Genomic DNA, 69,865 nt, shown 5'->3' on the forward strand with positions numbered 1-69,865 from the left:
ACTGTGCAGCCTCCAGGGGGTGCTATGGCCCAACCCAAGCCTGGCCGAGTTGTTAGCCTTTGCCTAAGGCACTCAGCTAAACATGCCAAGAAGCAACTGCCTGCGCTCCATGCAGCACTTCAGATCTCCTTATAGGCTCCTGCCTACTTTGGATAGAAAAGAGGGGGCATTGGGGTGTAGAGTTACGCTGATTTTTGTTGTTAAAAGGTATTATTTTAAGGCCCAGTTCTACAGAAATACCTCCAAGCTCCCTGGCAAGTTGTGCTAGGTGCCAGTATAGGGTCCTGGTGATGCCTGCTGCCTGCCAGCCAATGCACCTGTTGGCTCTTCCGAGGATGCTCCTCCCACCAGAGCAACTCCACTCGCTCCTCGGGCCCTTCTTCTGGACTTGTCCGGGTCGGTTCCCGTTCTGTAATAGCTGCCGTGACACGGCACTGAGTATGCTGGGGCACAGTGCTCACACTGTGAGCACTTCTAGAGTGCAGCCTGGTGTCACTCTGCTGCTGACTTTCAAGTACTGGGCGTGGAGTAAGGGTGAGGCAGGAGACTCCGGCCTGGGGGTGTGGGGGGACTCCTTCCCTGGGCCAGGAGGCAGGTGGCATTCTCTGCAAGCTTGGACCAGCCTCCTCTTGCTGTTACCACCACCTTGCCAGCTCTGTAGCCACAGTCACAGCAGGTCCCCCAAGCCCCCTTCTCATGGATAAGCAGATGCAGTTTAAAAGGGGGAAACATGCCAAAGGACCTGAGATAAATAATGAAAATTTAAAAGCACACAGAGCCCCAAGAAGTGGATTTTCAACTGAATCTGAGGTGGAGAAATTAACTCCGACCCCAAAGCTGACCCTTTATTGGCTGTGTTGATTGGCTGCCTCCTACCTTCTGGACCTCACCCCCACAGCCCCCTTCACCTGCCCCCGATCCCCCTGGACCCCTTCGCCCCTCTCAGCTCCTTGGTCCCCCTCATCTCCCCTAGCCCCTTGGTCCCCTTCACCCCCTCACCCTTCTTACCCCCCTACCCCCCTCAGCCTCCTCAGCCCCCTCACTCCCTCATCCCCCTTGCTCCTCTTTATCTCCCCACCCTCCTCACCCCCTCACCCACCTCACTCTGTTTGCCTCCCTTCACCCCCTTGCCACCTCGCCCCTCTCACCCACCTCATCCCTGGGTTCGACAGCTCTGATCCAGACTCCCTACCACTGGGGTTGATTCCTTTGTCCTCCACATGATCAGAGCCCCTGCTGGCCAGGAGCCTGTCCCATGTGTCTCTGAGCCATAACTCAAGATCACTTTCCTAAGATGCCAGGTTAATTCTGAGCACTGACCTCTCCCCCATCAATCTACCTTGGGGAGAACCTTCTAGAACCACGATGCTCTGAAGCATACATGCACTCCCACCATCATGAGAGGCATCACAGACACCATTGCCTCCCTACAGAAAGATGTTCCAGAAGTGAGAGGAGCCTTGGGTGCCTCTGGGATCCTGCAGGCAATTAATGCCCGAAGTTAGAAAGCTCACGGTACCCAGAAGGTAGAAACCTAACCCAGTCATGGTGCCCAGAAGGTGGTGCTAGTCAGGGGGTTTGAGAGTGCACTTTTGGAGGGTAGTTCTTGAAAGAGAGTTGGCTGGAAAAGCCTGAGTCAGCCCGGCCATTCCCTCTGCTTGCCGGATCACCATTTGACCATGCCCTGAGGCCCCTTCTGCAACAGCCACCCTGCGGCGTCACCAGGCGGACAAACCAATGGTCTCAACACCTACTCAGATTGCTTATTTGCCAAGTCAGAAGCCAAACAAGCCTCATCCTTTCATAAGTAGCCTGTCTCTGGCGTTACAGTAATTTTTTTTAATTGGAAAGTCAGATATACAGAGAGAAGAAATGGAGAGGAAGATCTCTGTCTACGGATTAACTCCCCAAGTGGCTGCAAAAACTGGTGCTGAGCTGATCCAAAGACAGAAACCAGGAGCTTCCTCTGGGTCTCCCACGTGGGTGCAGGGTCCCAAGGCTTTAGACCGTCCTCCACTGCTCTCCAGGCCACAAGCAGGGATTAGACGGAAAGCGAGGCCGTGGGGATTAGAACCGGTGCCCACATGGGATCCTGGACTCTAGCTGCTAGGCCACCGTGCTGTGCCCACAGCAACTTTTTAAAGTATGGCAGGAGAAAGGAGGATGTGTGGAGAGGAGAGCTGGGGACAGGGTGAGAGCTGAGGGGACTGCAGGAAACTGGGCAGCTTGCTCTTCTAAGCCAGAATGCAGACCTATGGAGGGCAAGTTTTACTGCTTAAGATCCTCTCTGGAACCAGCATGGCACACAGCAGCTGATCTCCAGCCTGCGGCGCCAACACCCTATATGGGCACTGGTTCATATCCCAACTGCTCCATTTCCCTGCTTGTGGAAAGCAGTTGAGGACAGCCCAAAGCCTTGGGACCTTGCACCCACATGGGAGACTCAGAGAATCTCCTGGCTACAGATCAGCTCAGCTCCGGCTGTTGCAGCTACTTGGGGAGTTAACCAGCTGACAGAAGATCTTTCTCTCTGTTTTTCCTCACTGTGTGACTGTGCCTTTCAAGTAAATATATATATATATATATATATATATATATACTTAATATATATATTTAAGTTATTGTGTGGGCCCTGCGGTAGGGAGAAGGTTGCAGGAGCCAGCATCCTTCAGAGCCAGCCAACAGGTAGGAAAGTACTGGAGAGGCCTCCCCAGCCCAGGACTGGTGGGCAGTAGAATCGGGGTGGAGGGGCTTGGACACGTTCAGGGAGCACGGGCAGCACAGGTGTGTGGGGGGCGAGGGAATGGAGACCAAGAAGCAGCAACCCAGCCTTGGGGTTGCTGGAGACAGACATTCCTCTCCTCCCCAAGGCGTCCTTCCTCATTGACAGAAACCCACACTGGGAGCTCATGTCTTCCCAAGAGGGCCTCAGATAGTGTGGGCACATGTGAGATCAGGGCAAACAGGAGAAGGGGCAGGTCCAGCAGCCTGGGGCCCACGGAGGACAGAGGAGACAGGGTGCATGCTGTTCACATACATGGCTTCCTAGGTGCAGATGTGGTGCCAGGGGTGGAATGGGGGGACGAGGATGCAGGGAGGCTGCAGGGCTGAGCCCTCGGGGGGGAGGGGGAGACCATGAGGTCTGAGCAGAGGCAGGCAGTGGGGAGTCCAGGCAGGAAAGGAGCCAGCACTAAGCCCGGGACTGGCCCTGCAGCATCCTCACCGGCTGACTACTGTGAATTTCCTCCAAGGCAGGGCGGGCAGGAATCAAAGGAGGAGGCAGCAGCAAGGGTTCTTGTCAGAATGGGGAGATTTGCCACAGGACAGAGACAGAGCTCTCAGGTGGGTGGTATAAGGAGGGGCAGAAGGTGGGCTGCACAAAGAGGCCCCACACCCATGTCCTGGGTGCAGGGAGAAGAGGAGATACGTGAGGAAGAGACTGCATCTGAGGGCTTTTTAAATCTTGTGATTTGCAAGAGTCAGGTAAGGTCTCACATTCTCTGTCTAACCAGCTCCCAGGTGATGTCAGAGATGCCGGGGCATGGCTCCCCGGGCCCAGGGAAGGAGTTGGAGAAAGAGATCAATACAAGAGTTCCCCTGCTGGGGTGGGTGGTGAGAATCCCAAGTGGGACAGACACTGGAGTGGTTGGTGCGTTGGTTGCAGTGGGAGTGCCGGCCTCCTGCAAGAGCAACGGATAATGAAGAGGAAGAGGTCAGGAGAGGAGGTGGACACCCATCTGGGTCAGTGTGGGGCAGAACACCAACTCCCCGCCGGGTTCCTTGCCTCCAAGGAGGAAGGGAGCTGATAGAAGCAAGAAGGTGACCATGCAGGGTATCTGCGAGTGCCGGCCCATAACAGCAGGCCACCTTTGGGCAGTGCCTCGGCAAGGCTCTGGGCTCATAACCTGCCTAGGACGCGTCAAGCCAGCATGTAGGGATGGGGCACAGAACGGCTCTGCCCCAGGTCAAGGTCAGGTGACTCCTGCTCTGGAAACTAATACAAGAGGACAAACCAGGGGTCTAGAGGAGAGGTTGGCCATGAGCAACCCAGAGGTTCCTCCAAGGCACAGATGGGCAGGGCAGGGCAAGGGCCAGGGATGGGGTATCGGGGCGGGGGAGGCCCTCCGCCACAGAGCGAGATTTGACTTCTCCTCGTAGGGGAAACAGAGGCAGGTTCTCCCTGGCAAGAGCGGGCAGGAGAGCCCAGGCGGCGCGTAGCACACGAACAGCGCGGCTCCGAGGCGTCAAAGTCAAGGGCTGATGCGGGAGGCGGGCGTCGGTGCAGGGGGACGGCGGGCACGGAGCACGGAGCACGGGGACGAGGTGGCTCCGAGCGCTGCGGGGCGCGCTCCTCCCGGCCGGGGGCCCCGGATCCCACCGGTCCCGCCGGTTCCTCCAGCGACTGCAGCCAGGCCGCAGCCCGCAGACCCCAGCCCCGGCGACCGACTCGCCAGGGTCCGCCCTGCCGCCGCGGCCCGAGCCCGGCCGCTCCTCCCCCGATGATGTCACGTCCCCGGCCGCCCCTCGGCCGGCCGCGCCGCCCCGCCCCCGCCGCCCCGGCCCCCCGGTCCCCTGGGCCCGCCCGCTGCCGACATCCCTCCTCCCGCCCGCGCTCCCTCCCTTCGGCTCCCGCTCCCCCGGGAGCGGCGGCGGCGGCGGGATGGCCCGGGCCCGCGGCCAGGCCCCGGGGAGCGGTGCGCGGCGGCGGCGGCCGCGGCGGGGCTGCGCGGGTGCCGGGCCCCGGGGGGAGTCGGCCGGGCTACTGCTGCTGTTGCTCCAGGTGTTGCCGCCCGGGGCTGCGGCAGGGCCGGGGCGCCGGGGCACGCGGGGCGCCGGCGGCGGCGGCGCCTGCTGGCCCGCCGCTGCCCCTGTCTTTCCCCGGGACGCGCGGCTGCTGCTGCTCCTGCCGCCGCTGCCGCCACTGTCGCCGCCGCCGCGCTCAGCGCCCGCAGCCTCCGCCTCCCGGATGGTAATCAGCGCCCCGCGCCGGCGCCGCGGGCGGGCGGGCGGGAGGTGGGGGCGACGGTGGGGGGGTGGAAAGGGCGGGCGGTCCCGCGCCCCCCGCCTAGCCCGTGGCAGCCCCCGGGGGCGCTGGGGGCCCCCTCCCTCTCCGACGACCACGGCCCTGGGCCGCCACCAGAGCGCGCCTCTAGGGCGCCGAGCGGGTGCGGGCTCCACTCCCCGCCCTCCCCGCCCCGCTCGCCGAGCGCCCGCCAGCGCTCAGGCCGCGGGGGAATCCCTCCATCTCCCCGCCCTGCGCCCCGGGAGGGGAGGGGACAGCGGCGGCGCCGGCGGACCCGCTTTCTCCGAGGGAGCGCCCTAGAGGCGAGCGCACACTGAGCCGCCCGGACTGCGCACTGCCTTGCGTTTCTGGAGGAGCCTGGTGCCGTCGGGTCGGGCAGAGCCACGACGCCCCCAGCCTTCTCTAGGCGGTGGGGGCGCCCACCCACAGAGCGCCCTTATGTTCCCTGCGCAGGATGCTCTGGCCCGCGGCGGGCTGAGCCTGAAGGAGGAGCCGCTGCTGCCCGCCAGCCTGGGCTCGGTGCGCTCCTGGATGCAGGGAGCGGGCATCTTGGACGCCAGCACCGCGGCGCAGAGGTAAGCGCTCGGAGCGGCCCCAGCGCTCTGGGGTACGACGGCTCCGTGCCATCTTCTCTCTCGGCTGCCTTAACTACAGACGTGAGGGGTGGAGGGAGCCCCAAGTCTGGATGGTCCCAAGTTCTCCCGCCCACCCCGTCCCGAGCGCCTGCGCTTGCTCCTGCCGCTCTGGGGCGGGGCTTCTGGCCGCACTTGCGGCTGGCTGTCCCGGCTTTGATTTTTGACGGCTGCGGCAGCAAACGCCAAGTGAGGCAGAACATCCCAGGGTTCAGCAGCGTCGCTGCCTGGGTTTCCTGAGCCGTGAGTTACCCACAGCCTGCAGCCGTCTACGAACAACCAACTCCCTCCTGGCAGCCTGATGGCTCTGCGCGACTTTCCCAGGAAATACCAGAAACGCAGCTCCTGGGTCTCCTTTTCTACGTCCTCATAATTGGAGGATAGGAGACTGGGGCTGGGGGCAGCGTAGGGACAAGACGAAGTGGGCAGTCGGCCTCCACCAGGTGTTTTTCTGGTAGTTCTGTGGGAAGCTGGGAGCCCATGGGAATCCGGCACCCACGCCTATCTCCCGCTGATTCCTTTGCACGGGAATGGGGCTGGGATGGACTCAGGTTTTGGCCTTGACCTTTATAAAGGTTTGTTGACTCAGGGATCTTGTGTATCCAGCGCTCTGAGCACGGGAGGCACGCCCTAGAGGGGCTGGGGCCCGGTGGGCACTTGCCTCCCTGAAGGGTGGGCTGCTACAGCCTGAAATGATCCTGGTAGGGAAGTGCCAGGCCTCATGAGCGGGCCCACATTCACATCCCCAGTGGGCTTAACACCCAGCAACAGACACACTGTCTTGGTTTTTGAGGGGACAGAGAGTTTCTATCTGCTCTCTAAAGGCCCCCAGTGGCCTGGCATGTATCAGAGTGACCCACCTCAGAGCCAGGAACTTATTCCTAAGTTTCCCATATGAGTGACAGGAACCCAACTGCTTGAGCTGTCACTTGCTGCCTCCCAGGGTACATATGAGCTGGAAGCCCCCGACAGTATCAAACTCCTGCTGTCCTTAGGGGCCGTGGGTAGTCTGTTAGGCCAGACAGGTGCAAATGGAAGGCTTGTGTCTGCACCCCACCCCCATCCTTTCACGGCTGCCAGAGGCTGGGCCCACCTGGGCTCTATGATCTCCCCAGGGTGAGGAAGGGCCTTGCAGATGACTTGATTTATGTAATTTTTCATTGGGGGGAGAGGGAAGCTGGAAAAAAAAAGTCAAAGAACAATTTCTACTTTTCTCAGATCTGCGTTTTCCTGTGCTTCCTTCCCATCCTCCTCTGCTCTAAATTGTTTCTTCTGTGTTGTGGCTACAGTTTGGTGCCCTGCCAGTCTGTCGGTCCTAGCCTTTTAGCTTGAGATAGTCCATTTCTTAAAGTGGACTCACCTTCTTCCCCTGTCTCAGGGGGTGGGAAGTTCCCTGGGGGTGGGGTGGGGGCCTGGGTTCTTGAGCTTCTCTGACTTTCCCTCCTTGCTAGAGGCTGTGTGGGGTGCGGGAAGTGTGGGGATGAGGCCCCTGCGAGGGCCGGCCACAGAAGCATGGCCTCTGCATGTGGGTTCTGGAGTGGTATTGAGGTGGCCCGACTGAGTCTCCAGGGCCCTTTTGCTGAGCCTCAAGGGCTTACCTTATTCTCGATGGGCATCCTTCATCCCTGGGCTGCCTGTCCCCAAGTCTGGAAACTCTTCAGTCTCAGAACTTGGAGTAGGAGTCCCCATGTGTGTGGCTGACTGTCCCACAAGCTCCCTGTCCTTGCCCCTCTTTCCGCCTGGTCCCTCAGTCGGTGCTCTGCCCTGCCTGACCCCCTCTCTGGGCCTGGCTTCTCTTCCTGCATCTCCAGGCTGCTTGGGGCAGGAGCGGCTTCTTTGCTGCCTTCCTGGTCTTCGCCCCACAGCCACTTGGTCATTGAGGTTTTTGGCTGTGCCCCTCTGGGTCCTGGTCCCAGCCTCAGTGCCCAGAGCTAGCACATTCAGCAGTAAATCTCCTCCTTGCCCTCACCCCACTTCTCCCTGGCTTGAAGATTCACTTTATCCTGGTTTATGGACTTGGTCTTCTGGCCTCTCGTCACTCCCCTAAAACTGCCTTCCTTGTATCGGGACCCAAAGCAATGTTTCCAGCACCACCCTTTTCTCCAAGTCTCCCCCATGATGAACAGTAAGATGAGGCCACACCTTCTCTGATGTACAACACACAAGGCTCCCCACCGACCTCCCTTCCCAGCCTGTGTGGCTCTTAGCCTATGATGCCAGAATTGGTGGCACTGACAGGAAGTCCCCTGCAACTACCCCCTTTCCCTTGGCACCCACACAGCCACTGAATAAAGTCCCCAACCTCAGGACCCCTCCCCAACCCCAGCACCTGCTTGCTCTGTGCCCTCCCACCCTGTCCAGAGGAGCAGTTCCATGTACCACCTAAAGAGGCTTACCTGAAGCCACACTGGGCTTCTTGGTCTACAGGCTGAGACCCTCAAGCCTCGGGTGAGGTTGGTGGTTCAGTCCTCTGTTGTCCATAGCGCCCACAGTGGGGGACAGTGAGCATCGACCAGGGAAAGCAGTAGGGCATCTCGGTGGCTCCCAGACCCCTCTCTACCTTAGAGAGCTCCAACATCCAGGGATTGAAGCAACCACTCCTCCCTGGTTATACAACTCAGCATTTTTTGAGAAACGTCAAGGTTTTCCAGAAGGTGGTAAGGGGAGAGCCCAGAAAATGTGTCAGGAGCAGTGGGGAAAATGTCCCAGTTGGAAAGAGAGGCCTGGGCAGAAGAAGCAGGGCATGGAGAGAAGGGGCTACATTCGCTTACATTTTAGGCAGCCAGGAAGGAAATCCCTGAAAGAGGAAGGCAGTGCTAAAGGCTGTTCTGTGCCTGCCACATTTTCCCTACCACGAACGGCTACGCAAAGAGCCCTTGCTGGGATTGCCCCAAACCAAGGGGACTTGGTCCCTCAGTCCCATGGCCCCAACCCCCTTCCTCCTGTCTGGCAGGCTCAGTTCCAAAGCAGCTTTCTTCTGTGACACTTCCCAGAGTGGGGAGACCCTTGGTGGGCCCAGGCCAGCCTTCCCTCTAGGGTGGGGAGGGGGTTCCCTGGAAGACCCAGCCCAGCCCTTCCCCCGGAGCTGGTCCCAGCATACTCGCAGGGCTCCCAAGGAGCAGCCAGCAGGGGCTGCCTTTCCTGTAAGCAGCTGCAGGCTAACCTCCCTGCTAGGAAATGCTTTTGTTTGCTTTAATAATTAATAGCCACTCCTCAGCCTGGGACCTGGCAGGCAGGCCTGTGGGTGGGTGGTGAGAGGGTGGGTAGAAGAGAAGTGGGGTGAGCAGCCTTTACGTAGATTCAAGAGCTGGAGGAAGATCTCTCCCTCCTATCTCCTTCCCTCTCCATCTCTTTTGGGGCCTTGAGCAAGTTTCTTGGGGCAGGTGCACAGAGCCACTGCTGGGGCAGCAGGAAGAAGGGGTATGAAGCCTCCATAGCCCCAAAGATGCCCTCCAGCTGGGTCATTAGGACATAGTCCCTTCCTCTGCTCATTTGGGATGTTCCTGGAAGCTGTGGCTTTTATCTCCCTGGGCTAAAGCAGAGCCAGTCTCTGGGTATGCCTGGGGTTGAGCAAGACCAGGCCAGTAGTGCTTGCTGGAGGCAGGAGTGCCAGGCCAAGCCTGACAGACATCATGAGGCCCAGGGCCCTGCAGAGGAGAGTGGGCAAACAGCAGGGTGCTCAGAGGAGGGTGGCTGTGGAGGAGAGGGATGGGGACAGCAGAGCTGGGTGTCGTAGAGCAAAGCCCAGACCTGCCACATGACATAGGAGATGTGTACACCTCTGACCCCTTCTACCTCCTGGGTGGGGGAGCACCAGCACTGAAACCCTCTATAGTGTGGCCTCAGGACTCACCCCCGCCACCCGTTCCCCCATCATCCCAGAACCCAGGGCCAATCAGGCACCAGCCAAGGCACTGTTGGGGACCATGGGCTGTGGAGTAGGCCAAGAGTTAGAATTTGGTGAGTGACTGAGAAAACAGAGAAGGCTTGGGTGGAGGGGCTTGAGGGGAAACCAGAGCTCCAGCCTCTACCAATTGTCCCCAGGGAAAGGAGTTGGGCATAAGGGGCTTGTCAAATTGCTGGCATTTGCTGAGGCTGTTAAGGGCTGTGAGCAGCCTTATGAATGGAGAAAAGAGATGGTAAGGTGGCTGTGTGTGTGAGTGAGCAGAGGGGCCCTGGAGCATTCAGGGTCCAGCCACGCTCTTCTGCAGCCCCCCCCCCAAGGCCCCACAGGGATCCCTTGGTGGCCTCATGGCCTTGGTGGGACCTTCAGGGTCGTCCTTGGTGTAGACTTGAGTGAATTTGCAACACCACATCCAGGAAGCCATGCTTGCATCAGGCAGGTTTCCTCCCTGCAGAAAGTTTTCTTTGCAGGCTGAAGCTCCCTAGTCTCCCAGCTGCTGTACTTGAGCTTGGGGTGGATTTCAGAACAGGGGCGAGGGTGAGTGGGTATTGCAAAAATGTGAAGGGGGAGTGCTTTGTCCTCCCACATCTGGGTTCCTTGGTACAAAATCAAGGGCTGCAACATCTCGGCACAGGCTAGGGGTTCCCGGGGAGAGTGTTTTGAATGTCTTGTTGACAACAGTTATTTAAGACAGTGAGAAATTCCATCATTCACTTCCATAAATGGTTGATGTGGCTGTTTTCATCACTATGCTGTGTGTTTTCTGCAAAAGATGCTTGTGTGGTGTGCTTTGTTCACTAGTGGTGCTAAGTATGCAAAATGCTTCCTAATTATTAGTTCCAGTATGTGTGCAAGGTGAGGTGGTTCCTGGGTTTGCCATGCTGTCTGGCAGGCTGCACGGAGGCGGCAGCTTTGCTGCCTTCTATTTACCTCCCGTGTATGTCCTAATGATGGATCTCTTCATGTGTCCCCAGAGCCCCTTGACCTGAGGCCTTATTCAGGTGGCCACAGGCAGCACTGCCCCCTGGCAGGCACCCAGAAGCACCTGCTGAAACCACAGCCTCTCCAGCTCTCCGTGCTTGGCTGGAGCTGTGGGATAAATACCCTGGCTGCCTCACCCATCCCATGGGGATCATTTGGAGGAGGCACCTGCTCTGGTTTCCAGAGTTTCCTGTGGGATGGAGCTGCTCCACACCTGGAGGGGACTTGGAAATGTACCCCTTGTGGGCTGCCTTTTCACTTTTCTCTCTCCCTGCCCCTCAATGCAAGTAAACTGTGACTGTCTGCCTCAGGGTCTGCTTGTGTGGAAACCCAGGTCCCTACCTCCATTCTAGCTTCTCAGTTGCTTTTAGATAAAGGATCTCCCATGGGGAACTATCTCCCCGTCATTCCCCACACCACCCAGTGGGTGCTTTGGGCAGACCACACAGTCAGACATCAATCTTTGTCCCCATCATTGGTTACTGAGCCAGTCTGAGAGCAGGCAGTACCCCCACCTCCCGCCTGGGTCCCACTGGTCTGCACCCAGGCTACACCCATCCAGGGCTCTCACTCTCAGACCACTTGGCACCTCTGTTGTTGCATTTCTTGTTTCTTTCCATTCTTTAACCTTGGCCTGTTTTCTCATTACAAGAGCATCAGTTATTCCCAGGGGGGAGAAGAGCAAACCCTTTGGGGCTTGCAGTTCCATTCAGCGACCTACCCCGACCATTTATTGGTCACTGGTGTGGTTGGTGGGGGTGGGGGAAGGCACTTCCCCACCTACCTGTCTTCTCTCCTTTGCCTTGAATGTTTTTAGAACAAAGCCTTCTAATTATTTTGCATTAATGGCCTCAGCCAATCCAGCCACCATGCTCCACGGATGGGTGTGAACCTCATAGCACCTGCTACCCCCACCACATCTCTGGTGGGGAAGGGCAGGTGACCCTCATGGCTGTCTCAGGGTGAGGGGAGCTGAGCCGACCCCGCAGGGATCAGGTCGAAGTCTGGTGAGGTGATACAGCCCCCTGGTCCTCCACCTGGCAGCATTGCATGCTACTCCATGGCCACCAAAGGCACCTGCTCTTCTCTGCCCGCTCCCACCCTGTGCCCTCTCTCCCTAGTAATCCCCTCCTACCTGAGTACAAAGCCCTCCAGGAGAGCTTGGCTTGGGGCTCAGGCCAGACTTCCAAGGAGCCTGGCAGCAGCTGGGGCAGCCAGGGCCCTGGGGCTGGCTGATGTTGGCCACTGGGTGAGAGAGGATACTTCTATCAGGTGCTCTGCACCTGTCTGGGATTTGGCCTGTGGCACAGGGGCAGCACGTGGAGTGATCTGGCAGAGGCTGTTTTTTATTTAGTGTCCTGGCAAGGTGACCTGGGGGCCCCTCCACAAGCCTCTGCCCTCCTCTTTCACTTGGTGGTCGGTCCTGTGCCCCAGGTAGAGGGAGGAGCTCCAGGTTGGGTCTCATTAGCATATTCATGAGCTATAATCAGGGACATGCTGAGATCCAAAGCCTTCTTTGGGCTTCCCTGCCTGGGGCTAGCTGGGGAGGAGGCTGGGCATGGTCAAGGTCCCTACTCAGGGCTGTTGGCTGAGGGCAAGGGGCAGGAAGCAGAGGAGGGTGGATGGAGCATCTGTGGCGAGAGAAGGTGTGGTAGCCCTCGGTTCTGCACCCTAGCTCACCATTACCAAGGGCCACTCAGTGCCTTTTAAAACAGCAGCGTTCCTTTCCTGATGATTGTGATCTGCAAGAGTAACACCCAGCAAGCCCCTCCTGGCTCAGCTCAGGAGGAAGCAGAAGAGGAAGCTGAGTGTAAATGCCTAGAATAATGACGGGATGGTGGCATGCCAGTGCTGAGTGCATGGGGGGAAACTTGGGTGCAAAACATCTTGGAAATCCATGCACGTAAGGCAGTCTTCCTAAAGTCAATGGAATATACAGATTAGGGGCCCAGTGCAGTAGTTTAATGACTGAAGTCCTCGCCTTGCACACGCCAGGATCCCAATATAGGAGCCAATTCATGTCTGGCTGCTGCTCCACCTTCTTTCCAACTCCCTGCTTGTAGACTGGGAAAGCAGTTGAGGAAGGACGGCCCAAAGCCTTGGGACCCTGCACCAGTGTGGGAGACCCAGAAGAGCTCCTGGCTTCAGATGGGCTCACCTCTGGCTGTTGCAGCCACTTGGAGAGTGAACCAGTGAGTGGAATATCTTTCTGTCTCTCCTCTCTGTAATTCTGACTTTCCAATGAAAATAGTTCTTTCTTTTAAAGATTTGTTTTATTTTTATTGGAAAGGCAGATACACAGAGAGGAGGAGAGACAGAGAGAAAGATCTTCCATCTGTCGATTCACTCCCCAAGTGGCCACAACAGCCGGAGCTGCGCCAATCCAAAGCCAGGAGCCTGGAGCCTCTTTTGGGTCTCCCACTTGGGTGCAGGTCCCAAGGCTTTTTATGCAAGATGAGGATTTTAGCTGCTAGGCTACCCTCTGGGCACAATAATTCTTTAAAAACAAACTTTTTGAAGCATCTTCATGTCAGTTAGCTATTGCTGCATAAAAGGGGCCAGAAATCAACAGGGCAGATGTGCTGCATCCTGTAGCAGAGTTCCTGGGTTTGAGTCCCAGCTCCAGCTCCCAGTTCCAGCTTCCCAAAAAAGCAGACCATTGGGAATAGTGGGTGATGGCTTGGGTAGTTGAACTCCTGCCTCTCATGTGTTAGAGTTGGATTTGGTGCAACCCAGCCCAGTCATGGCTATTGCAGGCAGGTGGGGAGTAAATTAGTGGATGGGAACTCTGTGTGTCTGGCTTTCAAATTAAAAGAATCACCCCCCAATGCTGAGCAGCTCGGCTGATGACTTGGGCCCACCCTCTAGGCAGGCATCACCCAAAGGATTGACTGGACTGGTGGTTGGGCTTCCCAGGGTGCTCCCACAGGCTCCCTGGTGCTGGGTTTTATCAGGAGAGCCTTAGGTCATCGCCATGGGGCTGCTGGAGTGTCCTCCCAATATGGTAGCTGGTGTCCCCTTGAGGAACTGTCCAAGGGAAGCTGCCATGAGTTGGTGGTTGAACCTGGGAAGTCTCATGCTGTAGCATCTACAGAGTTGTACTGGCCATGCAGAGCAATCCCCAGAGAGCGTAATTGGCAAGGAGCAGCATCAGGGTCTGCCTCGTGGAGGGGGACGGGGACTGGCTCCCGCAGAAGCAGCGGCCATTCCCGGGGCCTCCCAAAGCACACTTACACAGTGGAGCTGTACCTCCCAGCATGTGGCTCCAGCACCCTTCTCTGAAGGGAAGGTCTGGGTCGGAGATGAAAGGCCAGCTCCTTCCTCATGGCTCATGAGCCCACATGGAAGGACATGAACTTCCAGTAGAAGCTCAGTTCTCCTTACTTCATTTCCTAAACCCCATGGCACATGGCAGGGACCGTTTCCTATGCTGTCGCCTCTGCCCTTTGGCCTCATTCTGCAGAAGACTAGGGCCATGGGAGAGTGGCCCTCTGCACGTTTCCCCCTCATCTGCTACAAAGAATTGGCTGTTTGCTTCATTTGCTTCTTTAATTTGTCACATAATGGCATCCTCCTGGTTCTCTATACGTGTCTCTTCCACTCCCCCAATCCAGGCCCCCCTGCTGTGGCCTTGGCCAGGGTGTGGTGCATTGCTGACATTCAGGGGTCCTCGGTTATTCTCTTCCTCTTGCTCTCACCCTGGCCTTGTCTCTGGGGATGGTGTCTGATGAGCCGGAAGACAGCCCTGGACAGGGATCCCCAAACCCAAGGTGCCAGTGCTGGCCATTCATAAACATCTAGCCCTGGGGAGGGCCTTCTGTGGCTTCAGCCAGAGCCCAGGAGCCAGCCTCATGTCTCAGCCTGTCTGAGCAGCCATGCTATAGGCTCATGCAATCCTCAGCCATGGTCTGGGGCACCATAGGATAGTCCTTCCAGAGCCTTCCCAGTGCCCTTGACAGCCTAAAGCCCAGTCCTGGGACACCCGCCCCCCCCCCCCCCGTCAGTGAAATGGATTGGTCCCTATTTTGAATTTGGAGATCAACCTTGCAAAAATGGAGGGGCCAGGGGAAAAGCCTGGCACAGAGAAGAGGAGGACCAGATGGGGGTACCTTTGTCACAGCACCTGCTATACCTCTTTAGTCCCAGGGGAACAGGCTGGGGCCGCTTCCATCTGTCCCGAGATGGCGGCCTGACAGGGTGGAAGGGGCTGGTCCTATTTGATTTCCATTCCCCTGGGGTTTTGGCGCGTTTGCGCGGGTGTGGCCGGAGGCATGGGGCCCCTCTTACCGAGGCCGTTCCGGTGGTTTTCCAGCTCCTTTCCTCCCGCAGTGGCGTGGGCCTGGCGCGAGCACATTTTGAGAAGCAGCCTCCCTCCAACCTCAGGAAATCCAACTTCTTCCACTTCGTGCTGGCCATGTATGACCGGCAGGGGCAGCCCGTGGAGGTGGAGCGCACGGCCTTCATCGACTTTGTGGAGAAGGAGCGAGTGAGAGGCTCACGGTCTTGGCCGGGAGGGAGGGACTCCCCTTTCCCGACATGCACTTTGGGATGGTCGATGGACAGTGGGTGGGTGGGGAGGATTGGAGGCTGGCGAGTGGGCATCGGGGAGTGTGAGGGAAGCGGGCTGGGAAGTTGGGGTACCCCTGAGCAACTGAACATCCTCCCCATCTTGTCTCTGCAGGAGCCTGGGGCTGAAAAGACCAACAACGGGATCCACTACCGCCTGCGTCTGGTGTACAACAACGGTAAGCAAAGGCCACACATGCGAGGTGCTAAGGCCTGTGAGGTGCTAAGAACCCGGTCCAGGAGGGTGTGGGCGTGGCCATCAGCCCAGGCTCCAGAGGCTCCTCCCCTTCTAGCAGGCGCTCTCCCCCTTGCCCCCCCGCAGGACTGCGAACAGAGCAAGACCTCTACGTGCGGCTCATTGACTCCATGTCCAAGCAGGTGAGCCGGCCCAGTGCGGGCTGTGGCTGAGCCATCCTTCTCTCAGATCCCAACTGCTGCTCAGTTTGAACATGCACCTGCCTTCCTCTCTCCTGTGCCCATCGCACCACCACCAGCCCCCTCCAACCCCTGCCGACTAGCCCCCCAATTCCTGCTCATTCCACAGCAGGAGAATGCTACTGTAGCCCAGGGATCCACAGGAGACCCTGGCTCAGACCATGTCCCTCAGCCGTCTAGCCCCAGGACCTCCTGCCACTGCAGACCCACAGGCCCTGAGCCTCCTCTGCCTCAGCCTGTGCCTGTCTCCTCCCCAGGCCATCATCTATGAGGGACAAGACAAGAACCCCGAAATGTGCCGTGTGCTGCTCACCCACGAGATCATGTGCAGGTGAGGCCCTACCCCCTCTGGCTGCAGCTCCCTCCTTCCCAGCCCCCCTGCTCCCTGGGGGGGAAGGCTTGTGGGGGTGGGGCAGGAGATTGAGGCTCCTGGGCACAGCTTGGCTGAGGAGGTCCTTGAGGCCCCATTAGCCTGGCCTGTTTATGTGGCTTTGCCAAGTGTTTTTGTAAGCACAGCCTCCTGCGGCTTCTGGAAGCTTCACTAATAAGGCTCGGGGGAAGGGCTCGCTGGGGAAGTGGGGGCGGGGTGGACCAGGCAACCCCAGGCCCCCATGGATTAGCTCTAAGAGGAAACTTTGCAGCCAGCTATGGAAACCTCAAGGCAGCTAGCTCCTTGATGGACAGGATGGGAGGTGAGGGATATGGCTCATGACCATCTCTTCCTTTACCTCTAAACTTGGCATTTAGAGCAAGGTCTCCCTAGGTTGATGTCAGCTGTGCCAGGCACTCGAGGCCATGCTTGATGCCAGAGGGCAGCATTCAAAGCCCTATGGCTGTGGAACTGGCAACTGCCTTTAGACAGGGCTGCAGGGGGATCCTGCGGTGCTGGTCCCATGGCTGTCTTGTTTTGGATGCTAGGACCTAGGGACCTGGGCATGTTGGGATCTCTCCTGAACTGTGAGCTGCCAGTCTCAGCTCTTTCTTGTCTGCTTTTTGTGCATGTGGGAAATCATGCAGAGAGAGGCCCTGTTCATAGGCTCAGCCTGTCCTTTCCTGTATCTTCCAGAAGCTACACGTCTTTGGGTCCAGGGTTTCCAGCTAGCCCTATGCCCAGGGTTGGGCTTCAAGAACTCAGCTGGGCCCTTCCCTGCCTTTCTGCCCAGGTCTCTGGAGGGAGCCCTGGGATCCTACAGCCAGGGAGGGGGTACCAGCCCCTCCCCTGGAGCTGCCCCGCTCACTCCCTCCCTCTTTTCTTCCTCCTCTCTCCTTCAGCCGGTGCTGTGACCGGAAGAGCTGTGGTAACCGGAATGAGACACCCTCAGACCCAGTCATTATTGACAGGTACAGACCAGGGGAGGAAGCCTGGGGTTGCAGGCCAGGGCTGCTGGGTTCAGCCTCACTTCAGGGGGGGCTCTAGGGAGGAGAGGATCCCTGCCCTCCCCATTGGGTACCACATGTGTGGCTCTGAGTTAGAGAGAGAAGCTGAAGGCAACAGAGGCACTTAACCATGGCTCTGGAGGGAAGACCCTGGGAGCAAGTTTCTGGAGCTGAATTCCCTGACCCTTGACCCCCAGGAGGAAGGCACCGAAAAAGCAGGGGGTTGTAGCAGGGGCTTGGGAGTGTCAAAGGTAAGAAAGGGCTGGATAGCAAGAGGTGACCCAGCACCCAGGCTCTCAGGGAACCTGGTAGAGGGACTGGCACAGGCATTGGGAGAGTGTGGTCCCCTCTGCACCTGCACATTGTGTGGCTTGACTTTTGTCAGCATGTGTTTTGTTCACTGGGAATCTGGGGGAAACCTGGGCAGGTTACAGTCGCTGAGTGTCAAGGCCGTGTGCGTGAAGATGCAACCTCCCAGTGCGAATTCGAAGTTTTTTGTGATTTCTTTTCAGATGGGGAAAACACACTCCTATGGTGCAAAACACAAACCCCCAATGCCACACAGTCCACGTCCTCTTTCACCTTACTCTTTTGAGGGGAAGGGGAGAGAAGGTGTATCTTAGGTTTCATTCCAGAATAGAATGTCAGTCTTGCCTTATTTTCCTTTTAATACAGCTAACCTGCACAGGGTGCAAACATTCAAAACATTTTAAAGGGGTTGCAGTGAAGTGTCCTTGCCCCGTGCCCCAAGCAGCATCTGTGTGTCTTTCCTGAGATATCTGTACATTCACAAGGAGATGCAGGCAGATGTTCCTTTTTTATAAAAATGGTGGCATCGCAATCGCTCTCCTTTCCTCTGAAAAAAATCTATATGGGAGTTCATATCAAGATGCAGGAAGAACGCTTGTTCTCATTTGCTGCCATGAACTGCTCCATCATGTTGCTTCCCAGTCATTTCTGTAAGCAGTTGACTGTCACAGAACATTTTGGCTGCTTTCATTCTTTTTCCAGGATCCAGCATTCTGCAGTGCGTGACTTTATGTCATTTCATGCATGTGCAAATGTGTGTGAAGGATATTTATTACAGCGAGAATTACTGGGTCACAGGACATATGGGTCTGGTGTATTGATGGTTACTGACAATTTGCGCTTTGTAGAGGTTAGGCCACTTGCATTCACACCAGCACTTCACAAAAATGTGTATTTTGTGCACTCTGGTCAGTTAAGTAGTTCATTTGTCCAACGTAAGTTTTGATCCTCATTACTGTGCCAGGGTCTGTCTGTCTCTCTCCACCTCCCTGCCACTCCAAGACCTTTATTTTAAAAGTGTTAGGGATAGAGAAGGAGGGAAGGGAGAGAGAGAATGATTAAGAATCTTCTACCTTCTGGTTCACTCCCCAGATGGTTGCAGTGGCCAGTACTGGGCCAGACTGAAGCCATGGACTTGGGCCATCTTCTGTTGGTTTCTTGGGTGCATTAACAGGAAGCTGGATTGGGAGTGGACAGTAGGACTTGAGCTGGCGCCCATATAGGATGTAGGTGGCTGCTTTACCTTTTATGCACAGTGCTGGCCCCTATAGGCTGTGACATAGAGACCAAAACTAGAAAAACAAAAACAAACACACACAAAAAAACTTGTGTTCAAGGACCTACAAGTGGGATATAGACATGACCTGATTAAGCGAATGCAACGTAGAGCCTGTCGGATGTCGGTAATAGCTGCCAAGAGAAATCAGTCCACCAAGGAAGTCCAGGAAGTGCTGAGGAGGGGGTATTGCAGTCCTGACAGAGTGCAGGAGTGTGACGTTTCTGTATCCAGGGGAGCTGGGCTGATGTGTTTCAAAAGCAGGTGGGTGGAGGGATGGGGATGGGAGACAGAGATGTCAGAGGCAATGGGCTGCTCATAAGGAAGACCCGCAGGGTCTTACAGGCTACACATGGGTCTCGGCTTGTCAACCCTCGGGAGGACTTTGGCTTTTACTCATGTCCTGGGAATGGAAGCCATCGGATGGGTGGAGGGGTGATTTATGTCTTGGAAGGGTCACCCCAGGCAGTGTTGATGATGAGATCATCATAGGAGGCAAGGGGGTGAATTTGCAAGCGATGACAATAATCCCGGTTCAAGGTGATGGGGTCTGACACTGGAGTTTATTGTGGAGGTCGTAAAAGCAGTTGGGTTCTGGACACAGAGGTGGATGGGAGTTGTTTGGGTGGGGGGAGGAGGAATGAAGAGCGGGGAGGGAGCTAGAGATGACTACAAGGTCACGACTTAAGAAGAGGCCTGAGTCTCCTGAGAGGGGAAGAGATTTTGGGGGGAGGAGGAGGAAAAGGGTCTGGCCCAGCTGTATTTAAAACATTTGCCCCCAGGTGGGGATGTTGGGAAGGAGGTGAGAACTGGAGTGAAGTGCTCAGGGAAGCGGCTTGGAGATCGGAATTTTTTCTAGAAAGGATTAACCTTTCCTATTGATGGGCAGCACTCTCTGTTAAAACATTCTGTCAATGTTGCACACACTTATATTTTCCTAGTTGATTGTTGTCTTTTGACTTAGGCGGTGGTGAAGTCGCCTGATCACTCCCTCTCTTACATACTGTTTGTTCTTATTGTTGTTATATGAAATACAAGATTATTTTTAATTATGTTTTCTATGGTTTCTTCAAGTATTTTGATGACTACTACTTACATATTGATCCATTTGAAAAAAAATTAAGTTGCTGTCCTTATATATGTGAAAGAAAAGTATAACAAGATAGAAATACTGAAGCCTAAAAATCTATATATAACTGTGAACTTGCTCACAAACATAAAATGGGAAGATTAAAAATGCCACTAGGCCCAGTGCAGTAGCTAAATCTTCACCTAGCAAGCGTCGGGATCTTAAAAGGGCGCTGATTCTTGTCCCAGCCGCTCCACTTCCCATCCAGTGCTTGTGGCCTGGGAAAGCAATGTAGGATGGCCCAGAGGCTTAGGACCCTGCACCTGCATTGGAGACCGAATAAAAACTCCTGGCTTCAGATCAGTTCAGCTGTGGCCATTGCAACCACTTGGAGAGTTAACCAGCTGATGGAAGATCTTTGTCTCTCCTTCTTTCTGTAAATCTGATCTACTTTCAAAATAAAAATAAATAAATCTTTGAAGAAAAAGTGCCAGTAAAGCCTATTCTTTCATTTCCTTTTCACTGCCTACCTCTCTCCTAATGATAGACCATTATTTTTATTGGAAAGCCAGATACACAGAGAGGAGGAGAGACAGACAGAAAGATCTTTTGTCCGTTGACTCACTCTCTAAGCAGCCTCAAGGACTGGTGCTGCGCCAATCCGAAGTCAGGAGCCTGGAGCCTTTTCCAGGTCTCCCACGTGAGTGCAGGGTCCCAAGGCTTTGGGCCGTCCTTGACTGCTTTCCCAGGACACAAGCAGGGAGCTGGATGGGAAGCGGGGCTGCCGGGACTAAAACTGGTGCCCATATTGTATCCCGGGTGCAAGGTGAGGACTTTAACTGCTAGGCTACCACACTGGGCCCACCTGCTTTTAAAAAAAATCATAGATTAAATGATCCCAGACAATGTCATCTATTTGTGCCTGTGTTTAACTTTATCAAAATGATACAGTAGTCAGCATCTGCAATGTTCTTTTTTTTACTTGATTTTTATTTATTTATTTTTTAAATTCATCACTCTAAGATTTAGCTTCCTCACTGCACTTACCTGTATTTTGTCATATTTAGCTTTTGCTGTTATAAGCAAAGCTTCTATGGGTGTTTCTGTTTGCGTCTCTGGTTTGAATAGATACAATAGTTCGGGATATAAGTAGGGCTGGAATTACTAGGTCAAGAGGGATGTACGTGAGTAACTTATTGTGTTAATGTCAAACTGCTTTCCAAGCAAGGTGGTTGTACTGAATAACTAGGCACGAGTGCCTAGGGCTCCACACCCTCGCCAGCACCTAAGAATGTCGCTCTGCCAAATAGGCATGTAGGGAGCTGGTGGTAGACTTAACTTGCATCTACCTGAATGTTATTGAAATGAAACGTCTTTCTATTGGCTTGCTTATTGCCTTACTTCTGGAAAGAGTGTGTCAAAAGTCTTGGGCCCATTTTTTTAAATTATTTAATTTTTTTGCATTGATTTTTTGGGAAAGGATTTTAGCTATTTTTTCTTTCTCAGAGTAGTGTATTACAAATATCTTAATATAGTTGAGTTTTATGGTTTAGTTTTTTACTTGAGAATTACAGAGAAAGAGAGAGAGAGAGAGCTTGAGAGAGAATCTTCCATGCACTAATTCAATCCGCAGGGCTCCCCATCCAGCTCCCTGCCTGTGGCCTGGGAAAGCAGTAGAAGGCAGTCCAAAGCCTTGGGAACCTGCACCCACGTGGGAGACCCAGAAGAAGCTCTTGGCTCCTGGCTCCTGGCTTCTGGCTTCTGACTGGCTTAGTCCTAGCTGTTGCAGCCACTTGGGGAGTAAACCAGTGGATAGAAGATCTGTCTGTATTGCCTTCTTTCTATATAAATCTGCCTTTTCAATAAAAATTAATAAATCTTTTAATAAATAAAACAATTCAAGAACAGCGAAACAGCTTTTGTATGCAAGAAGAGAAACCTTTGCCTGCAGTCAGCCAGTCAGCCAGTATTCATCCTATATGAAATAACCATCCCCTATTCATCTGCTCTGGAATGTGGAGTTTACAAGTAGCAGCCTAATCCGCAGTGCCCCAACACCTGCCCCTGAACTCCCACAATGTCCTTGCGCGGCTTTGAAAGGAGCAATTTGCCAGGATGGAATAATCAGAAGGAGCATGAGCTCTCTTTGTTTGTCAAACGAAGATTTTCTGAGTTGGAACTGTTCATTAATTAATTTGTGAGGATTTGCCTCAAATTTATAAGGCTAATTTTTTTTCTTTACCATCAAGTCTAATTTTTTTTAATATTCTTAAGACTATTCGGGGCTTCTATTTCTCAAAAACTTGTTTCCATAAAGTTGTTGGTGATGTTCTCTTATCTTTTTTATCTCTGCTGTATTTTTAGCTGTGCAGCTTCCCTACTCCTGATGTAGTTTGCATTATATCTGTCCTTGATAAGTTTTGCTAGAAGTTTGTCCTTGTTTTCCCAAAGCTTATATTTTTCCTAAGATTTTTTTTTTTAAGATTTTATTTATTTTTGTTGGAAAGGCAGATTTTTACAGAGAGGAAATACAAAGAAAAGATCTTCCATCCACTGGTTCACTCCCCAAGTGGCCGCAATGGCCAAAGCTTGAGGTAATCTGAAGCCAGGAATTTCTTCTGGGTCTTCCACATGGATACAGGATCCCAAGGCTTTGGGCCATCCTCTACTGCTTTCCTAGGCCACGAGCAGGGAACTGGATGGGAAGTGGAGCAGCCGGGATTTGAACCGGTGCCTATATGTGAAGCCGATGCTCTCAGGCAGAGGATTAGCCAGTTGATCCATCACACCAACCCGTGTGTAAGTTTTCTCTAAAATATATTTTATTTATTTGAAAGGCAGAGTTACAGGAAGAGAGAGGCAGAGAAAGAGGTCTTTTATCTGCTGGTCTGCTCCCTAGATAACTATAACAGCGGGGTTGGAGCAAAGCCTAAGCCAGGGGCCGGTAAGTCCATTCTGTGTCCCTTATGAGTCACAGAGCTCCAGGTGTTTGGGCCATGTTCTGCCTCTTTCACAGGCATATTAGCAGAGAGCTAGATTGCAAGTGGAATGCTCTGAAATGGGATACCAGCGTCGCCAGTTGTAGTTTAACTGCTCTACCACTATGCTGGTACACTCTCTTTTTAGATTTATCCATGTTGTTGCGTGTATCAATAGTCCATTTCTCTGTACTGGTGTGTAGTATTTCATTGTATGAATATGGCAAAATGTTTATTTTAAGACCTGCATTTATTAGTCTTTATATGGATAACTATCTTTTTAAATATTTGTTTGAAAGAGTTATGGCAGTGTGTGTGTAGCGGGGTGAGATTGATTGATCTTCTATCTGCTGGCTCACTTTCCAAATGGCTGAAACATCTGGGGCTGGGCCACACTGAAGCCGAGAGTCTTCATCTGTGTCTCCCATGTGGGTACAGGGACACAAAGCTTTGGTCCATCTTCTGCTGCTTTCCCAAGCCACAAACAGGAAGCGTGGATGGGAAGTGGAGCAGCCAGGACATGAACTGGTGCCCATTGGATGGTGCTGACGCCACAGGTGGGAGATTAACATGCTTCACCACCATGCTGGGCCCTCCCTGTATTTTCTTTGGCAAAATGTCTGCTCAGATCTTCTACGTATTGAGCCAATGCAGAGGATTTGCCTGTTGAGCCATCACACTAGCCCTAGTCTAGATACGCTTTAAATGAGTTTTTGCGTATTGTAAGAAATATGAATTCAAGGCACTTTTTTTGGTTGCTGGTAGATTAGCTGACTTCTTGGGTAGGCTGTTTTGCAATAAAGGTGTGGTTGTCCCCATTCTTCCCCACACTGTCTCTTTCTGAAAGCTCTTCTCTCCCGCTTGCATTCCCTTTATTCCTTTGTCGAAAGGAGTGGTCTGGGCGGTGTTTATTCCTGGGCTCTATTCTGTTCCACGAATACATCACTTTGGCTTTTCTGTTTTGACCACTATCACTTTACAGTACTTCTTGCAATCAGGCAATGGTGTCTTCCAAGAGTTGTGTAACTGCCATTTATTTATTTATTTTGCATTTCCATAGGAGTTTAGGTATCAACTTGCCAATTTCTGTATTTTATATAAAAGCTCACTAGGACCTTGATTGGTATTAAATTGAATTTCTAGATCAATCTGGAGAAATTGATATCTTAATAATATTGAGTCTTTCAGCCTCTAGATAAAATGTGTTTCTTTGTTGAGCTAGACTTCTTGCTCTCTTAGGTCAGTATTTGTAGGTTTTAGTACACAAATCCTTCACATTCTTTGTTCAGATTGACCCCTAAGTATTTCATTGTTTATACGCCATTGGACATGTTATTCTCAATTTCCACTTGTTTGTTTCTGTATAAAAATGGCAGGGGCAGGTGTTCGGTATAATAGCTAAGTCATCATTTGACATGCTAACAGCCTATACCAGGTGCCTGATTCAAGTCCTATCCAGCTTCCTGCTAATGCTCGACCTGAGATAACAGAGTGGCTCAAGTACTTGGTTCTCTGCCACTCACATGAGAAACCTGGATTGAGTTTCAGACCCCTGGTTTCTGCTTGGTACAAGCCTGGCTTTTGAGGACATTTGGGGAATGGAAGATCTCTGTCTTGTCCCTGTTTTTCAAAGGAAATGAAAATAAACAAATACAAAATTACTAAAAAGTAAATGCAAACCATTTTTGTATGTGTTGAAGTTACAGACTGTTGCCTCACCAAACTTGTTAGATTTAATAGACTAAAAGTTTTTTTCTTTTTCATTTGAGACTCAAAGAAAGATACATAGATGGGCCCGGCGGCATGGCCTAGCGGCTAAAGTCCTCGCCTTGAAAGCCCCGGGATCCCATATGGGCGCCGGTTCTAATCCCGGCAGCTCCACTTCCCATCCAGCTCCCTGCTTGTGGCCTGGGAAAGCAGTCGAGGACGGCCCAATGCATTGGGACCCTGCACCCACGTGGGAGACCCAGAAGAGGTTCCTGGTTCCCGGCATCGGATCGGCGTGCACCGGCCCGTTGCGGCTCACTTGGGGAGTGAATCATCGGACGGAAGATCTTCCTCTCTGTCTCTCCTCCTCTGTGTATATCTGGCTGTAATAAAATGAATAAATCTTTAAAAAAAAAAAAAAGAAAGATACATAGAGAGGGAGATGGGGAGAGAGAGAGCTCGCATCTGCTGGTCCTCTCCCTGAATGCCTGCCAGGTCCCCAAATGGCCTGGACTTAAAGCCAAGAGCCAGAACCCAGTCCGGGTCTCCTGAGCTCTCATGGCTGTCTGCCAGGCTCTGCCTTAGCAGGAAGCTGCAGTCAGAAACCAGGGGTGGGCGGCAAGTCCAGGCACTCCGATGGTGGCTGCTGAACACCCACCCCTCCAGCAGGTGCTTAAATACTCCATCAGATCTTCTACACACAAATAGAGACACTTTTATTTTTTTCCTTTTCAGTTGGGAAGGGTTTTATTTTTCTTGCCCAGCTATACCTCCAAAACTTATGACAGTTTTGAATAGTAGCAGTGAGGTTGGACATCGCGTTTCTGCTCTGGGATGAGAAGCAGCTTGTCTCTTACCATTGTGGATGATGCTAACTGTTACAGGTTTCTCACACACGCCCTTTGGAAGACAGAGGGAGTTCCCTACTGTTTTAAGGTACTGGTAGCTTTTTTTTTCTCTTTCTGGGAAAGGCAGAAAGACAAAGACAGACTTCTCCCACACACCAATTGATTCCCCAAATGCCCACAGTAGTGGGGTTGGACCACGCTCAAACCAGGAGTCCCAAAATACATGTTGGGTCTCCCACACAAATGGCAAGGACTCAACTGGTTCAGCATCTTGGGAATGCAGCAGCAGGAAGCTAGAGCTGGAAGCAGAGCCAGACCCTGACCCCAGAGGCTCTGCAGTGGGACGGGAACATCCACGCAGTAACTCAGCTGCTGTAAGTACCCACCTCCCATTTCCTTCTAGCTTTTGTCAGGAGTCATGGTAGAGTGCATCAAATGCTTTTTCTGCATTTTCCTACACAGTGGAACAATCATATGTTCTTTTCTTTTTTTAGTTTAATATGGTGAATGCCATTCGTTTTGCAGAAAATCTCCACTTGACAATGGTATTTTTAAAATATGTTGTTTGATTCAATGTTAATAACATTAATTGTTAACATGAATGCTACTAATAGCTTTATTTAGAATTTCTGCATCTATCATGGTGGATTTTTTTTTTTTAAAGATTTGTTTAATTTATTACAAAATCAGATATACAGAGAGGAGGAGAGACAGAGAGGAAGATCTTCCATCCGATGTTTCACTCCCCAAGTGAGCCACAACGGCCAGTGCGTGCCGATCCGAAGCCGGGAACCAGGAACCTCCTCCAGGTCTCCCACACGGGTGCAGGGTCCCAAAGGTTTGGGCCATCCTCCTGCTTTCCCAGGCCACAAGCAGGGAGCTGGATGGGAAGTGGAGCTGCCCGGATTAGAATCAGCGCCCATATGGGATCCCGGCGGGTTCAAGGCGAGGACTTTAGCTGCTAGGCCACGCCGCCGGGCCCGGATTTTTTTTTTTTTTTTTTTTTTTTTTTTTTTTTTAAGATTCATTTTATCTGGGTCAGGTGCAGTAGCCTAGCGGCTAAGGTCCTCACTTTGCAAGCACTGGATCCCGTATGGGCGCCGATTCTAATCCCAGCAGCCTCACTTCCCATCTGTCTCCCTGCTTGTGGCCTGGGAAAGCAGTCAAGGAAGGCCCAAAGCTTTGGGACCCTGCACCCGTGTGGAAGACCTGGAAGAAGCTCTGGCTCCTGGCTTCAGCTTGGCTCAACTCCAGCTGTTTCATCTGCCTGGGGAGTGAATCAGCACACGGGAGAGCTTTCTGTCTGTCTCTCCTCCTCTCTGTATATCTGACTTTGCAATAACAATAATCAAAAGATTCATTTTACCTGGAACGTCAGAGTTAAGACTGAGAGTAAGAGAGAAACCTGTCTGTTGTTTCGCACCCCAAATGACTGCAACAGCCGGAGCAAGATCGGCCTGAGGCTGAGAGCCAGGAGTTTCTTCCAGGCCTCCTGTGTGAGTGCAGTGGCCCCTGTGAGCCGTTCTCTACCACTTTCACAGCCTGGAGAGCTGGATGGGAAGTGGAGCAGCCAGGACACAAGCTGGCGCCTATATGGGGTTTCTGGCGCTGACAGATAGAGGATTAACCAGTTATACTACTCCACCAGCCCCATGGTGGGTATTTTTTGTATTTTTCTGACAGTGTCTTTGGTGTCAGGATCAACCTGGCCTCACTTGAATCGGTTAAGAAGAATTTCCTCCTCTTCAGTTTTTTCGGAGTTTGTGCAGAATTGGTATTACTTCTCAAGTGTTTGATAGAATTTCCCAGTGAAGTCTGGGACTAGAATTTTCTTTGAGAGATGGATTTTTACCGAAGTTAAGACCTCCCCGAGGGTTCTATCCGACACCAGGTGAATGCTGCATGTTTTCTCAGTGGTTGTCGCAAAGGAGGGCTGTTCCCATCCTGGCGGGAGCGGGTCTTTTCCAGGCCTCAGGCCCTTTCGCCACCTGCGGGCAGTTACCTGTTTGGGACTCACTCCATCATCCCACGTGTGGCCAGGGTTTGCGTTCTGGGCCCTCAGCTCCAGCTCCATCCTCTCCTCAGGCCATATCCTGGAACCTCACCCCACGGGCGGCTACATGTGTCAGGTTCGCCTGAATTAATTCCCAGGTCTTGGGGATCGTTGCCCAGTGGTATGTATTTCTTGTCATGAAAAGTCGTTTTGTGTCTAAGCCTGCTTGGTTTTCTTCAGTTTCATCTTTATGCTGTGGGTTAAGGTGGTCTCTGTTAACCCATCATCACTAGAAGCAGATTGTTTCTGAATTTTCAAGCCTGTGGCATTTCTCTTTTGTTACTCATTGCTAGTCTGTTTTGTGACTAACTGAACCTGCGACTTTATGTATGTCCATTAAATCGGGATTACCATTTTTATTGTTTGAATCTATTTTTACAAACCATTATGTGACTCATTAAAAACTAGAGATGAGTTCATCTTCTTCCATGTGAATTTTCCACTTTCACTGGTTGTTCCATCAATTTTTTAAAAAGATTTGTTTATTTTTATTGGAAAGTGAGATATACAGAGAGGTGGAGAGACAGAGAGGAAGAGCTTCCATCGTTGATCCACTCCCCACGTGGCCACAATGGCTGGAACTGAGCCAAGTCGATCCCAGGAGCCTGGAGCCTCTTCCGGGTCTCCCACGCAGGTTCAGGGTTCCAAGACTTTGGGCCGTCCTCAACTGTTTTCCCAGGCCACAGGCAGGGAGCTGGGCGGGAAGCGTGGCCACCAGGATTATAACTGACACCTATATGGGATCCTGGTTCGTTCAAGGCAAGGACTTTTAACTGCTAGGCTACCTCGTCGGACCCTGTTCCATCAATTTTTGGTACAAACATGTATGCACAAGTTATTTAAAAACCTTTGTAGCTTTCTTCTGAATGGAGCCATATTATCAACATTTATTGGTCATTTAGCTCCAGCAATATTTTTTCTTTGGTCTTACGCAGCTTCCTCCCTTACTTTTGAGTATTCATATACATCTCTCGTTCAGAGTCCTTCAGTTTCATCCAGGTGGGGGCGAGGGGGCAGGGATCCAAATACTTGTGTGTGTCTCTATGATGCTGGTGTTTACTGGGATAGGCATCGTGACCAGCAAATTCAGCTTTTGCTTAGGTCACCTGTATCCCATATTAGACAGCCTAGGATCAAAGCTCACCGCTGAGTTCCATCCAGCTGCTTGTTGTCTGGGAGGTAGCAGGTGATACCCTCGTACTTGGATCCCTACCCCAGATGAAGTTGCTGGAACCAGCTTCACCCTGGCTAGCCCCAGCAGTTGCAGACTTTAAGGGAGTGAACCAACCAATGAAAGATGGATCGATCTCTCTGTGTTATTTCAAATAAACACCAATGAGTAAACATTTTAATCAAGTGAATTTGTGCTCCTACTTCTATCTCTGAATGTAGAGCATACTTTATGAAGTAGCTGCTTGGGACTCTGTATTCCATATCGGAGCACCTGGTTTAAGTCCAGCTCCTGCACTTCTGGTATAGCCTCCTGCTAATGTGAAAGTTATTAAATAATTGGGGTCCTTGCCATCATCTGCTGCTTTCCAAGGCCATTAGACAGTGAGATGAATGGGAAGTGGAGCAGCCGGGATATGAATCAGTGCTCATATGGGATATCGGTGCCACAGGTGGAAGATTAACATGCTATGCTACCATGCTTGCCCCTTCAAAGTTTATTTATTTATTGTATTTGAAAGTCAGAGAAAGAAAAGGCTCCCATATGCTGCTTCACTCTCCAAATTCCCATAAACATCAGCAGGTTGACAGCTGAAGCCGGAAGCCAGAAACTCAATCCAGGCTTCCCAAGTAGTTAACAGCAACCTGAACACTTAAAGACTCGCCTGAGATTGTCAGGGTGCACATTAGTGGGTAGCTGGAATCCAGAGCAGAGCCTGGACTCGAACCAGCCACTAACAGAGGATGCAGGCATCCAGCCCTCATTGTAGCTGTTGGGTCAAATGCCCACACATGAGTTAACTATCAAGAGAAAGGCAAGATGGATAAAGATATCTTCCATTACTGGTTTACTTCTCAAATGGCCAAAACAGTCAGGGCAGGTCCAGGCTGTAACCAAAAGCCCAGAATTCTATCCTGTTCCTCCGCTTGGGTTTTATTTAAATATTTTTAAAATTTGGGCCTGGAATGGTGGCCTAGCGGCTAAAGTCCTCACCTTGAACGCACCAGGATCCATATGGGCGCCGATTCTAATCCCAGCAGCCCCGCTTCCCATCCAGCTCCCTGCTTGTGGCCTGGGAAAGCAGTCGAGGATGGCCCAAAGCCTTGGGACCCTGCACCTGCATGGGAGACCCGGAGGAAGTTCCTGACTCCTGGTTCCGGATAGGCACAGCACAGGTCATTGTGGTCACTTGGGGAGTGAATCATCGGATGGAAGATCTTCCTTTCTGTCTTTCCTCCTCTCTGTATATCTGACTTTGTAATAAAAAATAAATAAATCTTTAAAAGATATTTTTAAAATGTTTAAATGTGTCTAGTTATTTACGTGATTTCCTACTTATTTTTAAAATTAATTTTTAGTTATTTAAGCTTTCTGTAGTTACTCTACATTCAGTTCTTGGCAAGTCCAGGTTCCTAGAAGTTTGTAGAGCTCTTAGTCTGCTACTCATTGGTTTTGCTGGCTGCCTGTCTCTGTTGTTACTATAGTCATGGTTTTAGCTCTCTTGGTTGAACTGTATGTGGTTCAGAACTGAGTATGTTTTCCTCGGAAGGAACTTGGTTGATCTGTTGGATATAGCAGTTGCTACCAACCTGAGACCTTTCTAGATTCCTCAAGTCCTTCTCCTGGTGCTCCCTATTTTCCATTCCAGTGTTTACACCGACATTTGCCACAGACACGATCCTAATACTTGGGTTAGCTCAGAGTTCAAAGTCCCCAGTCTGTTTTCAACTCACTTGCTTTTATCATGTCTACTTTTCTGATGAAAGCCTAGGATCTTGTATGGGCACAATCCTGGAAAAAGAAGCCCAATACTGGACTCTAGTCCCTGAGTCCACCTTCCTGCCATTGCAGACCTTGGGGACACACTCAGATAGTTGAGCTCCTGCCACCCACACAGGAGGCCTAATTGGGTTCCCGGCTCTGGGCTTCGCCTTCCCAGCCATTGCGAACATGCGGGTGGTGAACTAGCCAGTGGGAGTGCTCACTCTCTGCTTCTCAAATGAAGAAGAATAAAGAATTTTTAAAAGAAAAGTTAACTCTAGTGAAGGCAGGAAAATGGGTCCACCTGTACTTTTCTCCTCATGTCTGCTGTGATCCCAAATGCCTTGTTGTTGCATGAACCATGTTTTTTACACTAATTGGAAATATTCACACCATGGTCTCCATTCCTAAAAGTAGATGTGTATATTTCTGGACTTCTAATTCTATTTCATTATTCCATCTGTTCTTGTGGTAACATAGTGACGTTCTAATTTTTCAAGATTTAAAGCATATCTTAATAACAGGCAGATCTAATTCCTTCTCCCCATTAGTCTGGAATTGCAGAATTTTTCCAATTATTCTTATTTTTTCTTATTTTTTAAATAAAAAGATTTATCTATTTTTATTGGAAAGGCAGATTTATAGAGTGAAGGAGAGACAGAAAGATCTTCCATCAGCTGATTCAGTCCCCAAATGGCCTCAATGGCTGGAGCTGAGCTGATGATCCGAAGCCAGGAGCTAAGAGCTTCATCCAGGTTTCCCACCTGGGTGCAGGGTCCCACAGCTTTGGGCCATCCTCTACTGCTTTCCCAGGCCATAAGTAGGGAGCTGGATAGGAAGTGGACTAGCTAGGATGCCAACTGGCACCAATATGAGATCCTGGCACTTGCAAGGTGAGGATTTAGCCACAGAGCCATCACACTGGGCCCATTTTTTTTCTTTCATATGAACTTTACAATTAGATTTTCAACTTAGATGTTATCATAATTCCTTGATGTCATTTTTAACTGTAAATATATATATAAAACATTAATTTATTGTTTTTACATTTTAAAAATATTTATTAATTTGAGAGCTAAAGCTCCCATATGCTGGTTCACACTTTAAATCCTCACAACAGGGCCCAGCAGGGTGGCCTAGCAGCTAAAGTCCTCGCCTTGAACGCACCGGGATCCCATATGGGCGCTGATTCTAATCCTGGCAGCTCCACTTCCCATCCAGCTCCCTGCTTGTGGCCTGGGAAAGCAGTCAAGGATGGCCCAAAACTTTGGGACCCTGCACCCGCGTGGGAGATCTGGAAGAGGTTCCTGGTTCCCGGCTTCGGATTGGTACAGCACCAACCGTTCTGGTCACTTGGGGAGTGAACCATCGGACAAAAGATCCTCTTGTCTCTCCTCCTCTCTGTATATCTGACTTTGTAATAAAACTAAAATAAATCTTTTTTAAAAAAATCCTCACAACAGTTGGGGCTGTACTAGATATAGAAATCAGAGCCAAGAACTCCAACCAGGTCTCCCAGGTGGCTGGCAGGCACCCAATCACTTGAGCCATCACCGCTGCTTTCCAGGGTTTGCAGAAGCCAGAGACCGATCCTGAGAGCTGAAGTCAGGTATCACACCTAGAGACTGGGATGCAGCAGTTCTAACTGCTCAGCTACGCACTTGCCCTCTTCCATCTTTAGGAGTGTAGCTCAGTAGTGCAGTGTGTTCAATGGCTGTGCAACAGACCCCACAACTTTTCCACCTAACACAACTGGAATTCTGCACCCATTCAACAACTCTCCATTTTCCACTTGCTCTAGTCCCTGGTAGCCACCATTCTACTGGCTATTTCTAGGCACTGGACCACTTCAGGTGCCTGATGTAAGTGGTCGAGTACATAGTATTTGTATGTTGTGACGAGCTTATTTTACTTTGTTTATTGAAGCTTCACCCTTGAAGTGTACAACAGGCTTTCCTTCATTTTTAAGGCTGAATAATATTCCTGCACATGTGTGTAAGTGTATATTGTACAAGCATCGTGTTCATGATCAATGTATGGTCATTTGTTTGAACACCTCAGGGGGGGTTTGTGTTTTCTTTTTTTCTTCTGTCTTGAGTACTGGAGTGATGTTGCTGTGAACATGGGTATACAAATGTCACATTGAGGATTTGCATCCAAATATTTTGAGGGTACACCTGGAAGTGGGCCTGCTGGATCAGAGGGTGATGTGTTTCCAAGTTTTTGAGGAACCAACAAACAGCTTTCTGGAGAGGTTTTGCCGTTTGACAATTTTCAGTCCCACTAAGGGTGCACACTCTTCAGTTGCTCCACATGCTTGGCAAACACTTGCTAATTATCTTGTTTTAAATAGTAGTCATCCTAATGACTATGAGGTGATGTCTCATTATAGGTTTGAGTTTCATTTTCTCTAATGATGTTGAGCACCTGTGTGAATATCCATTGAAGTCCTTCTGTCCATTTGGAAGTCAAGTTATTTGGGATTTTGCTGTTCTTGGGTTACAGGAGTTCTTTATAGATTCTGGACAATAGTGCCATATCAGCTACTTGACATGCAACTATTTTTCCTTATTCTACATGTTATCATTTTTATTAATTCTGTCATTTTTGTTGGTGTTTAACTCAGATTAACCTAGGGGAAAATGAAGTCTTTTTGATGCTAAATATTGAAGGTACTCTGTCCTAGGGATGGCACCATAGCATAGTAGGCTAAAGCTATGGTGCTAGCGTCCCATATGGATGCTGGTTTGAGTCCTGGCTCCTCCACTTCCAATTTTGCTCCCTGTTTATGGCCTGGGAAAGAAGTGGAGGATGGCCCAAGTCCCTGGACCTCTGCTTCCAGAAGAAGCCCCTTGATTCAAACCAGCCTGATTCTGACAACTGAGAGTGTGCTGCAGGTCACAGACCCACTCTGGCATCTGTCTGTTGCCAGGTGGCCCTTGTGGTCTAGCAGCCCCTCCCGTGCTACCTAACCTGAGCCTCAGCTGTAGCCCAGGAGCGCTGGATGCTACTATTTATAGTCTTCTAGAAGCAGAGCCTGAGGCTGAGAGGACTGTGTGCTAGGGATTTCCACAGGAGGAAGCCCTTGGGAGAGAAGGCAAGAGAGGTGGGGGAGGCATGGAGCTGGGAAGTGGGATGAGCTGGAGTTCCAGAACGCTGGAATCCACCCTGTGGCAAAGGGCTGATCTTGCACCCTCTGGAAGAGTAAGTCAGCCTCAGGCTGCAGGCGAGTGCTTCCAGGTGTCCTGCCTGCAGAGGGAAGCGTGATCCAGCAGCTCCATGGTCCCAACAGGTGCACTGCCCCAGTGGTCTAGCATTGCCATTGACAAATCCTCACAGACCTGATGGCTGAAAATGGAGTCTAAAGCCCTCAAAGTTCTGGAGACCAAAAGTCCAAAATGAAGGTGCTGACAGGGCGGGGTTCCATCCCAGGCGAGGACCTTCTAGCACTTCCCTAGCCCCTGCGAGCTGTCAGCCACCCCCACTCTCCAGTCTGTGCCTTGGACTTCTCAGTGCCGCTGCCTCCTCTTCCGATCTCACTCTGCCTTGGTATTGTAAAAGATGCTGTTGCCGACTTTAGGACCCATTTAGATAGAATCTGTAGCTTAATTATATCTGGCAGGGTCCTGTGTTTCCATCGGATCGCACTCACAGGTTCTGGGACATGGGACCTGCCCACATCCATTGCATGGTGGGAAGACTGAGATGAGCTGCCAAAACCAAGCCCCTGTACTAGGAACCCTCCAAGCGTGTCAATCCCAGATGGAAGCTCTGGAGGGCACTGCTGTTCCCTTCGCTGCCCAGGAGGCTGGGAAGCCACTCTGTAGGCACGTCTAGAGTGCCCAGGGCACACAGGGACCTGCAGACAGATGGCAGTGGCGTGGGCATAGAGCTTTCTCTCATCCGCCCGTCTCTGAACCAGGACTCCCATCCTGCAGGCTGTTTTCTCTCCCTCCGACCCAGCCCGGCCACTTGATGGCACTTTACAAATTGGGATGATCCCTGGAGCAGAGCCAGGGTTCAGCTGACTGATCTGCTGCTCTCTGCTGCAGGCATACCCACCTGCATAGTGCAAGCAGGCTCCAAAACCCCTGGGGCTGGTTGAGGCTGTGGGATAAGCAACTTGTAAAAACAGAACCTAAAGGCCGCTTGTCACTTCTGCTCATGCCATGGGCCACAGCTTACTGCAAGGGCTGCTGGCAGGAAGGGACTCTAATTGGGCATCCCTGAACCCAGGGAAAAAAAACTCAGAAGATTCTGACACGAGGAGAGAGGAGGCGAGGTGGGCAAAGGGACAGCAGCCAGCATTCTCACCACCAACACGCTGTCCGGCTCCTCTCACTTTTTTTCTTCGATGGACAGACCAAGTTGTCCTTTGTGGCAATTAGGTGCTTCTGCCCACAGCCCTGTCACCTGTGGAACTCCCTTTGGAAGTGGGAGCTGAAGTCCACCATTATGGTTAAGCTGTCAGAGTGCTGATCGGGGTTCCTGCTGCTCTGTTTCCCACCCAGTTCCGTCAATGAGCTGAGGAGGCAACAGAGGATGGCCCAAGGTCTGCTTCCCATGCGGAAAATCACGATGGAGTTCTTGGCTCCTGGCTTCAGCCTGGCCCAGCTTGGGATCAGGAAGATTTTTATTTCCATAGATTTTTATAATTTTAGGTTTATATACATAATTATTTTAAGTTTATTTTGTATATGGTGTTAGGTAGAGGTCCAGCCTTTTTTTTTTTTTAAGAATTATGAAGGATTGTTTTAACATTTGCTAGAATTCACAATTAAAGCCGTCTGGGCCTATGATTTTCATCATGCAAAGAATCATGAATCAAATCTCTTTGTCATAGTTGTTTTCTGGTTTTCTGTCTCCTCTGAGTCATCTTCAGTCGTGTGTGGGTTTCCAGGGTTTGGGTTACCCAGTGTTTACACAGTTGCTCGTAATACTGCCTTAGGAGCCTTTTCATTTCTGTGAAGCAGGTGGTGATGTCACCTCTTTGATTCCTGGTTTTGATCGTTTGAGTCATTTCTTTTTTAACCCTACTTAAATATTGATCAAATTTATTGATCTTTAAAAAGAATGAATCTTTTTTCCTCATTGATTTTCACTTGTGTTTCTATTCTCTGTCCCTCTACTTCAGCACCACCAGTCTACGAAATTTCTTTCCCTACTGTTTCCTTTGGATTTCGTTACCACTTGTTTTTCTAGTTTTTTTTTTTTTTTAAGGCAAAAGGAAATGTTATAGATTTGGGAGCTTTCTTAACTTTTTACCATAGTTATTTATTAGCCTTTCTTTTTCGAACAATTGGTTATTTGGAAGTGGATTGTTCACCTGTACATATTATAAATTTGCTGAGTTTCCCTCTGTAGTTGATTCTTAGATTTAATTCCATTGTGGTCACGTTATTTCAGTCCTTTTAAGCTTATTAAGGCCTTTTTGTGGCCTAACATCTGATCTATGCAAGAGAATGTTCTGGGTGTACTTGAGAAGAATATTTATCGTCTGTTGGGTGCGGTGATCAACAGATCTTTTAGATCTAATGTTGTTCTTTTGTTCCCTTGTGATCCTCCTAGTAGTTCCATGTGTTATTGATGGTAGTGGGTTGAAATTGCGACTATTGTTGAATGATTTGTTTCTTCCTTTAGTTTTATTCTTCATATATTTGGGATACATTGGAACTCTGTTATTAGGTGCTCACATTTCTATTTTATATACATCTATTTCTATTCAATATACATCTTTGATGTGTTAGCACTTTTATCATACAATGTATTCTTTTGTCTCTTCTAATGATTTTTGTCTCATATTTTGTGTGATGCTACAATAGCTACTCCAGCTCCCTTTTGATTAGACTTTTATGATATATATTTTTCCATTCTTTAATTTTTAAACTATATGTGCCTATAGATAGCATATAGATTGTATTGTGAGTTTTTGTTGTTATTGTTATTTATTCATTTATTTTATTCAAAAGGCAGAGAGAGACAGAGACATAGAGAAATACTAATTTCTTAAAGATTTATTTATTTTATTGGAAAGTCATATATACAGAGAGGAGAGACAGAGAAAGATCTTCCATCCACTTGTCCACTCCCAAGCGGTCACAAAGGCTAGAGCTGATCCAATCCGAAACCAGGAGCCAGGCGCTTTTTTCGGGTCTCTCATGCAAGTACAGGATCTCAAGGTTTTTGGGCTGTCCTTGACCACTGTCCCAGGCCACAAGCAGGGAGCCAGACAGGAAGCAGGGCCACTGGGACAAGAACCAGCACCAATATGGGATCCTGGCATGTGCAAGGCTAGGACTTTAGCCACTAGTCTACCACACTGGGTCAACGAAGTGCTAATTTCTGATTCACCTCTTAACCTCTCCATGCCAACATCAGCTAGAGCTTGGCCATGTTGAATGCAGGATCCTAGAATTCAATTTGGATCTTCCATGTGAATGACAGAGCTCAACTACTTGAGCCCTCCCCTGGTGCCTCTCAGGGAGCCCAGGAATCTGGAGTCAAGAGCCAGAAGCAGAGTCTAAGCATATCCTTGTGGGATACACGTTTCTGAAGTGGCATCTTCATCACTGTCAAATGCCCACCCCCTTTTGTTTGCTTGCTTTTTATCCATTCTGATAATCTGCAAGTTTTAATTGGGAATTTCATCCATTTATATTTAATGTAATTACTAATAAAGCAGGACCTTTGTTAGGTGTTTTTTGGGTTTTTTTTGTTTTTTTGTTTTTGTCTTTACAAACCACTTTTATTTGTTCCCTTCAGTAATGTGAGAAGCAGCAAGGTGGGTTGTTTTGGTTTTGTTTTTGTTTTGTTCATTTCCCAAGTGACCACAACAGTCGGTGCTACGGAGCCAGGAACTTCCTCCAGGTCTCCCATGCAAGTGCAGGGTCCCAAGGCTTTGGGCCGTCCTCAACTGCCTTCCCAGGCCACAAGCAGGGAGCTAGATGGGAAATGGGGCTGCTGGGATTAGAACTGGCACCCATATGGGATCCCCGCACATTCAAGGTAACGACTTTAGCCACTAGGCCACCGTGCTGGGCCCTATTTTTATTTTATTTCAAGAGCAGAGTTACAGAGACGAAGAGAAAAAGACTTTCCTCCATCACGCCTCAAATGCTGCAACAGCTCTGGTTGGGCTAAGCCAAAGCCAGGAATTTCATCCTAGTCTCCCTGTTGGTGCAGAACCCCAGGGGCGTGATCCATCTTTCACTGCTTTCCAAGGCCAAGAATCTCTCTCTCCCTCTCTCTCTCTCTCACACACACACATACACACACACATCTTCCATCTGCTGGTTCACCCCCCAGTGGCCAGAATGGCTGCGACTGGGCCCATCCAAAGCCAGGAGCCAGGAGCTTCTTCCAGATCTCTCACATGGGTGCAGGGTCCCAAACATTTGGGTCGTCCTACACAGCTCTCCCGGGTACATTAGCAGGGAGCTGGATCAGAAGTAGAACATCTGGAAACTCAGTCCAAATGCCTATATGGGATGCTGGCCCTGCAGACCACAGCTTTACCCACTATGCTGCAGCACCAGCCCTCTTGAATTCTTTAGTTTCTTTCTATGAAGATATTCATAAAAGCTGATTTAACATCTTCATCTAACATCTAAGCATCTAAGGACCGAAGGTCTAACATCTGGGCTTCTTCCTATTGATTTATTTCCTACATATGGCCCTTAGCTTCCCTGTTATTTTGCATGTGTGGTAATCATTTGCTGACGAGTGGCTATCTTGATAGTCCTTGAAATCAGAGCTTCCCTCCAAATGGGGATGGTTGTTGCCTTTGTTTATTTAGTGCCTTTCTTGGATTCAGAAAGTCTGTGTTTCTGGTCTATGTGGTCACTTGAAGTTTTTTTTTTTTTAAAGATTTATTTTTATTACAAAGTCAGATATACAGAGAGGAGGAGAGACAGAGAGGAAGATCTTCCGTCCGATGATTCACTCCCCAAGTGAGCCGCAACGGGCCGGTGCGCGCCAATCCGATGCCGGGAACCAGGAACCTCTTCCAGGTCTCCCATGCGGGTGCAGTGTCCCAGTGCTCTGGGCGTCCTCGACTGCTTTCCCAGGCCACAAGCAGGGAGCTGGATGGGAAGTGGAGCTGCCGGGATTAGAACCAGCGCCCATATGGGATCCCGGGGCGTTCAAGGTGAGGACTTTAGCCGCTAGGCCAGGTCACTTGAAGTTTTAACTGTTAGCTTAGCGAGCAGCTCGGTCCTTAGATGCTTTGTAAGTCTTCATTCCTTTGGTGACAGGCCCCACGTGTGTTTGGGGACACGCCCTCAAGGCTTCAGCAGTTTACAGCTCTGCCTTGCCCTGTCCCTCCTGAGGCCTTTCCCAGCCCTTCCACGATTACATGTGTGGCATCCTGGCACCTGCTGAGAGCTGAGCACTAGGACGAAGGCTTATGAGAGGTTTAAACAATGACTCCTGCCCTCTGAGGGCTTATGGAGCAGTTGAGCCATGGAGACAGCTAGGAGCCATGGACTATGAATGCTCTCTGGCAAGTCATTGTGCCTGCTGCATGACCCTGGATGGAGATTGGAGTAGAACGGGATGTTGTCAGTGACTGCTGAGTTACCTGGCAGAAATGAGTTCCAGTGTACCTTGTTAGAGGCAACTTAAACCTGATCCTCAGATGAGCACAAGCTGGCAAATGCAATTCCATGAGAAAGGGTGTGGGAGCTACAGAAGGGTTACCTTGTTTCCTAACCCCAAAGGGCAGTGGAATGTTCCAGTTTCTTACACAGCCACAAAACAAGCCCACTATGGTGGCCATGTCCTTCAGCCCTTCCCAGCTGGGTCTCTATGCCCACACTCACACTGCAAGCACAAGGACCTTCCTGGCAATTCCCCTGAGGGCCAGGCACCTCCCTGCTGGGTCAGATGGAATTAAGGATTTCCCTTTTGTTCTGCCCTAGTCACAACCCTGAGCATTTGAGGGAGCGAGAAGCCGAGAGGGTTCAAGTGCTCCCCCATCTGCCCTGATGGTCTTGTAGCCTGAGATGTCAGTCATAAGGACAGGGGATCCAAAACACCCCAATTTAGAGCAAGGACTTATGGAAAGACCTCTGGAGAGCTGAAGCCAAGCTTGGGGCAGGAGTGTGGCCTGGCACCCACTGAGGCAGGAGCAGAACTCTGGGTAGTGTCCCCAGAGAAACTGGAGGAAGAGGTGGGCAGGAGGCAGCCTGGGGACCATGTTGGTGGAGGGTTGGCTGGCTGTGAGTGGACTGTCTGCTGCGTGAGTTCTCGAGAAAGTAGCAACTATCCCTAAGCCCTCAGAGGGACTCGAGCCAATCTGGGGCATGTATGACTTGGAGCAAGGTCTCATTTTCCTTGGCTTCATTGGCAAATCTGTAAAATGACCCACTGATAACCTGGCTGGTAGGGAAGAGGGAAGAGAGAGTAAGGTGTGTCTAGCTTCCTTCCTTTTCCGTCTTCCCTCCTTCTCTTCCTCTTTCCCCCCACCTCCTCTCCCTTCTTCTCTCCACCCCCCTTCCTCTCTCCGTCTCTCTTCCTCCCTCCCTCCTTGCCTTCCTTTCTTTCTTTCCTCTTTTTAAAGATTTTATCTCATTTACTTGAAAGGCAGGGCTATATACAGACGGGACGAAACAGAAGTCTTTTATCTGCTGGTTCACTTCTCAAATAGCTGCAGTGTCTGGGCCAGGCTAATGCCAGGAGAGCCCAGAGTTTCTTCTAGGTCTTCCGCATGGGTGCAGGAACCCAAGGACTTGGGATATCTCCCACTGCTTTCCCAGGCACATTAGCAGAGAACTTGAGTAGGAGTGGAACAGCCAGGAATCAAACCGGTGGCTATATGGGATGTTGACATCACAGGCAGTGGCTTTACCCGCTGTGTACAGCACCAGTCCCAGTGTCTTACTCCAAGTGCACCTGAGCCTAGACAGCAGCAGGAACATTCCAGTTGCCTCCTGTTCGACCACAACGTGAGGTGTGAGTGCAGAGGGTGAGCCTCTGCTGGAACCCCGGATTGCCCCAGCTCTCCCTGAATAGGAAGAGGATCAACTCCACTTTCTCCCTCTTCTCTGCCCTGGTTCACTTGGTCTTGCACAGGCTCTGTCAGCCTCTCCTGTGGCCCCATAAAAAAGGAGGGGAAATAGTCTCTGCTTCCGAAGACTGGCCAGTCCTGCTCTCCCAAGGCCAAAAGAATACCCAACTTCATCCTTTCAGTCTCGGGGCTGTCACCTTACTCTCTGTGTGCCCATAGCATGCACGAACCCACCCCCCTGCCAGGGTGTCCATCTGCCTGTCCCTCTCCCAAGCCTCACCCTTCCTCCTCACTCTCCCTCTCTCCTCCTCTCCCTGCTTCCCTGGGAGTTCAATATCTGTGTTTGCAGAAGACTCTGTGTGTGTGTGTGTGTGTGTGTGTGTGTGTGTGTGTGTACGCATGTGCATGCTGACACAGGGCGGGACGTGTAGCATGAGGTCACCCTGAGCCCAGACTGTGTGTGTGTGTGTGTCCATGCAGGCACAGGGTGAGGATGTAACACTCAAGCTACCCTCTGAACTTGGACTGTGTGTGTGTGTGTGTCTGGCCATGTGGGTGTGGGGTGGAGGGTATAACACCAGGCACTCCCTAAGCCGGGCTGTGTGTGTGTATGTTCATCCGTTTGGGCACGGGACAGGAGTTGTAGCAGCAGGCCACCTTCTGAGCCACGCTGTGTATGTGTGTGTCTGGCCATGTGGGTATGAGATAGGGATGTAGCACTCAGGCTACCCCCTGAGCCTGGGCTGTGTGTGTGTATATGTCTTTGTGTCCAGCCATGTGGGCACAGGGTGGAGGGTATAGCACCAGGACACTCCCTGAGTTGGGCTGTGTGTGTGTGTGTGTGTGTGTGTGTCCATACACACCAGGCCACCTGCTGAGCTGGGCTCCAATCCATCGCCACCATCCACTCAGGTGCTGGGTAATCTCCCTCCCCTGCCTCAGGCCTTCAGTGGGGTTGTGGAGGAGTCCCCTCCGCTCTTTCCGGGCAGCCAGGGGGGCCCCTTGGCAGTCGCTCCACCCTCCTCCCCTTCTCAGACCCCATGCCCAGCCCTGAGGTTTGGAGAGCCTAGTAAGTGCCCTATCAACATGTTAATCAAATTACTTAGGAGCTAAAATTGACGCTGTTCATTAATTATACAAGATTATGCTAATTGTGCATGCAAATGCATGCAGGGGAACAGAAGGTGTTCAGGCGCATGGTGGGCCATTAGCATAGAGGATGGGGTGCGGGTGCATTGGCATGCTAATGTATGCGCCTGGGCTATTTATAGTGCCCCAGCCCATCTGCACTGCAGCCACCTCTAGCCTGGATGGGGAGCCTATGGGGAGGCCAGGTCCAGACTTGGCAGGTGGGGATGGCCCTGGGGACACTCTTGTCTTAGCTGCTTCTGCACACCAAGACCAGGAAGCAGCCTGGGTCAGGCCACATGGACCTATCGAGGGCAGTGACCACCCCATTGACCTCCTCTTCTCCAGCCTTGGCCCCTGGGTTCCTGCTTCTCCCTGGGGACAACATGACCCTGCCAAATGACACCATCAGGGTGGCACCCCCAGGAGATACCCCATCGCACACAAGGCCCAGATCCATCATGACTTGGTACCCACCACCAGTCTTGCCACACTGGGTGAGTACGCCATGTGTGCCACTGCCCCTTGGCAGAGCTGTGGTTTCCTGTGCCTGCTATGTCTCCTTGAGGTCCTCCAAGACCCAGTGCCCAGGCCAAGTGTGAACTCTAGGAACCTTCCTCCCTCTTCCGGGAAGAACAGGAGGCTGTTGCAGATGACACCTCAAAGGGGACCCTGCTTTGCCCCCCAACCAGACAGTGAGCTTTCTTCTGCCTTACGGGGTTGAAACTTCTGGATCCAGTTCACCTCTAGATCCCCAGTGACTGGTGTGTGGAAGGTATTCGCCACACTCTTTAAGTGGGCATGTGAAATGATGAGACCAGGGATGGACTAGCTACCTACTTCCCCCTCTGTCCCTGACAAGGGGCAGACGGCAGCAGGTGACAGAGACTCTCGCCAGTGTGCCCCACAAGGTGTCTGGTTTCCTCCATGGTTCAAGGGCAAGTCCTGGAGGAGTTTCTCCCTCTACTTCCCCCTCTCAGGCCATGGTGTCAATTTTGGACTTGGAAATACACATCCTGTGTACTCTGCGCTTGGCTGCCAATCTTGTTCCTCCCCCATGGTTTCTCGGGATCCTCTGTGATTGTGAATTCCTGCCCCAACTCATGCATCTGTTCTTTGCACTCTGTCTGTTGTCATGCACTGTCCGATATGACTCCCAAGAACTCTGTATGACATTTTAATTTAAGAAATATTTATTTATTTGAAAGAGAGGTGAGAGAGATTTTCCACCTGCTGGTTTCCTCCCCAAATGGCCATAAGCCAGGAGCTAGGAACTTCATCCCAGTCTCCCATATGTGTATAGGGGCCCAAAAACTTGGGCCTCTTCCACTGTTTTCCAGGTGCGTTAGCAGAGAGCTGGATCTGAAGTGGAGCAGCAGGGATTCGAACTGGCATCCATATGGGATGCCAGTGTCACAGGCAGTGGCTTGACACATTATGCCACATCACCCCAGCTACCCTATTTAATCAAATGGAAATAAAACTTAAAATTTAGCTTCTCAGTCACCCTAACCACATGGCATGTGTTCAGTAGCTTCTTGGGGCCAGTGGTTGGCATGCTGAAGAAATTTCAGATGGATAGCACTGATGCCTACATGCACATTTCTTGCTTCCGGCACATTCTGGGATGGGATGTGCACTTGGGCTCGCCGTCCAGCTCTTTCTGTTACTAACAGCTTTCTCTCTGGAAAGTGGCCACGTGGTTTCTAACCCAAGCATGTGTCCCATGGGAATGCAATGAAAAGTCTCAGCTCGGTGACCTGGTTTCTTAGGATGGGATTCCGAGAAGCAGAGCCCGAAATGAGGAGCGTGTGAAAGTGGCGTCCTGGGGAGCTGTTGGGAGAAGGGGGTGAGGGAAGGTAGGGGTATTGGATATGGGGGAGATGGGGGAGATGGGGGAGAGCACGTGGAAATGAGGTCGTCCCAGGCAGAGCCTCACAGGGATGTTACAATGAGAGCACTCCAGAGTGGGGGTGACTCCTCCTGTCTATAGGGCTGCTACACGGTGGGGGGGGGGGACATGAAAGTCCTCCTGGCCACTAGGGGAGACTGGAATCCATCAGGCACTACCCTAACATTGACTTGCAGAAAACCAACCTGGCTGGTCGTCCTCTGCCCTGCACCACTGGGCTCAGTCACTGCCTGGTTTCCTCACTCCACCTCTGAGTGAAACCTGCCCCTACTTGTCCATCCATCGCCTGGCTCTGTGCTGAGGAGCCTCCTGTGTGCTAAGGGGGGGCGTCTGGAGAGGCTCTGTATTTACACTGTAGTCACCCCCACCAGCTTTCGTGTCTGTGATTGAGAATATTCCACTGACCAGCGAGGTTTGGTTTCCTGTTACCTTGAGCAGTCCCCACCTCTCAGGAAAGGAACCACATTGACAGCAAGGTTCAGCCAAGTGTGTGCATGAACTCCTCCTAGCTCTCTTCCTGCATCTCTGGCCTCAGATTGATGAAGTGCTGTCCTCCGCCAAGTGCTGTGTGAGCTGGTGATTGCAAGCCCAGCTCTCCAGCAGCCTGTAATGATGCCTCCTGACACCACCCATCCTGCACACAGAAGCAGAACGCGCTAAGCAGTCTCACATGCTACCAAAATGCCAGTGGCGTCCCTTAAGGTAATGAGCCCCTGGTGACCTTCACCCATGACCAGCGCTTGCCTCCTCTTGCTCCACTGTCCTGTAATCCCAAAGACCCCAGTCCAAGAGCCTGGGTCCCAAACTGATAGCAAGCGTTTCTGCTTTGTGACCCTGATGAATTTGTAACCTTGAGATCCCCATAAATGAACCTCACAGTCCACTCCCTTAGGGCCACTTTCCGAGGAGGGCTCACTGCACAGCCCCGCAGGGCCAGCTGTGCTGCTAGGGTGGTTGCCCTCTGACAGCGCCACTTGGCAGGACTTCTCCGTGACTGCATCAGTGGTTTATAAGACTCAAGTTCAAAGAAAAGGGAGAAAAAAAATCCAAGTTTATATCCCAACTTCACCTTTTATGATGATGATAGCTTATTCTCGCTCAGTTCTCCAGATTTTGTCATTTGAAAGATAGAGAGATAGACTGACTTCGTTCTGCAGGATCACTCCCTATATGATCACAGTGGCTGGAGCTGGGCCAGACCAAAGCCAGGAGCCTCCTCCAGGCCTCCCACAGGGGCGAGGGGACCAAGTGCTTCAACTGTCTTCTTTCCCACGTACGTTAGCAGGGAGGAATTGCATCAGAAGTGGAGCAGTAAGACCCCTACTCAATGCCCCTATGAGATGCCAACATCGCAAGCAGCAGCTTAGTCCACTGTGCCACAGTGCCAGCCTCCAAAACCCCAGTTTTCTCATCTGCAAAATAGGAATAATCACAGACCTATACCAAATTGGGGTTTCGAGGGTGTTAACATGCTACTGCCAAGCAAACAGCTCAGCAGGTGCTTGATGGAACAGGCCTGCTTCATTTGGGTTTTTGAATTTTTTGGGTTGATTTGCGTGTTTACCTCCCTGGCGTGCTTGGTTGGGACTTCCACACTTGTGTTGATGGTGTTTCCTTCCGGTAACTCTCATGGCAGTTCCTGAGACTTGACATGTCGCTTGTCATGTTTTCTGTGAGGCCCAGGGGTGAGTCGGTGCACCCCAACAGCCTCATGGCCACCCCAGGGAAGGTCCTGCACACCGCTCAGCCCCCTTGGCCTTGCCTTGCGACCCCCAGCCTTTGGCCCAACCTGGCTTCCCTTGATGCCTTCTGGCCCCAGAGGGCCAGGCTTGCAGAGGACTGCTCCGAGAACATTTTGAGGCTCATCAGGCTTGAGGGATAGAGTTCCTTCCTGTCAATGGCGTTTTCACAGAGCACACACTCGTTCCTGCCTCTGGTCCTCAAGGGGACCCAGCACTTGGCCTCACTAACTTGGACCCTGCCTGGCTGCCTTCTCTAGGGGGAAGTGTCCCGCTTTCCATGGTCACAGGTGTATTTGTCTGCCTCCAGTCTGCCTCCAGAGCTTGCATGCCAGGCTCCTGGGTCCTCCCTGCTTCCCAACCCCACACAGGCCTCTCGCCTCTTCTTGACTCTCTCCATCTACTTCCAACAGCTCCAGGGCAAGAGAGGGGCTCAGCCAAGCCCAAACCACTACCAGCCCCATGGGGGCCAAGAAGGGAGCAGTTCCATTCCTAATGGTCCCGACTGGAACTCCAGGCCCACCCTTGCAAGGCAAGAGCCTTTGGGGATAAGTCACCTGTACCAAAGTATAACCTTCTAAAAGGAAGAAACAGGATTCCTTGCGAATTGTTCCAGAGCCTGGGCTGGAGTTTCCGGGTATTGATGAGGGAAGTGGTGGGATGACAAGGGCAGTTTGAAGATGAGAAAGAGAGAAAAGAGACTGAAGAACATGCATATTGGCTTTTGATCCCATTTTCCAGAAACTCTGTGAAGTTCCTTCATATAGAGATAGATATAATGAGAGGGAGAGAGAAAAACTAGAGGGGAGGGAGGAGGTAGGAGAGTCGTGAGAAGTACTGGAGATTGCCAAGGGATGGAGCTGGCATCAGGTGCAGTGGGTGACACTGCCATTTGCAATGCTGGGCATTTCTATGTTGGAGTCCCAGCTGCTCTGCTTCTGATCCAGGTCCCTGCTGAGGCACCCAGAAAAGCAACTTCCTTGAAACTTCCTTGAGAGCTTGGACCCCTGCACCCACGTGGGAGACCCAGAGGGCACTCCACACTGCTGGTTTCAGCAGCCTGGCCCAACCTTAGCTGTTGCAGCTACTTGGAGCGTGAACCAGTAAATGGAAGACTCTCTGCCACTTTGCCTTTCAAATAAATAAATCTTTTTAAAAACCCCTATGTTGGGCCTGGCGGTGTGGCCTAGTGGCTAAAGTCCTCGCCGTGAACACGCTGGGATCCCATATTGGCACTAGTTCTAATCCCGGCAGCTCCACTTCCCATCCAGCTCCCTGCTTGTGGCCTGGGAAAGCAGGAGGATGGCCCAAACCTTTGGGACCCTGCACCCGTGTGGGAGACCTGGAGGAGGTTCCTGGTTCCCGGCTTTGGATTGGCAAAGCACCGGCCATTGAGGTCACTTGGGGGGTGAATCATCGGACGGAGGATCTTCCTCTCTGTCTCTCCTCCTCTCTGTATATCTGACTTTGTAATAAAAATAAATAAATCTTTAAAAAAAATTAAAAACCCTATGTTCTTGGGCCCAACGCAGTGGCCTAGTTGCTAACGTTCTTGCCTTGCATGCACTGGGATCCCATATGGGTGCTGGTTCATGCCCCAGCTGTTCCACTTACCTTCCAGCTCTCTACTTGTGGTCTGGGGAAGCAGTGGAGGACACCCCAAGCCTTGGGACCTGGCACCCATGTGGGATAACTGGAGGAGGCTCCTGGCTCCCGGCTCCTGACTTGAGATTGACTCAGCTCCAGCCATTGCGGCCACTTGGGGAGTGAGTCAGTGGACGGAAGATCTTTCTCTCTGTATCGCCTCCTCTTTGTATATCTGACTTTCCAATAAAAACAAATGAATGTTTAAAATAAGCAACCGCCACAACAAAAAAACCCCATGTTCTTAAAAATTGCTAAGTTAAACATCCAGCTAATTGATGTCCATAGGACAATAGAGTTGTAGCCCTTAGCACTAATGTTTCTATAAAACAAATGATTTATTCTCTCAGCACGTATCATTTTCAGCTTATCAGTCTTCCACAAATCCGAGGCAGTTACCTCCCCAGAGTGAGATGACCTGTGGGTGGCTCGGTTAACTTGATACCCCAGATCGGCAGCAGCCAAGCCTCAATGCAATGTGAAACTTTCTAGTAGCCACATTTTAAACCCCCAAATAGATAAAATTGTGATAATATGGACTTGACCCAATGTGTGTAAAATATTATCAACCTGTATCAATAGCAAAAAAAAAAGTTGTTCCACAGTGTTTTCTTTCCTAAGTCTTTGCAATCCGGCGTATATGCTGTACTTATAGCTCAGCTAGGCACATTGCAAAGGTTCAAGACCACAGGGTGGGGCCAGTGCCCAGCCTGTTGGATAGCACAGTCCTAGGTCATGGTTCTCCAGCTGCAGGACACCTGAGAACCACCTGGAACGTTGGCGACCGCATGCTGCCTGACTCCCACGCCCCTCAGGCTCTGATTCAGCAAGTCTAGGGTGTGGTGGGGTCGGGAAAGGCATGCTGAACATCTGCCTTTCTACCAAGTTCCTGGGTGATGCTGCTGCCAGCGTGGCCCCCATACCTTGACATCTACCGTTCCAGGTGATGATGGTAATGATGATGGGTAAGAAACAGGGAAGGAGTGAAAAAAAGGAAGACTGGAAGAGAAAGCTTCCACCCCATTAGTTCTCTCCCCAAATGCCTACCATTGCTAGTACTGGGCTGGAACTAGAACCAGGGGCCAGGAACTCCATCCAGGTCTCCCACATAGGTGGCACAGATTGACCCAAGTCCTTGAGCTAGCCCCCACTGCTTCCCAGAGTCTGTGTTGGCAGGAACCTAGATTCAAAGCCAAGACCTGTGATCTGCTGTGCCTGCGTCCTAATCTTTAATTGCTAGGCCAAACATCCAAAACAAGCGAAAGAGCAGCTTTCTTCATACCCCTCCGACGGGCAGGTGGCGGGCAGAACAATGGGGCCTCTGCTGAGGGCTGGCCTGCCGCTCAGCCTCTAAGCAGGAGCAGCCTCGATCTCCAGGGGCCCCCCAAACCCCAGCTGGAAGTGGGCTGCAGTGCCTCTATTAATGGCCTTGACTGTGAGTTGGCTTGGAGGTGAGCCCTAATGTCCTGGCTTATACTCATTCATTACTGGCGTGAAGGCATGCCAGCCAGGCTCAAAGTCTGCAACATCCTGGAGCAGGACCACATCTACGGAGGTGTTGGCAGGGCCCTTGAGCTCTCATGAGACAGCGCCTTGAAGCCTAGTATGGCCAGAAGAGGGCAAGAGGGGCATGTGAACTGCTGTGGACCAGGGGATGGATGGCTGGGACTTGTCCTGAAAGGGAAAACACAGGAGGGTGCTGGAAAGGCTGGCACCCTGCAGAGACAGGGCCCTTGGGGGTCGGAGGTGAAGGACACCCTAGGATCAGGGCTGAAGGGCAGGCAGCCTTCAGAAGTGGCTGAGTCCATCCCACATCACACGCTGAGTTGTGTCCAAGCCATAGCCCCATCCCAGAGACCCTTCCTCTGGATTCTGTAAGGCATTCAGGGGTGTATGTCATTCCTGGGGGTATCTCCACACTTGTCTCTCGCAAGGGTGCCTGAGGGTTGGCATCAGGGCCCTGAGGACATCCCACCTTGCAGCACCTAGTGAAGGACTAAGCATGTGTTACTGAACATACCGGAACTGCTCTGCCCTGTGTAATGTGACTGGGAATGTCCTTGGTCATATATGATGTGGGACACGTGTAAGGTGACTCCTGTGAGTGTCATAGTATCTACACCATGGAGTATCTTCATGGTATGGAGGGTGATGACCGTGGCGTTGAATGTGAGGTCAGTGGAGTGTCTCCACTGTCCAGGGATACTGTTTGGGAGCACTGGACGTGTTTGTATCTGGGGTGGGCTAGGGGGCAGTAGTGGCATCTGTCCTTGGTGACAGGGTGACATTGTGTGTGTGTGTGTGTGTGTGTAGTAGGGGTGCACTTTGTGGGATCCCTTGGGGTATCTGTCCTTCACAGCACCCTCTGGGACATAGATGGTTTGGACATAGATGGTTTACACTGTGTGAATGCCTGGTCCGGAGTTCACATTGTGGATACTACATCTGATGCCGTTTCTGGGGGAAAGGGACATAAAGTGACAGGTGCCATGGATTGAAGCAGGGCTCATGGACGTGTATCTCTGGAAAGGGACTGTCCCCAGCTCCCTGTTTCAGGACCCAAAGGTATCCTCTATTTGGGGGCGGGCAGGAGGGAATAAGTTTTCAGAGCTTGCACCAAGTCTTCCTGTGAACTTGATTTTTACCTTTGTAAACTTTAGAGGCAACTCTGGTGAATTTAGGCCCAGAAGAGTGTGTAGCCCCTAAGTCAGTACTATCTGTAAGAGTCAAGGGTGCACTCCCTGGCTTGGGACCCTTATGTGGCACATAGCACGCTAAAAATGACTCCCAAAGGAGTGAGGGTACCATAAGGAAGCTGAGAGCAGAGTTCAGGCAGCATCTTGGGCAGCTGTGGCACCTGCCAGAATCACCTGCCCCTCCCCCGCCCCCGCCAGGCAGACTAGCCCTGCACTCTACAGTTTATAAAGGCCACCTCCTTGGATGCCCAAGTTCCCACAGGAGCTAGGGCAGATACTGCTCCTGTTCTAGGCTTACTAAGAATGCAGAAGCTAACAGATTGTCCACGGCTGCCTTCTTGGTGGGTGGGCCAGCCCCTGTCACCTGCTGAAAGAACTTGAAGGATCAAGTTCTTGGGGGGGGGGGGTTCTCTCAGAAGCCAGCCTCATTATGGTCATATGTGGAAAGGCTGACAGAGGCCCCTCCTGTAAGCACTGGGTAGGCTGGCTGTGTAATTAGGTGTTTGCAATGTGGGTGATGGCCACATGGCCAGAAAAAGGAGAGTCTCCTGTGAGATAGCCTTTCAGTAGCTATATTCCAAGTGATCATGTACAGTCTGCCATGGTGTGTTAACGTATGCACTCTAAGTGTTCCACACTCCCGTTTGTGCACATACAATGTTAGATGTGTGTACACTGCCAGGAATGAGTCTAGACCGTATGTGGGATGGGTGTAGACCTGGTATGGGGTACGTCGTGTATGCATGTGTGATGGCTGGATTTTGTAATAGAACATAAGACAAATCCAGCGTCTGTCTTGGAGATGCTGTTTTGGATGGGTCCATTGCGAGCTGTGTTTGTGCTGGGGGGGAGATGCAATATACTGCATATGTGGTAGGTGAATACTACGGTAGATACACAGGTGTAAGTGCATGCTCTGGGTGGAGAGATGATGGAAACAACTTGTAATTACATATGGTGGACATTGATGTATGATGAGTATGCACTGTGAGAAGAATGCCCACCATGTGCTTGGTATCTTGGGTATGTGTGTGAGCAGGAGGGATCTTACAGTCGTCATAGCAGTGGGTCCATTTGGTGAGATATCAGACACCTATACACACAATGCATCATGGGGGTGCACCAGTATGGAAGAAAACCCCGGTAGATGAATTGCTGTACTGGGAGGGAGGGCATGGACCAGAGCAGCTGCACTGTCCTGTCTCTGGAATCCCAGCCCCCTGAGCCCACCGACCACACTGTTTCAGGTTCTTCCTCAAGTTCTTCCTCAAGTGCAACCAGAACTGTCTGAAGAATGCAGGGAACCCCCGAGACATGCGCCGCTTCCAGGTGGGTTTGGAGAGAGGGTGTTCCCCTCTGTCCCGCCCCAACCCAACCCATGAGAGTGGCAGAAAGGGGAGTGGAGGCCGTGACCCAGCCTGGACAGTACATCTCTGCTCCGCAGTAGGTCTCTGGGCCGGGTGCCAGCTGGGGGCGGGGCAGCTCCGTCTCAACTTCTGCTGGCTGCCAAGGGAGGCTTCATTAGAGTCCCACTTACGAAGATGCTAATTGTGACATTTTTACATGATTAACGACCCAGGTAATTTGCATAGTGTGAAGCCGAGAGCAGCTGCCCTTAGCACATCTTCAGCCTGCACACCCCTCCCAGGACTGGGGTAGTGGGAGATGGCAGCCCCTGCTTCCTCCCAGGATGGGGTTGGCGGGGGGGGGGTGGGATTCTGCTGACAGTTTTCCTAACTGATCTCATCCTCACCCCCAGCCCCGCCCATCCCTTTTCTTAGACCCAGCCTGGGGAGCTGTCAGCCTGGTGCTCCTGGGCATGCAGGCACCACGGTCACTCAACCTGAACAGCTAGAGTTTTCTCAGGGTTCTTGGGGGGGGGGGGCACTCAACTCAGCTGGGGGTGTCACCTGATCCAGCATTGTCCCACCCTTTCCATCAGCTTGGGTGCAGGACTCAAGTTGTTAGTTCCTCAGCACGGTTCCCTCTCAGGACCCCCATCAGGCTGGCTGTGGCTCTTCCCGCAGGTGGTGGTGTCCACAACGGTGAGTGTGGATGGCCACGTCCTGGCTGTGTCAGACAACATGTTTGTGCACAACAACTCCAAGCACGGCCGCAGGGCCCGCCGCCTGGACCCTTCTGAAGGTCAGGATGACCCTCCACACCTGGCTCTGCGGGCTGTCCCAGAACCTGACCAGCCCCACCTGGCTGGACATGGTCCCCTCACCCGGGTCCCCTCCTGCTCCCCAGCTGCCACCCCTTGCATCAAGGCCATCAGCCCTGGGGAAGGCTGGACCACGGGCGGCGCCACGGTCATTGTCATAGGCGACAACTTCTTTGACGGGTTGCAGGTCGTATTCGGAAATGTGCTTGTTTGGAGTGAGGTGGGCTCCCCCCTTGAGTCTCCCCCCAGGGCTGGGGACAGGACCCTCCCGCTTGCTGGGATGGGACCTGCAGGCCTCCCCTCTCGCCTCCTCGCAGCTTATCACGCCCCATGCCATCCGGGTACAGACGCCCCCGCGGCACATCCCCGGGGTGGTGGAGGTGACCCTCTCCTACAAATCCAAGCAGTTTTGCAAGGGAGCCCCGGGCCGCTTCGTCTACACAGGTAAGGAGTCAGGCGGCCGAGGGGAGTTGACACCAGCAGTGGCGCCACGCCCCCAGGCGACGGCACCGCGCTCTCCCACCTCCCATCCCTCCTGATGCGGGACCTTCTGTGACAATCTCTACCTCACGTGCAGTCCACACCCACCCACCCCCTTGCTCCAGGAGGAAAAGGCCCTCCAGGCTCCCAGGAGCATGCCTGGGCCACATGCACACGTGCACACATGCACGATGCCAGAGTGAACATTGAATGTGGGGTTCGTGAAAATGCTGGATCGTAATCCGCCATGCCTGCTCTGGCTGGCCCCTGGCAGGATCTTCGCTATCACCCCCGCCTCTTATCCCCATCCCCATCAGGGACGGATGCTGGCTGGGCTGCACAATGCGCGCACCCCATGGTGACCCTCGCGCGCACCCCATGGTGACCCTCAGGGTGCTTGGGTTTAACCCGGAGAGACTGAACAGCGAACCGAGCCGAGAGCGCAGGGCAGGGCGGAGAGTCCGCAGAAGCACGCTGAACTGGACCAGGTTGAGCCAGGAGAGACAGTTAGACCCGGGGAAGGTAGGACCTCCTGGGAGAAGAAATAGCAGGTGTCACAAGACCGGAAATAAGTGCTTTACGCTGGGAGAGAGAAGAACGGAAAATGACTACATCTGGAGTCGGAGATGGGGAAAGTAGGGCTTTGGGTCTAGTGTGCCAGGTCGATGTCAGGCTACCCTGAGCGGGGCGGGGAGGAAGAAGAGGAGGAGGAGGAAGGGGCGTGAGGAGAAGGGCTTGGGTTAGGGGAGCCTTGTGTGGACTCCTCCTCCCCTGGAGGACGGTGGCGAGGTGGGCTTGGGGGCGTGAGCTACGCGCAAGCTGACTGGAAGGTACCGCTCAGAGCCCATCTGAGACCTGAGAATGGGACCAGTTACAACCAGAAAGCTTGTTCCCCAGTCCCACTCCTGGGAGCACCCACGCCTATTTCCTGGCTGTCTTTTCTGCTTGCAAATGGGATCGCGCTGTGCATGCGCTGATGCTTCGCGCCTGGCCGGGAGCCTGGCCGGGAGCCTGGCGTAGTAAGCGTGCGTGGAAGGCGCGGGGGACCCTCTTCCGAAGCTCACTGGCTGGGCGGGGTTGCCGGCAGTGGTCTGGGCTGGGTGCAGCCGAAAGGGGTCTGGTGTCTACGTCCAGGCTACGTGGGGAAGGGGCGCGCTCCAACGCCTCCGCTGCTCCTCCCTCCAGCCCTAAACGAGCCCACCATCGACTACGGCTTCCAGAGGTTGCAGAAGGTCATCCCCAGACACCCCGGGGACCCCGAGAGGTTGCCCAAGGTACTTGGAGGGGTGGGATGCGGGTGGAGTAAGGAAGGGCCCACCGCCCCCAGGGGCTGCTCCTTGGTCCCGCCGTCTGCTCTCCTCCCCTCCCCACCTCCCCAGGAAGTGCTTCTGAAGCGGGCGGCAGACTTGGCAGAGGCGCTGTACGGAGTGCCGGGCAGTAACCAGGTATGGCCCCATGCTGCCTCCCGACCCTCCGGCTTTTCCTCGCCTGGCCCCTGCAGCCAGCTGCCCGCACCTTGGCCGGCTCCTGTCTTCTCAGGAGCTCCTGCTGAAGCGCGCGGCCGACGTGGCCGAAGCCCTGTACAGCACGCCACGCGCGCCCGCGCCGCTCGGTTCCCTAGCCCCGAGCCACCCACACCCCGCCGTGGTGGGCATCAACGCCTTCAGCAGCCCGCTGGCCATCGCCGTGGGCGACGCCACACCGGGAGCCGAGCCTGGTGCGTGCCGCCGCCGCCTGCGCGCTGCCCTGCGGACGCGCGCAGGCCCCGGCCCTGACCACGGCTCTCCCCGCAGGGTACGCGCGCAGCTGCGGCAGTGCGTCTCCGCGCGGCTTTGCGCCCAGCCCCGGCTCGCAGCAGGGTGGCTACGGCGGCGCCCTCGGGGCTGGCCTGGGTTACGGCGCGCCGGGCGTGGCCGGCCTTGGCGTGCCCGGGTCCCCCAGCTTCCTCAACGGCTCCACGGCCACGTCACCCTTCGCCAGTGAGTGTCCCCCGCCTGTGGTGGGTGGAGGAGACCCGGGGCCGGGCCGGGGATAGCACAGAGGGGCGCATAGCCATGGGGAACGTGCCCGGTCCTCCCTGTGGGTGACCCTGGCGGATATTGGATCTCAACTTTACCCAGGGAGAGCCTGGGGCCACAGTGATTGTACCTTTAGCTCCCAGCGCTCGAGTTCCCCCTGAAGCTGCCTTTTACTGTAGGAAGATCCTACTACAAACTGGCGGAAGGAAAGGGATGCCCCACTTGGCTGGCATCTGCCAGAACTTTGGGCGGAGGATGGCGGCCCCTGGTGGAGGTCTAGGGGAACTCCGGGCTCGGGAGAGGCCTGGCGGACAGTGGGAGGACAGAACTCCCTCCCCACCCCACCCCACCCCCCGCTGCATTCAGAGCGTGGGTGTCCAGATGAGGAGCTGTCCGACACTCAGCAAGCGGCTAGAATTCCCTGAACTCGTTATTTCTCGGCCAGGTGGGACCTGTAGCGTCCTCTGGCTAAGGGTGTTGGCAGGTGCCAGTGTCCCACAATGCATAGAGGGCTAGACAAACTGGGGAACCAGTGGGCTGTCCCTGCTGGTGGGCGCTCACCCCACCACTACTGGGGGCAGCTAACAGCAGGGTGCATGGGCCTTTTGGGCAGCAGTAGGCATGGCCATCAAGGAGAGGGTGACCCATAAGGCTGATGTCCAAGGAAATTACTTGCGTCCCACCCACCCCCGTCCCGTGCCTGCAGAGGGGACAGCACTCAGCTGCACTTAGAAGAGAGGGTCAAGGAAGTGGGTCCAGAGGCGGGTGCGGAAAGATGGGGCCTGAAGCAGGGAGCCCCTGAGCCCCCAGCTCCCACATGGCCTGGCCATCAGAAGACCAAGGTCCCTGCCCTTTGCTTTCAACATAACCCATGGGGCGACAGGGGGAAAATGCCCAGGGCCCAGGCTGAGACCACAGGGACCCATGTTAAACGGATACAAGTCCTGAGGGAAAGGGGCAGAGGAACCGCTCTCTACAGGGGAAGTAAGGGTGCTGCGTGCCCTATGCACCCCAAATGTCATCCCGGACTGCTTGCTCTAGCTCCTCTGGGACCCCTGACTAGCCAGGTTATCTCTGACACCCCAGGGCCCATCGTGTATCTAGGCACCTCCCAGTCCCAGGGGGCTATAGCAGGAGCGCTCACACACACACACACACACACACACCCTCACCACTCTGCCTTCCCCGGATGCCCTAGTCATCCTCTCTGCCCTGGGAAAGGGTTTCCCCCACGAAGACAAAGGCTGGCCCAGGACTCTCAGGACTCCAGGCCAGGCCCAGCCCCGCAGCCTGCTCTAGTGGGGGTTCAGAGTCTGGTGTCTGGTCAGCAGCACCCCCCCAGGGGCCCCCAAGCCGCTGCTCACTCTGGTGCCATCTCCCTGTTGTGTTTCCCACCGCCTTCCCTGCTGCACCTGCCCCTCCCCGCCCCGACCCGGAGTCATGCCCTCTAGCCCCCCGCTGGCGGCTGCCTCCTCCATGTCCCTCCCGGCCACCGCCCCCACCACCAGCGTCTTCTCCTTCTCGCCTGTCAACATGATCTCCGCTGTCAAACAGAGGAGCGCCTTCGCCCCCGTGCTGCGCCCACCCAGTTCCCCAGCCCAGGCCTGCCCCAGAGCCCACGCAGAGGTGCTTCCAGGTGAGTGGTCCATGCTTGCTCACCACGTGGAGCCAGCTAGCTACTGTTTGCTTACCTGCCGCTCATGCTAGTTGAACAGTTCTTCCTGGAGGGTGCCCAGCAGGCGACTCAGCAGGTTCCAGCTGGACTGCGCTTTCCTGAGCCCCAGCACATGGGGTGGTCACCACCCTGGATACCCCGCCTAAGGCTCAGGTCCCAGGGTGGACAAGGTCTGGAGGCAACCTTGCGGTCTGCGCGCCTGCACCGTATGTCCACTAGAGGGCAGCACACACCCTCAAAGAGGCTGGGCCAGCTCACTGCACCTTGCCTTTACAGGCTGGCGGCTGTGGGGCAGAGCATTCCCGCCTGCACACAGGTGGGGAAAGGCAGAGTGGATGGGAAAGGCGCTGTTTAGCAGAGATGACTGTCAGTGGAGCTGACTGAGAGGGGTCTTCCCCAGGGGCTCACGGGTGTTTCCCAGTGGAGCTCCTAGGACCCAGCCCAGTGTTAAACCCCTGGCTGGGTGCCTGGTACACAGCACCTGCCCAAGCAATGTGGTTGAATTAGTCTGAGACAGATTTTTAAAAACCACTTTTTTTAAAAACCACTTTCTACAAGCTTATTTTGCAGAGAGCTTTCACCCACTAGGTCACGCCCCCCAATGGCCACATCAGCCTCTGGCCAGACTGGGGTCTGAAACCAGGAGCCAAGAAGCCAGGTCTCCCTGGAACTAAGTCCTTGGAGCTGGTACTGCTGTTTCTTAGGAACCGCACGAGCAACAAAATGGGGTCAGGAGAATGAAGGAGAATGAAGCCAGCCTGGGACCTGGGAGGACAGCTAAGGGTGATAGGGTGCCCAGCAGCAGAGACCGAGCGGCTGGCCCTGTGGACACAGCCAGGGAGCTTGAGCCCCAGGCTGTGCCCTGCTCTGCATACACTGCCTGTAGGAACCGCTCCTGCAGCCTGGGTGGGGTTTGAAGAAGGAGGAGGAGGAATGCCCCCTATAAAAGGGGCCTTGGGATAAGGGAAGTGAGCAGTGAAGGTAGGGATGTTAGGGCCCGCTAGCCAAGTGTTTAAGACAGAACAGGCCCAGGATTTTGCTTGTTCATGTCGGAGCTGTTCCAGGAGGAAGTCCAGGAGACTGTGTGGGACTGGAGCTGGGAGCTCCCGTAGGCCAGAATACAGAGCACACGGCGGTGGGGGGGAGCAATGCCAGCAGCCCACATGGGTGTTGGTTCAAGCCCCGCGTGCTCCACTTCCCACCCAGTTCCCTACTTATGCACCTGGGAAAGTAGCAGCAGATGGCCCAAGACGTTGGGCACCCAAGAGAGACCTGGAAGAAGCTCCTGCCTCCTGGTTTCAGATTAGCTCAGTTCTGGCCATGTGGCCATTTGCAGAGTGAACTAGTGGATAGAAGGCCTCTCTGTTTCTCCCTCTCTCTCTCTGTAACTCTGACTTTCAAGTAAAATAAATAACATCTTTAAATCAAAACCTACCCCCTGGGACTAGCAACTGCTGTGCGTCAGCCTCCTGCACGTTGATGCCCGCCTCACTGAGCCCAGGCACAGACCTCGGGTTGGGGAGGACTGCTGCCTCACCCTTGGGGAGGACACACTTCTGTTCTGCCCCATTTCCAGTTGTGGACCATTTGTTTTCACACAAGTGTGTCTGGAGGCCCACAGTCTGCGTCTGCTGCCCATACACCTGTCAGCATTCCTGGGGCCTGGCACCTTCCCCTCCATCCCCTGCTTGGGGAGGCAGGCTGCTGCCACCTTGCCACCAGCCCTTGGAAGGACACAGGCCTGGGCAGGGGAGCCCAAATTGTGGCTGTGCCGCAGGGCTGGAGTGGCTGCTGGCGTCAGCCCCCCATGCTGTCCCATCCTGGAGAGGGCCAGGCTGCACGGGGCCCACAGCTCCTTTCTCCCTACCGTTCTGCAGACCAGCCTTTTGAAGATTCTGACAAGTTCCACTCTCCAGCCCGGGGGCTGCAGGGTCTGGCGTACTCCTAACCACGGTAGGTCTCAGCCTGGCTTCTGCTTGTTCCTCCAGGCTTGGACTGGGCTGCCCATGGCAGCGATGGGGAGCTGGGTCCGGGGTCTCCCCCATCAGGGCCCACCTGGACAGCTGTGGACCACACATAGCCCACCTCCCTGCCCCCTCTGGCCCCTGGTAGCCGGCCTTCCTTCAGGACCTTCCCCCTCCTCCTGTCTGCCCACCAGGACTGCAGGTGTTGACCACACTGAGCCTAGACCTCTGAGATTTGCATTGCCGTGGATGGCATCATGGACAAATCCAGGGTGGTGGCTGCAGACAGACCTCGATCCCTGGAGCGCCAGGGCAGGGGAGAGCCCCTGCTGCCCGAGCTCCAGGTCCCTGTGATACCCCCAGGCTTCTGTCACCTCCCTGTCTTGGGGCAGGTCCAGAGCGAGCACTGTGCTGATAATGCTCTCAGCCGGAGAGCACTGGGGAGGCGGGTCGGAAGTGTGCAAGCCAGGGGTGGTGGCGGCTACGAGATGTGGGGAAGAGGACAGCTCAGGGAGAGGCGACTGCGAAAGGTCCTGCTTGCATCTGACCCATCTCCCCTGGCCGAGCCTCCCAGCTTCCCTCGGGGCCCAAGCTCCCATGGAGCAGGTGACAGCTGCTCAGCCCTGTGGCTGTCCCTGCCACCCCTCAGGCCCTGTGCACCTCTGCTCACCACCTCACACCTCCTGAGGGCCCAGGGGGCATGGAGGATACGGAAGAGCAGGTGTCAGCCCTCCTGCATTTGGGGTTTCCCACTCCCCAGGGAGTGGGGGTGTCCCACGGATTCTGGTGCCCGTGGCCCCACTGCCCCCTGCCTAGGGAGGGGGCTTCACATTCTGCTAATTTTGGAGCAAGTAACAATAAAGCAGATGCAGGTGCCTGCTTTCTTGGTGTGGCTCTGTGTTTCTTTCTTTCTTTCTTTTTTTGTAACATCACGTTTTGTGAGTCTACCTTTCTAAGCGGTTCTGCAGCTCTGGGGTGGTAGGTGGGACACAGGGGAGCTGCCAACTGTGCCCCCCAGGCAGTCTTTAAACAGCCCAGGGGCTGCACTGAACTATCCTTTCTCGCTTCCATTGGCTCTCAGGTCCTAGGTCTCAGAGCAAGCTAGCAGGTCTGAACACCCTCCTCTACCCCCCACCTCCGGCCTCCGACAGGCCCCACCCCAGGAGCTGCGCCAGGGCCACAATTTGGCCACCCAGGACTTAATGCTGCAGCCAGGAAAATGCTGCTGGGAAACAGGACAGAACACATCCAGTACTTTCCAAATGTAGAGAGGGACTAAGCGATATGTAGCCTCAAGCAGGCCACAGCTACCACCCATCATGGGATGGCAGGGCTGCCAGTGGCTGCCAGGGCAGCCTCCCAGTCCCCCTCCCCCGATGTAGGCATCTCTGGGCTCACCTGCCTCAGAATCAGTGAGGGAAAGAGGCAAGCTTCTTAGAGCTGGTCACCACCCACCCAGTGCCCCCCACACTCAGCTCCCAGCACTGCCCAGGGCCCTCCAGGCTGAGCCTGGTAGAGAGCTCATTCATCCTGGATATGGGCATAAACAGTGGTCACACCCTGGCTCCCCGGGCGGGTGAGGTGCTGACAGCAATACAAATGAGATGTGACATATGACCTCCATGGTCCCATAACCCTACTGCAGCTGCCACTGGAAGCTACACAGCTCTCTCCTTTGCATGTACACACACACACACACATGCAATTCCAGGTGGGCTGTAGATCAAACCAGACATCTAATAAAGCACCATGCCTTTAAAGATAGACAAGCCAACCTTTAGCCAGACTCACCTCCAAAATCATTCTTCCCAAGTGCGAGGCTGACCTTGCCCAAGGCAAGCACTTGACTCACTTGAGGTGGTTCACACAGCCCCAGGGTCTTGCTTCTCTAGGGAGAAACAACCTCGGCAGTGGCCACCAGCCCCATTCCCGGCCACGCCCATGCTTGCAGACCCTGGAGCTTTCTTCCTCCACAGTGACCTCCAGGGCAGCCACAACACCTGCTGCTGGTGGAGGGGAAGGAACCAGCTGCCAGGCAGTTGACCTCACAGGCAGAGCCAGAAGGGAGGGTCCTGACAGGTGGGAGGCAATGATACAGGTGTGTACCTCAGCCCCTTCTACCAAGTCTTCCTTACAACACTCTGTTCTCCTGAGCTCCAGATGACAGCTTCTTAGTTGAATATACTCGCAGTTACTGATCCTTTATGTATGCCAAGTACCTTTTGAGTTCTTTGGAGAAATTTTGCCCCAAAATCAGAACAGTATGTTAAAAGTTTTCTTGGTTTTTAAAGCTATTGTGCTTAGATCCATCACCCAGCTAGAATTGATTTTTATGTATGGTTTGTCCAGGGGTCAAATTTTACCTTTGTTTCACCCAGTTAATTGACCCAGCACCATTACCAAATAACCATATTTCCATTGTCACACTACAATGAAAGCTTTATCATAAACCAGGCATTCATGTATGTTTGGTTATTTTCGGGATTCTTACTTCTGATCCGTTGATCCATTGACCTATTCTTACCCCCAGTACCAAACTATGTTAGCTATCTTAGAGCATTTTTTTTTAGACTGGTGTTGTGGCATAATGGGTAAAGCCACAGGAAATTGCAAAGCAGGCATCCCATATGGATAGCAGTTCAAGTTCTGGCTGTACCCAAGTGCTGGGGCACCACACCTGCTTGTTAGACCTGGAAAAAGTTCCTGGCTTCAATCTGGCCTGGTCCTGGCTATTGCAGCCACTTAGGGAGTGAATCAGAGAACGAAAGCTCTATTTTCCCCTAACTCTGCCTTTCAAATAAATCTTTAGTTTTTGGAACCTGGCATTATGGGTAGTGAACTAAGCTGCTGGTTGCAATGCTGGAATCCCATACCGAGTACTGGTTCAAGGGCTTGAGATCTGACTCTTCTGCTCCCATCCCAGCTCTTTGCTAATGCACATTGGAAAGCAGTGGATGAGGAACCAAGAACTTGGATTCTTGTCATTCACATGGGAGACTTGGAGTTCCAGGATCCTTGCTTTGGATTGAACCAATTCTGGGCCCAGCAGGGGCCTGTTGGGGAGTGAACTAGCAGATGGAAGATCTCTCTCCCCACTCTCCATCTGTCATTCTGCCTTTCAAATAAATAAATCCTGATAAAGTATACGTTGATATCTAGAACCATAACTCTTCCAACTTAGTTCTTCACGATTATCTCAGTTACACTCAATTATTTTTCATACAATTTTATACTCAATTTCTATTATTTAAAAACCAACTTGATTTTCAATGCAATTACATTAGGTTTACAGATGAAATGGAACTGATCACTTTAAAATAATGAATATTTCATTCTATGAATACTAAATATTCTATTTTGATTTTTAAAGGGATTTATTCATCTATCTAAAAGGCAGATTTGCAAAGAGAGGAGAGAGACGCTCCATCTACTGGTTCACTCCCCAAATGGCTGGATCACAAGTAGAGTGGCTGAGGCTCCAACTGGTGCCCATATTTTGCTAGCACCACAGGCAAAGGAACCTACCACACCACGGTGCCAGTGCCAAGATGCTTTAAAACTTATGTTGTCAGGGGCCCAGCGTGGTGGCCTAGTGGCTAAAGTTCTTGCCTTGAACAAGCCGGGATCCCATATGAGCGCCAGTTTTAATCCTGGCAGCCCCGCTTCCCATGCAGCTCCCTGCTTGTGGTCTGGGAAAACAGTTGAGGACAGCCCAAAGCCTTGGAACTCTGCACCCATGAGGGAGACCTGGAGGAAGTTCCTGGCTCCTGGCTCCAGATCGGCGCAGCTCCAGCTGTTGCGGTTCCTTAGGGAGTGAATCATTGGTCGGAAGATCTTCCTCTCTGTCTCTCCTCCTCTCTATATATCTGACTTTGCAATAAAAATAAGTAAATATTTTAAAAAAAACTTGTCTTGTTGGGGCTGGAGAGCTCAAAAAGGGGCTGGTGTGGTCACTCACAGGCTAATCCTATGAAGAGAACTAATGAAGTGACAGTTAAAGCCATCACCAGCAACACTGGCAGCGCTGGCATCTCCCATGAACACAGGTACAAGGAGTCCTGGCTGCTCCACTTCCCATCCAGCTCCCTGCTCAGGCACCTGGCAAGGCAGCACAAGATGGCCCGGGTGCTTGGGTCCCTGTCATCCATGTGGGAGACCCAAACTCAGATGGAGCTCCAGGCTCCTGGTGTTAGCCTGGGTTACCTCAGCAGTTGCAGCTGTGGGGGGAGTGGACCAGCAAATGGAGATGCTCTCTCCCTTTGCCTCTCTCTGTAACCCTGCTTTTCAAATAAATCTTTCAAATATTTATTTATTCATTCATTTGTTCATTCATTCCTTTATTCATTTATTTATTTTAAAGGCAGGGAGACGGAGAGCTGTCATCCACTGGCTCACTCCCCAAACACATCAGCTGCTAGTGATCCAAGCTGACACCAGAAGTCAGAAACAACCCACCTCACCCACGCATCATCAGTCAACGCCTGCTCTGCCTTCCCCACAGCCCAGGATGATGGTGCTGCATTGCCGACAGACCCACAGTCCCGGGTGGTAGGAACCCAGGCTTCCAAGCCCACTTGCTGTTCCCAAGAGCATGCATTATTACAGGGAGCTGGAATGGGAAGTGGAGCCCAGACTGGAATACAAGCACCCCAGGGTGATGTTTTCCAGGTGTCCCCAGCAGTGTCTCCAGCACTATGACAAAGACTCTCCGTCAGATTGCAACCCGTGACTTTAACTACCTAAGTGTGTGTAAGTTTCTCTGCATCTTTCTAACAGGGTATGACAGTTGCTGACAGATAACCATGTTCTCTGCCTCTCTCTCTCCCAGCCTTGCAGAAAGCCCTCATCCCTCTCTCCTCCACCTGGGAAGCTAGAGACCCACAGACCGGCTGGGTACCGTAGCCTACTGCACTGGTCTCTACTACAGCCTAGGAGCACCCCTCTATCCACTGAACTCCAGCTCCAGGCTAGCTCTCATGGATCATCTGTCCATCCCCACCCCCGTTTACTTCCCCAGGGTCAAGGTGTCCAAAGCCCACCCTTGGTAGGGAATGCAGCAGAGTGGCCTCCCCTAGCCTGGCCAGGTCAGTGGGTGCTGGGTATTGGAGCAACAGGAACATTGGGAGGGCGGGCTGAGGGGTTCCTTCTCTCCACTGCAGATAGAATGGAAGTGAGTTTGTGACTTTAAAGAGGCAGAAGAGGTTCTCCAGTGGGGCAGTAATGGCTACAAGAGCCACAAAACTGTCTCTACGCATGTTCCTTTGGACCAATTCCTTGAGTGGGAAGCGTCCAAGCATCATTAAATGGAAGAGAAAACGCTCTCAAATAACAGGTCTGTCATTCCTTGGGGACCAGCACATGAGCATCTTGCCTTTCCTGCCCTCTGCCCTGCCAACTGGGCTGTGAAAGCTGCCCTCAATTCACCCTAGGCTCGAGGCAGGGATCGCTCCAGTTAGGCTGCCAGGGCTCCAGGCAGCTCGCCTGAATCTACTTTCCAAAGCACTACCAAAAAAAAAAAGGCCCTTGGGGCCCAGCACTGTAGCATAGTGCCTAAAGCCCTCACCTTGCACACAGCAGGATCCCGTATGGGCGCCAGTTCATGTCCCAGCTGCTCTACTTCTCATCCAGCCCCCTGCTTGTGCCTTGGGAAAGCACCAGGGGACAACTCAAAGCCTTGGGCCCCTGCACCCAAGCGGGGGACCCAGAAGAAGCTCCTGGCTCCTGGATTCAGATTGGTTCGGCTTGGGCCATTGCAGCCACTTGTGGAGTGATTAGTGGAGGGAAGGCCTTTCTTTTTGTCTCTCCTTCTCTCTGTGGATCTGACTTTCCAACAAAAATAAATAAATCTTTAATTTAGAAAGGAAAAAAGCCCCGGGGCCAGGCTCCCTCACCCAACACCTGGGCTGCCTTCTACCCACCTCTTCATGCCCTGACCTGCTCACCCAACACTTAATCCACCTTCAGGTGGGGACTGGAGGAGCCAGCTCCTTTCAGGGCTGGCACTGACCCAGGGCCAGACCAGTTTTGACTACAGTGGCAAAGGACTGGTTTGTCTGGGCAGCTTCCCAAGGGGCCTTCCTGGAACTGGGCCGAGAGCTGCTCTTGCCAAAACAAACGGCGGCCGCCAGTGGAACGCGGCGGATGGCCGCTGAGCAGGCCTAGGCCTGGCAGGCCTGCAGCGCTGCTCCGGCTGGACAGAGCCTTGCAGTTCCCCAAGGTCACACCAGGCCCCAGGAGCAGGTGCCAAGAGTTGGCTAAACAAGCATCTCCCTGACTGCTCGCTGGTTTAGGAAGACAGGGACATCCCCTCTCTTGGTTCCATCTGAAACCAAGAAGCCTGTCATTAAGCCTCAAGGTCAACAGAATTTCTCCAAAGCCACTTCCCCTTGGCAGCACAAGGTGTCAGAGAGTGCTTCAAAGTATGCGTGCCCACACGGGTGAGGGTTTGCAGAAGGAGTGTCTAGTACAGGGGAGAGTGAACCCCTTCAAGGCCCCTCTGTCTCCCTCACAGCCCAGAAGCTGGGGCTGCTGCCTTGCCAACAGGGCCACGGTCCTTCAGCGCTTACCCAAGCTTGTGAGGTTAGGTGGGCTTCCCTACAAGCAAACCTAGACATTAGGAGCACATCAAAGTGCTCCCTGGAGGAGGAGGGGATAGGGCAGGGAAAAGGGCTGGGCAAGCACATGATCCTTAGGGAGTACTGCTCTTTGAATACGCTCCTGGCAGCAAGAGCATGGCTTTGTTACTCCGGGCCAACCAGTGTGTTGGTTGCGGCTGCCGGGGCTGGGTGAAGCATGGCACCTCCTGCGTAAAAAAGGGTGTTGCAGTGAAGGGCAGTCCAGGGCACACGATGCTGAGTCCAGCGAGCTAGAAAGGCAAGGAAGTAGGAAGCCAACAGTGTGGGAGCAGAAGGTGAAAATAAAACAGAGGTATAGCACATTGAGCCTCCACTGCAATGCCAATATTTCATTAGGGTGCTAGTTCGAATTCTGACTGCTCCACCTCCAATCCAGCTCCCTGCTGATGGCCTGGAAAAGCAGGGAGGTTGATGAGTCAAGTCCTTGGGCTCCTGTAGCCACATGGGAGACCTGGAAGAAGCTCCCTGTTTCAGACTGACCCAGCTCCAGCCATTACAGCCATTTGGGGAGTGAATTAGAGAATGGAAGATCTTTCTATCTCTTCTTCCTCTTTGTGACTCTTTCAAATAATAGTAAATAAAATCTTAAAAAAGAAAAAAGTAGGGCCCAGCATAGCAGCCTAGTGGCTAAAGTCTTCACTTTACACTCACCAGGATTCCATAAGGGTGCTGATTCGTATCCTGGCAGCTCCACTTCCCATCCAGCTCCATGTTTGTGGCCTGGGAAAGCAGGAGAGAACAACCAAAAGCCTTGGGACCCTGCACCTGCATGGGAGACCCAAAAGAAGCTCCTGGCTCCTGGCTTTGGATTGGTTCAGCTCGGGCCATTGCAGCCAATTAGGGAGTGAATCAGTGGAGGGAAGGTCTTCCTTTTGGTCTCTCCTTCTCTCTGTATATCTGAGTTTCCTGTCTTTAAATAAGTCTTTTAAAAAAGTAAACCAACAAATACATTTTAAGAACACAGCAGGCAATACTTCTGGGAAGTTGGAATGAGAGAACTGTCCTCACCCCCTCTGCTAAGCACACGTTAAACTCCAGACATTGCACATACAATAAATACAGAAGGCTTGGTGTGTGACATAGCAAGTCAAGCTTCTGCATGGAACATTCGCATCCCAAATGAGCTTAAGTTCCAACCCCAGCTGCTCTGCTTCCAGTGCAGCTCCCTGCTAATGCCCCTGAAAACAGTGAAGGATGGCTCAAGTGCTTGGGCCCCTGCACCCACATGGGAGACCAGGATGGGATTCCAGGCTCCCCACTGGCCTGGCCCAGCCCCAGGTGTTATGGCTATTTGAGGAGTAAACCAGCAGATGGAAGATTGCTGTCTCCCCCACCTCCTTCCCCCTTGTCACTCTGCCTTTCAAACAAAGAAATCAGTTTTTAGTTTAAAGATGGCTGAATGGCAGAAAAAAGGAAGGGACAGCCCGGGACCTTCAGGCCTTGCAGACAGACATGGCGGCATGCTCCCTGGGTCTCCTTGCTGCCCCAAGTGCCAAGCTTAACAGAAGGAGACAGCAACCCAGAAATGCCAGTGAGTGCCTCCAGAAAAACCACAGCAGAAACCTGCTCTTCACTTAGCCAGAGACTGAGAAGCGTGCAACACAACCTTGGAGATGACAACTGTTCTGGGACAGCCAACGGCACAGCACAGAATGGCGCTGATCCCGGCTCCACCCCACAGACCCTGAATGTGTTGTGTTCCCAGGTTGCCGCCACGCCCGGCCAGCAGCCGCCACTATGGCAGCAGGGAGAAGGAGAACTCGGGGCTGTGGCCACCAGCCACCCCAGCCTGCTCCTACCTGTGCTGCCCCAAGCTCCTGGCTGCAAAGCAATGGGCAACGGGCAACGGGCAAGTGCTGCTCACAGCGACAGTGACATGGTCTGCAGAAGGAGGCGGCACAGGAACCTTTCCTGCCAGGACCCACAGGCACTGAGGTCTCCTTCCTCTGCACTGCACTCAGAGAGCCTGGAAGAATCCCCGGGCCTCACTCTCCAAGTGTCAACAAAGGTCAGGCATCACCACCTCTACCTAGCCGGGCTGCTGCCCCATGCAACCTGATTCTGATTGCTGTTGGAGGAAAGCCAATTCAGAAAGCTCTAAATTGGGGCCAGCACAATAGTTCAATTGGCTAACCCTCCATGTTTTTTGAGAGCTGGGGTCCCATATGGGTGCATTCATGTCCTGGCTACTCCACTTCCTATCCAGCTCCCTGTTAATGGCCTGGGAAAACAGTAGAGGATGGCCCAACTCCTTGGGATCTTGTACCCACATGGGAGACCTGAAGAGGCTCCCAGCTCCTGGCTTTAGATCAGCTCAGCTCCAACTGTTATAGCCATTTGGGGAGTGAATCAGCGGATGGAACAACTTTCTCTCTCCTTCTCTCTGTAAATCTGCTTTTCCAATAAAAATAAATAAATAAATAAATAAATAAATAAATAAATAAATAAATAAATAAAAATAAAAGCCTCAAGTAAGACCTGGAGTCTTAAGACTTAATATAACTCTGCTGTAATCCTAAATCACCCGTCATGCCCCAAACCAGGAAACTTTCAGACTAAATGAAATAATATACTTATCTACTGGCCTAGATGACAGATGAGAGAATCAACCAGCAGGGACGGTGGTCCAGGCATGCTGGCCCCTCAACACTGTGAATATGCTGAAGATGAATGGAAAACATTGACCCCAGCAAAGAAATAGGAATTTTTCAGGGGGAGGGAAGGAACCCAGATAGGTTTTTTTTAGGATTGAAAAATACCCTAACAAATCAAAAACCCAGTGGATAGTCTGACCAGTGAAAGGGAAGAGCCCCTGGACTCAGCAATGGAAAAATCTGAAATGGACAAGCCTCTACAGAGAGAAATCAAACTGCAAAATCAATCAAGAGTCTTGTGGTAGGTGTGTGGCCTGACCATGAGGACTCCAGCTGGGACGCCAGATCTCATGTCAGAGTGCCTGGCTCAGATCTCGAATAAGGAAAAGTTTTGGGGTGTGTGTGTGTGTGTGTGTGTGTGTGTTTATGGCTTGTTTATTTGAGAGGTAGAGTTACAGAGAAAGAGAGAGAAGCAGAGAGAAGGTTTTTCAGCCACTGACTGGTTCTCTGCCCAAATGGCCACAACAGCCAGAGCTGGACCAGGCTGAAAACAGAAACCCAGAGCCTCTCTGGATCTCCCATGTGGGTTTATGGGCCCAAGCACTTGGTTCAACACTTTGTTGCTTTCCCAGGTACATTAGTAGGGAGCTGGATCGCAAGTGGAGGAGCCAGGATCTGCGCCAGTGTAATACCTGCTTAAGCCACTTGTGCCACCATGTTAGCCCCTAAATAAAAATCCTTAAAAAATGTTGATTGAGGGCCCAGCACAATAGTGTAGCGGTTAAAGTCCTAGCCTTGAACACACCAGGATTCCATATGGGTACCAGTTCTAATCCTGGCAATCCCGTTTCCCATCCAGCTCCCTGCTTGTGGCCTGGGAAAGTAGTCGAGGATGGCCCAAAGCCTTGGGACCCTGCACCGCATGGGAGATCTGGAAGAAGCTCCTGGTTCCTGGCTTCAGATTAGCTCAGCTCCAGCCATTGCGGCCACTTGGGGAGTGAACCATCAGATGGAAGATCTTCCTCTCTGTCTCTCCTCCTCTCTGTATATCTGTCTTTCCGATAAAAATAAATAAATCTTTTTTTAAAATGTTGATTGAAAGAGAGAGCCTCAAAGACCTATGGGAGTGGACGTCAGCTTTGTTGGAGTTTCAGGAAAGGAGGAGGGGGCAGAGCAGAAGCAGCGCTAGAAAAACTGGAGGCTGAACACCTTTGTCAATCATGCGCTAACAACCCCCCGTACTGATGAGCCCCCCACACTGAGGAACCCCCTCACACTGAGGAACCCCCCCACACTGAGCACCCCCGTACTAATGAGCCCCACACACTGGGGAGCCCCCCTCACTGACGAGTCTCCAGTGAGCCCAGATTTCGGTACCCCAGCTCTCATCTCACATAGTGGTCCCTGAAGGATCCCTGGCTAGAGAGCGCAGCCAGCCAGAGTGAGCTCGTGCGGTCCCCAGCCGCCACCCTGTCCCCCTTCCCCCTTCCTCCTGCACACAGACCTTGGGAGCGACTGCTGGGCTCCTCCTCCAAGCTGCCTGCACCCCTCAGATGCTGTCTCACAAGCTGTAGACCGCTTCTGTCTTCTTCACAGATCCCAGCTCCAGTGCGTGACATCTCAAACACAGCACATGTGATAGCTTTGTGCCAAACAGGAAAAGGTGTCCCTTCCTCACATTCTTTAAAGAGTATTTTATTGGGGCTGGAGTGGTGGCATAGCAAGGTAATCCTCTGCCTGTGGCACCAGTATCTTCTATGGATACCAGTTTGTGTTCCTGCTTCCCATCCAACTCCATGGTTGTGTCCTGGGAAAGCAGGAGAGGACAACCCAAAGTCTTAGGCTACTGCACCCACGTAGGAGACCTGGAGGAAGTCCCTGGCTCCTGGCTTTGAATTGACTCAGCTCTGGCCATTGCAACCACTTGGGCAGTCAACCAGCAGATGGAAGATCTTTCTCTCTGTATCTCTTTCTCTGTAAATCTGCATTTCCAATAAAAATTAAAAAATCATGGGCCGGGTGCAGTAGGCTAGTGGCTGAAGTCCTTGCCTTGCAATACACCGGGATTCCATAGGAGCGCTAGTTTGTGTCCTGGATTTCCTTCCAGCTCCTGGCTTGTGGCCTGGGAAAACAGTTGAGGATAACCCGAAGCCTTGGAACCCTGTACCCACACGAGAGACCTGGAGGAAGCTCCTGGCTTCTAGCTTCGGATCAGCTCAGCTTGGACTGTTGCGTCTGCTTGGAGAGTGAATCAGCAGACAAGAATACATTTCTCTCTCTCCTTCTCTCTGTAAATCTGACTTTCCAATAAAAATAAATAAATCTTTTAAGAAACAATTCAATAAAAAATAAATAGTAAAACCTACTTTTGTATTCAAGAAGAGAAACCTTGGCCTACATTTCACATAAAAATTAACTCAAAAGGATTATAAACCTAAATAAATACATAAAATATGAAATTTAGAAAGAAAACCTTCATAATGGTTGGTTAGCCAAAATACTGTCTCTCGGAAAACACATGAAAACCTCATCTTTAAAATTTCAAGTTGATAAATTTAACTTGATCCAAGTTACTCTGTAAAAAACACCATTAAGAGAATAAAAAACTTTTTCCTTCTGCTGCTGCTGCAACAGCTGAAAGTCACGTTCCAGAAAAGCTATGCCTGCAGAGTCATCTACTGTGCAGGAAGGCCTGGTCCAACCCCGAGGGGACCCAGGAGAGCGGCAGCCAGTGCCAATGCCCCCAGCACGTGTGGGAGCTGATGCAGAGCAGGCAGACTGCCCACCAGCCTGCAACCATTGAGGTCGCAGTGATGGCCAAGCACTGTTCATGTTCACATGTAACCTGGACTGAGAGGGTGTGAGTTCTGTACCTTTAATTCAGGAGGGGCCATGACTCCAACACTGACCATCATATGTGTCGTAGCCTGGGTCTGAAGGTGGAGGAGATCAGTCTCAAAAATAAGTAGATTCTTTATATATGGAGAAAGATTATTTTTTAAATAATACATTATCTTATTTTTATAATGCTTACATAGTTAAAAAGGATGCATGCCCATGTGGACCACCAGTTAGGGTGGGAAGGGTCAAAACTGAGGGTATCCTTCCAAGGTCCATTGG

General features: G+C 52.4%; 1 protein-coding gene across 7 annotated transcripts; it reads left to right on the forward strand.

The window, feature by feature from the left end:
- Positions 1 to 4,584: 4,584 nt before the first annotated feature.
- EBF4 (EBF family member 4) lies at positions 4,585 to 58,379 on the forward strand. Of its 7 annotated transcripts, XM_058679393.1 has the most exons (18): positions 4,585 to 4,969; positions 5,477 to 5,598; positions 14,870 to 15,026; positions 15,222 to 15,285; positions 15,429 to 15,484; positions 15,799 to 15,872; positions 16,814 to 16,882; positions 50,463 to 50,544; positions 51,243 to 51,360; positions 51,466 to 51,599; positions 51,697 to 51,823; positions 53,045 to 53,133; positions 53,239 to 53,304; positions 53,399 to 53,576; positions 53,653 to 53,838; positions 55,316 to 55,513; positions 57,430 to 57,505; positions 57,711 to 58,379. In XM_058679393.1, the coding sequence occupies exons 1-17, from the start codon at positions 4,661 to 4,663 to the stop codon at positions 57,498 to 57,500; spliced, it is 2,100 nt and encodes a 699-aa protein (XP_058535376.1). In that variant the 5' UTR covers positions 4,585 to 4,660; the 3' UTR covers positions 57,501 to 57,505; positions 57,711 to 58,379. The 7 variants fall into 7 exon arrangements, 3 of the variants coding, with proteins under 3 accessions (XP_058535376.1, XP_058535375.1, XP_058535377.1); XR_009247429.1 differs by having other exon boundaries at positions 53,045 to 53,304; positions 55,432 to 55,513; XM_058679392.1 differs by having other exon boundaries at positions 53,045 to 53,304.
- Positions 58,380 to 69,865: the final 11,486 nt, after the last annotated feature.

This window comes from Ochotona princeps, chromosome 22 (genome assembly GCF_030435755.1).
Source record: "Ochotona princeps isolate mOchPri1 chromosome 22, mOchPri1.hap1, whole genome shotgun sequence".
NCBI classification, from domain to species: Eukaryota; Metazoa; Chordata; class Mammalia; order Lagomorpha; family Ochotonidae; genus Ochotona; species Ochotona princeps.

Coding starts and splice junctions, on each gene's coding strand:
- EBF4 (XM_058679392.1), top strand. CDS start 4,661: ATGGCCCGGGCCCGCGGCCAGGCCCCGGGGAGCGGTGCGCGGCGGCGG. Junction 15,286..15,428: donor GCGTCTGGTGTACAACAACG/GTAAGCAAAGGC, acceptor GCCCCCCCGCAG/GACTGCGAACAGAGCAAGAC. Junction 53,305..53,398: donor GAGTGCCGGGCAGTAACCAG/GTATGGCCCCAT, acceptor CTGTCTTCTCAG/GAGCTCCTGCTGAAGCGCGC.